This window comes from Rutilus rutilus, assembly GCF_951802725.1.
Source record: "Rutilus rutilus genome assembly, chromosome: 3".
Taxonomy (NCBI): Eukaryota; Metazoa; Chordata; class Actinopteri; order Cypriniformes; family Leuciscidae; genus Rutilus; species Rutilus rutilus.
The window spans coordinates 50,142,247-50,214,335 of NC_140211.1; the positions used below are offsets into that span (position 1 = coordinate 50,142,247).

At 38.6% G+C, this 72,089-nt stretch overlaps 1 protein-coding gene across 1 annotated transcript; it reads left to right on the plus strand.

Annotated features, from left to right (window-relative positions):
- The first annotated feature begins 13,777 nt into the window (after window positions 1-13,777).
- On the plus strand, window positions 13,778-44,482 carry rph3ab (rabphilin 3A homolog (mouse), b). The gene is made up of 16 exons (XM_084406114.1): window positions 13,778-13,969; window positions 17,194-17,356; window positions 17,871-18,000; window positions 18,392-18,475; window positions 18,559-18,709; window positions 21,956-22,141; window positions 22,720-22,905; window positions 24,391-24,470; window positions 24,763-24,837; window positions 27,906-28,015; window positions 28,753-28,879; window positions 29,002-29,058; window positions 31,379-31,533; window positions 31,707-31,788; window positions 36,321-36,417; window positions 40,362-44,482. Exons 2-16 carry the CDS (start codon window positions 17,211-17,213, stop codon window positions 40,490-40,492), a joined length of 1,797 nt encoding a protein of 598 aa, XP_084262240.1. The 5' UTR covers window positions 13,778-13,969; window positions 17,194-17,210; the 3' UTR covers window positions 40,493-44,482.
- Window positions 44,483-72,089: the final 27,607 nt, after the last annotated feature.

Consider the following 72,089-nt stretch of genomic DNA (forward strand, 5'->3'; position numbering starts at 1 on the left):
AAAATTAAAGCCAAAAATCTAAACAAGTTGTGTTCCAAATTTTAGATTGATATCTCAAAAAATGAGCTTTCAGTAAGATTTTATTTGGGCGTAGTACCAAACTTTTTCACTAGATGGACAGCCAGCTTCCTTACTGACCATATAAGGGCGTCTCCATTTTCATCTATGTTTTGAGTGATCTGAACCATGTCTTTCCATAATTTCATACAATTTATGAAGTATACATCCAATTCAGAAATAGTATGGGTGTTTTGGCAGTATTTGATTTGATTTCTAATAATCATAAAAAGAGCACATATGTGCGTTATAGCTCGCTGCCGCATCACAAATCGAGAATCCATGATATTTTTCTTTATATTCTAAACATTTTCAGACCTTTTTTTCTCATAACATTTAATTAGTGTTATCTTTTGAACTCTTGGCATGAAAACAAACTGAGGTTTCTACCAATCTTTCATGATTTTTCTATGTCAAAATAAAGGCCTAAACACGCCTAATGAATATGAAATATTCTTGTTGCAAATTGATAAATTACTGCTCTTCTGTAATTTATTTAAAAAAAACAGCCACCAAATACGAAAACTAGAGATTGTAAGCTTTCAAATGATATATAGTTTGTCAATATTACTTTAGGTTTTTAGTAAGATATTATTGTTCTAAATATATATGGGCAAACGTCCCAGTGGGACGGTGACAGTTAAGGGGATAACGTAATATAGTCCCAATGTCCTCAAACGAGTGCTTCACATTTACTGATGTCCTAGAGTGCTACGATTACTAAAATATGTTAAATTTTAATCCCCATATGATGATAGAGACAGTATTGTACATAAATACATTTGTTTCATTCATATAATTTGAATCGATTTTTTACCTAGGTCATTTTTCTTTCGGGAACTGGTGTAGAAGTGTTTTGCTGATATTCCAGCCATTTTCTTCTCACTGACACTGGTGTAATGTTGTGATATCACCACAAGATGGTGTGGGCAGTGTCCCTAAATGTGGCCAACATGTCTAAGATTTACAAATTTGACTATCATTGTGTCAAGAGGCAAAAATGTAATGTCCTCATATGAGGATGCAGGGTCTCAGGAGGTTAAGGTCCATCTCTTCCTTTCCACTCTTTAAGTCAGCCCTTTTAACTTACTTGCAATCCTGTGACCAATGTTTCCCTGATGTATGACCTGTATTTTTTTTTTTCACTAATGCACCTTCTCTCTCATTAATGCCTTTAGTAAGAGATTATGTATGCATGTATGTTTGAGAGCATATGTGCATGTATATGTATGTGTACATGTGTATGTATGTATGTGGTATGTAGGTATGTATGTATGCATGCATGCATGTTTGCATGCATATGTGTATATGTATGTATGTATATGTAGGTTATATATTTGTTTGTTTTGGTGGCTTCGTCAAATATGGTTCTCTCCTGTAATATCTTAATATCATACTATACTGTTTATGTGAATACGCTTTGGACAGAGTTGGGACAGGTTGGGGTGGTTGGTTGTGAGGAAGAGCTTTATGTGCGAGTGTGTAAGTGTTTGGTGCCATCTTGAGGACCCCCTCGAAAACGAGATGTTCCATCTCAAGGGGTTATCCTCCAATAAAATTAATTGAATGTGTTGAATAAAAAGCCTCGAAGGAGTTACTCTGGTCTTGTGCTTTATACTACAAGACTTGTGCTCACTAAGAGCAGCGCATGTACCGGGCATACTGAACCAGGGTGCAGATTGAGACAATGTCCTCCCCGGGGAATGGTCTCTCCACCCTCAGACGGTTCATTTAATTTGGAGTGTCTTCGGGAGGGCAGAGGTAGACCTCTTCGCCTCAGACTCAACTCTCACTGCCCAACATTCTTTTCATTATTTTGCCCACGAATGGCCCAGCTGTCCTCTTTACGCATTCCCTCCGGTCTCGATGCTCCCTCAGATCATTGAACGGATCAGGGAGAATAAGTGTGCAGTTCTCCTAATAGCCCCTCTCTGGCGGACCCAAACATGGTTCCCCGAGTTGATGCAGCTGCTAGAGACAGCTCCCTGGCCAATACCGCTGAGGAAGGACCTCCTCATGCAGGCGAACAGGACAGTCTGGCACCCCTGTCCCAACTTGTGGGCCCTGCATGTATGGCCCCTCAACGGGTATCCGGGAAACCTCCCAGAAACAGTCCTAAGCACTATCACAGAACGATTTACAAGCGCTCTCCATGAACGCTTCCTGCCTTGAGTTTGGGCCCAACGACTCCAAAGTCGTCCTCAAACCAAGACATGGCTATGTACCTCAACTCCATTCAGAGCCCAGGTCATTTCGCTATAGGCCCTTCCCCTATCGAAAGACGATAGAGAATTGAGTCTACTCTGCCCTGTTAGGGCTCTCAGAGTTTATTTAGAGCGTTCTGCCCCATTCAGACAGTCGGAACAATTCTTTGTATGCTTCAGCGTTCGCACCAAAGGGCTCCCGGTCATGAAGCAGTGAATGTCACGATGGATAGTGGATGCTATCCTTTAGCTTACGCCTCAATGGGCCTTCAATGCCTCATAGGCGTCAGGGCCCATTCCACAAGGGGCATGGCCTCTTCATGGGCATGGTCCAGTGGTGAACAAATTAAAGACATTTGCGCGGCGGCCGGTTGGTCCTCGCTGTCCAAATTTGTACGATTTTATAACTTGGAAGTGCCAGCTCTGCAGACACGAGTCCTTTCTATCTAGGAGGTCTTGGCCCCTGAAGGGCCCAAACCTCTAGGTATCCCTTCACGGTCTCCGACATTGGTCCGGTCCCCGTTGGATTTTGACTTTTAGTTCTACTATAAACCTCGGGCTTCACAGCCCCAGACGGTAGTTCAGAGCGAAGTCGTCAGCTAATAGCAAAGCGTTTTGAAATGGGTACCCATAGTGTCTAGCAGACGCAATACGAGTGAACCGTTCTCGAAAAGGAATGTACTTGGTTACTAACGTAACCTCGGTTCCTTGACAGTAACGGGAACGAGTATTGCATAGACGGCTGTACTATTAAGCTTCACTTTCAGGTACTGTCGCTTCAGTCGATTTAGCCCGATTCCTATGGCGAATTGGGCCACTTATATAGTCAGCAGCCATGCCCATTTTGGCGGGTTTTGGCATGCGCGAGGCAGGAAGCGCCCTGATATGTTTGCGTGTCCTCGCCGCTTCGCCATAGCTTCGTGCAGTTCCCGCAGCCCAACCAATCAGAACGCTGGCTGGCTGTGCAGCTGCACTGCATTTTAAAATAAAGGCTTCAATATTCTCGAGAAAAGGAGTTTTCCCATAGCGTCTAGCAGACGCAATACTCGCTCCCGTTACTCTCAGGGAACCAAGGTTACGTTAGTAACCGAGTATGTTACTGCTTCACATCAACAGCTTTATTCAGGTTTCATCTTTTACATTTCATTGCTGAACTTCAATTGAATATATAGATTTTTATTAGCCATATTTCATCAATGAACAAAATAAAATTATAGCCATAGGCCTACCAGTCAAATCTCAGTAGTCTAACACTTTGGGCCAGTGGAAAATAAATGTTGGAATGGGAAATATTTAAATAAATGTTTAAAGTTGTCTACTTAGCCTAATTAGTAGTAGTATACAACAATAATCAGCGAACACATATCATCTTAAAACGTTTAAAACCACATGCCTTAAAGGGACACTAAGTAGGAATTTCTCCCATCTAGTGGTGAAACTGTATTTTGCTTTCAAACGAATAATGCTCTCCAGCGCCTCACTTTTTCAAATGCGCGTTGCATCTACGGTAGACGGTATGTACCAAAAAGCTATGACAGGATGTCTTATAATAGCACTTCGAGTTTTCCTTCGGGTGAACAGGTTTGTTATTTAAAACAAACTGAAACTTGAATCAACGAAAAAAAGAATGTTACAGTATAAATTACTGACTGTGAAAAACATTAACTATGGTAGTTAGTAGTAATGCCGCCTTTATTCGTTATATTTTTGAAGTACGTGCACTGTTAGATATCATCATCATCCGTGCCTTCTCTAACGTTACTTTACTCAATAGCTGCTATTCATCAAAGAGCCTGTTTAACTATGAATAGATAAATAGATATAACTATAAATGTTCTACTATCTATATAATAAAGTTCACAACCAAGCAATGAAAAATAAGCTTGTAATTAAGACCGTAACATTGACTTACCTGTCGAGAAGAAAGCAGGCAACTTCAGCATCTCTTGTTTTGAAAGCTTTCTCCTGCATTAGCTATCCCAACATTAACCCTTGTTTTTGTAATCTCCGGTCACGTTTCCTTTTACGGTCTATTTTGGACTTTTTCGATGATGAGGACTCCTTATCCTGTGACTCATATGTATGTATGAATGAACGGTGTATAAATAACCGTGCAGTGCATCCTTTTAAACTTGCCGCGGCAGTGACAAGCGCCTCTCAACTGCTCTGCTCCTCCGCTTCTGCTGGCTTCAGTCACGTGACGCTGGCTCTGAATGAAACGCGTTGGCCTAGTACTTTTTGTCCCTCTCTGCTATTATAGTTTTTCAAGATGGCGGAACTACATGGAAGCCTCCGTGGACCTACCCGTCCCATGTATATAAAGATAATAAATTCTTCGTTTACGAGGATTAGTCTGATCATTGGCATAGGTATTTGTACACCATTGAGGGCATATTTATGAATAAAAATATTGATTTGAGATAATAAAATACCTAAAAAGCTACTTATTGTCCCTTTAAAGATAAAGGTCCACAACGACTCTTCCTGCCTCTCTCACGATATTCCCGTCGATCTGCCAGCGCCGCTGCGGGAGGAAATACTATCAGCACGGCTGAAATGGGAAATGAGTGAGCACCGGCTCCGATGTTCTTACGGACAACTCAAACGTATTTATACCGTGCAAATAATATTGGTACAAAACAAATAAGGTGATTACATGTGTATTAAAGTTGACCTACTGTGCCAATTTAACGTTCTCGTAGGCTTTTCATCTTCACAACGAGTCTCCCCGTCGGTCTGCCAGCGCCGTTGAGGGAGGAAAATATAGTCAGCACGGCTTAAATAGGAAATGAGCACCCGCTTCAATGTTCTTACAGATATACATTAACTCAAAGGTATTTATACCTTGCAAATAACATTTGGATAAAACAAATAAAGCGATTACATGTGTTTTGAAGTATAGGCTACCTACCAATTTAACGTCTACTCCAGTCCTTGGAGGACTTTATAATCTTTATGAAGCTGCAGGAGGAAAAGGCCAGAAAATGAACACTTGCTCAGATATTATTAACTAAAACGTAGCTTTATATATTGCAAATAACAGAAGAATAAATTTAAAAAGTAAAAAAAAATTATAGTTAACCTACCATACGCTACTCTTGTGGGCTTTCATCTTCATGATGCGTCAGACGGTCTGTCACAGAACCATTGTGTGAGGAGGTGTGTGGATGTTGTTTTTTTGCAGTCAGTACTGTATTTAGATTTACAGTAGGCAAATTTTCCGAAAATGCATTTAAAATATACAATAACATGCTGTAAACAGCATACTGTAAGAAAATGTTAAGAATACAGATGCAGTGAAAATGACAAAATCTACAGTAATATACTGTATTCAGATTCTACAGTAGGGAATTGTTGAGAATATAGTAACATTACTGTGAAAACAACAGAAATCAATTACAGTGCTGTTTATTCTCTGTGAAGTATTGTATAGTGTCACAGTGCTTTTCTGGGTGTTATCCTGATTCCTTGTGTCTTGGTTTTGATCTTCTGCTTGTCCTTGGAGGACTTGATGATTTGTGGGTGGTTGGGAAGATGGCAACGATATGATACATGGCATGCCATCGGTCTCAGAGCCTATTATTTGTATTGTTTGTTTTATTTTGTTTTATTTTAAAGGTAACGCAATGCGCAAGATTGGTCTATGATAAATCCACTATCTTAAGTCTTTGGACCCGTCCAAACAATTTGTTGAACTATGCCTCAAATGGTTCATATTATCCACCTCCTCCTTTCTTATCGTCGATACCTGGTTATCTCCAGCGATGGCCATGCTCATTACCAGCTAAGAGACAGAGGAAGAAACGTGGAAAACGCGGTGGCTTTGCTGTTAGGCTGAAGTCTTGCCTGGTTCTCCAGTCTGGTGTGCAGTCCTTGGGACGTCGAGGGAGGTGTTTGGCCGGCGACTATTTTGTCCGCTGGCATTCCCTGGACCTGTTATATGAGCGGAGTGCTCCCCTGGTCCCAGCCACGGTGGTATGTGTGGCTCCCCCCGTATCTACAGCCGTCGAGGAGTGTGCGTCAAACATCTGCGTACTTTCCCTCAGGTGAGGGAGTCTGAGGAGCTGACGGAGACGGATAGTCCGCGTCTGTTCAAGCTGGGTCTACTAAATTGGAGATCGGTGGTAAACAAGACTTTTATTATAAACGACTTTTTTACTTCGCGTGAATTGGACTGCCTATTTATTACGGAAACCTGGCTTACCGTTGGTGATTCAAGCCCTCTGTCGGAACTTTTACCGTCAAACTGTTTGTTTTTAAATTCGCCTCGTTTAACTGGCAGGGGTGGCGGATTACTCTCTATTTTTAAAGACATATTCTCATATCACCAAATAGTACAAAATGACTACAGAAGTTTTGAGCTGCAACTATTTGTATTTGAACTGAATAGTCCACTGTTGATTACCTTGATATATCGTCCTCCTAAACACAATGCAGACTTTTTAAACGAGCTTGCAGATTTTTGGGGTCAATTTGTACCAAAGTATGATAAATTGTTAATTTTAGGAGATTTTAATGTGCATGTGTGTTGCCCAACAGACTCTTTAGCTAAAGAGTTTATTACCTTGATAAATGCCTTTGATTTAGGTCAGCATGTAAATGTCCCTACCCATCAAGGTGGACATACACTGTATCTGGTGTTATCATATGCTATCTCGTTGTCTGATCTGGAGATAGTAGATAATGGTTTTCCGATCATAAATGTGTTATATTTTCTGTTCCTACACCATCAAACTCTTTGAAACCCAAAAGACTAGTCCGTAAATCCCGATTAATTAATTAGGATACTTGTACAATTTTCTCATCAGCTTTTTGTGATACTATGCACATTATGGATACAAACCAGTATGCATTAAGTGCAGAGGAGCTTTTGTATGAGTTTAATTCTAAATGTGTGAATGTCTTAAACACAGTAGCTCCAGTAAAGACCCTAAAACCAAAGCCAAGAGTTGACCCGTGGGTTGACGATAACATACGCTCCTTGAGGCAGTCCTGCAGAAAAGCAGAACGTAGATGGAAGAAGGATAAGCTTCATGTTTCCTTTGAAATACTAAGTTATTCGTTGTTAAAATACCAAAAGGCTTTGAGAGCAGCAAGATCTGATTATTTCACAAAACTCATTACTAAAAATTATCACAGACCAAGAATTCTACTGTTTTTAACTCTGTTATTAATCCACCTGTTTATGAGTATCCTGATGTATCAAGGACTCTGTGTGATGACTTTCTTACATTTTTTTGTGAATAAGATCAATGACATTAGATTGGGGATATGCTGTCCTTCTTTTGACCCGTCTACCTTGGTGGCTTGTTCGGCAGAGCTGAAGCAATTTGAACCTATTTCTCTCTCCCATCTGCAAGAAATAGTGGGTCAGTTAAAGCCGTCGGGCTCCTCTATGGATGCCATTCCTCCTTTTCTGTTGAAAAAAGTTATTGATGCTGTGGGGCCTTACCTGTTAAACATTATAAACCTCCATGGTACCAGAAGCATTGAAACATGCTATAGTTCGGCCGCTGTTAAAGAAACCCAACCTAGACTTAAATTTTATGGACAATTTTAGACCAGTTTCAAATTTGCCTTTTATTTCTAAGATTTTAGAGAAGATAGTTCTGAAACAATTGCAGAGTTTCCTGGATGAAAATAAGGTATTTGAGCTTTTTCAATCAGGTTTTAAAAAATACCACTCGACAGAGACTGCACTCTTGAAAGTCCTAAACGATGTTTTAATAGCTGCCGACTCTGGGGTTTCTACTGTATTATTACTAGATCTGAGTGCGGCCTTTGATACGTTAGATCATTCTATTCTTCTTGCTCGTCTGGAGCATTGGGTGGGTATCAAAGGTCCTGCCTTAGAATGGTTTAGGTCTTATTTGTCAAATAGGAAGTTTAGCGTTAACATTGGGGAATATGATTCGTCAAAGGCTGCTTTTCTGTCTTGTGGTGTTCCGCAGGGATCCATTTTAGCTCCAATTCTTTTTTCGCTACATGCTTCCATTAGGGTCTATTTTCAGGAAACATGGGTTGTCGTTCCACTGCTATGCGGACGACACTCAAGTTTATTTACCCCTAAAACCAAATTGTGATGGACTGGAAAAAAATAGGGCCTGTATATCTGATGTGAAAGCTTGGTTATCTCTAAATTTTCTTAATTTTAATGAGAATAAAACCAAAATTATAGTGTTTGGCTCATCAAATACTCTTAGTCAAATAACCCTAGATAATCTAACACTGTCTGCAAAGACTTGGGTAAAGAACTTGGGTGTTGTGTTTGATGATGGTCTGAAATTTGACAAGCAGATAAGCTCAGTGGTCAAATCCTGCTTTTTCCAGCTCCGTCTTTTAGCCAGAGTAAAACCAATTTTATCTTTTAATAACTTTGAAAGACTAATTCATGCATTTCTGACATCGAGGCTTGACTATTGCAACTCACTGTACTATGGGATCAGCCAATCAGCTTTATCCCGGTTACAGATGGTACAAAATGCAGCGGCAAGACTTCTAACAGGTACTAGAAAACGGGACCATATTACTCCAGTGCTACGTCATTTGCACTGGTTGCCTGTACGATACCGTGTGGATTTTAAAATTCTTCTTTTGGTTTTTAAATCCTTAAATGGTTTGGCCCCTACTTACCTTTCGGATCTACTGGTAGAACATCGTCCAGTTATGTCTCTCCGGTCATCAAATCAGAGATTATTATGTATACCGAAATCAAAGTTGAAAAGTAGGGGTGATCGCGCGTTTTCAACTGCGGCTCCAAGACTGTGGAATGCGTTACCTTTCAGTATTAGATTTGCTCCATCCTTGTCGGTTTTTAAATCTAGGCTAAAAACTTATCTTTTTGATTTAGCATATGGCTAAGGATGAAATGTACTGTATTTATATTGTATTTATATTTGTCTTTTGTTGATGTAAAGCACACTGGTCAACTGGTGTTGTATTTAGTAGTGCTATAGAAATAAAATTGACATTGACATTGACATTGCTTGTCTCCTTGAATTTCCCTGTTTGCCTGTGTCTTGGACCTTGCTTTATGTTTGGACTGTTTGCCTGTGGTTTTGACCTCATGCCTGATTACCCTCAATAAAGCTGCGTTTGGATCTTCAACCCTCTGTTTCAGAGCAGTTTCGTGACAGAAGACCTCACCACAATGGATCCAGCAGTCTGTTTAATCCAGCTCTGTCAGGGCAACTGTTCCCTTGAGGACCACACCAGAGACTTTTTGGACATTGCGTATCTCACAGACTTTGCACGCATTAACTTTTACTGCCATGGACTCAACCAATACCACGGAGGCCACGGAGCATAGCTCGCCATGTTTTCCAGAATGTCCAGTTTTGATGGTGCTCCCAACATCAGAGCCTGTTCACAACATGGCTGTCACCCGTCATGAACGTTGTATCTGAAGCTACCAAGGCGGTCCCTAAGTGTTTGGACTGACTTCCAGTTTGGCTGACACACGGCTGATGTCGTTGTGAGCAGCTGGCATCTCTCTGGTGGTTGCAAGTCAGGGGGTCACAGAGGTTCTCTGTGCTTTAGGAGAAATACTGTAAATACTGAAACTATCCTTTAAATTGCATTTTGCATATCTTAATATCAAGGGTTAAATTTATCTTCAATTCCATGTCAAGTCACCTTATTTATATCATGCTTTAGTTTATACAATACAGATTGTTTCAAAGTATTTACTCAAACGTATATATACCGTGCAAATAATATTGGTACAAAACAAATAAGGCAATTACATGTGTATTAAAGTTGACCTACTGTACCAATTTAACGTTCTCGTAGGCTTTTCATCTTCACAACGAGTCTCCCAGTCGGTCTGCCAGCGCCGTTGAGGGAGGAAAATATAGTCAGCACGGCTTAAATAGGAAATGAGCGCCCGCTTCAATGTTCTTACAGATATACATTAACTCAAACGTATTTATTCCTTGCAAATAACATTTGGATAAAACAAATAAAGCGATTACATGTGTTTTGAAGTATACCTACCAATTTAACGTCTACTCCAGTCCTTGGAGGACTTTATAATCTTTACGAAGCTGCAGGAGGAAAAGGCCAGAAAATTAACGCTGGCTCAGATATTCTTAAAAAAACGTATTAACTAAACCATAGCTTTATATATTGCAAATAACATCAGAATAAATGTAAAAAGTCTAAAAAATTATAGTTAACCTACCATAGGCTATTCTTGTGGGCTTTCATCTTCATGATGCATCAGACGGTCTGTCACAGAGCCATTGTGTGAGGACGTGTGTGATTGAACAGATTGTTTCAAAGTAGCTTTACTGTGATCAATTATTCAATGATCCAGTTCATTTCGGCTGTACAGCAGCTCTAAAAAGTGTAGTGTCATTGTTCAGCTGAAGTCAGTTCAGTGTTGATTCAGGTCCATAAAGATCATCAATTATTAAATTGGTTTGTTTAATCTATAAAGCAGCTCTGCACTGTATATACAGCACATTTTCTATACGCACTACAAAGGGATTAAATAAGTCTATGAGAATACTTTCTCATTAATACATGTTGCACTAGTGTGTGTACCATGGCAGTTGCATAGACTTTTTCTGTCTTTGTTTACATGCAAAAGTTTTTCTCTTTTAAATCTCATTTGGCTTACATTTACAGTTTTTTTTTGTTTTTTCAATTGCTAACAAGCATTGTTCAGTACTGAAGCCACATTTTCAAAACTCTTCATACAGTCTGCAGTACCAAGATGAATCTTGGCCAAACAGTTAACCTCACCCCTAAAACTCACTCAGACCAACAAAACACTTCATATGTCTCAAAATAAGCTCATTCCACCATAACACTGGCAACAAAAAATACATGTCATTCATTACACACTGACCAAAAAAAAAAAAAAAACGAACAACAGGGAGCATTTAAATTAATGATGAACTATTATCTTTGAAGTTTAATTGATTTAAAAAAATAAAAATAAACATTCATTATGATAATAAGATCGTTTCATTTTTACATTATTACAGCATAAAGAATGAATGAAAAATGCAGCAATTTGTTTTGTTTTCTATATCTTTACATATAGTAATTTACAAGCAAAAAATGTAAAGTTGAAACAACAACAAAATCCTCAAGCAATAATAATAAAAAAATTAAAAAATTAAAAAAAAAAAAAAAAATCATTATATAAAACATCAAAAAACATGTATAGTATAATCACATATGTGCAATATTGGAGTCCCAGCTATGTAGGAGGCCTTACTCTGTAGAGTTTGTGTGTTCTTTCTGTGTTGACGCTGGTTTCCTCTGGGTTTCCCCACAATCCAAAGACATAAAGAACAGGTGAAATGGAGACTGTAAGTTTGCCCATAGGTGTGAGTGTGAATATGAATGTTTGCGAGTGTGTCATCCCTGTGATGGACCGGCCATCTGTTCAGGGTGTTTTCCTGTCTACGACCCGAGATGCTGGGAAAGACTCCAGCCTCCCATAGACCCTATATAGGACAAATGCTTTGGAAAATGGATGGATGGAATAGATGGGATGGATGGGATGGATGGATGGATGGCTATAAAGTACTGTGAGGGTTCTAGTCCTCCCTCTCTCTGCCACTCTTCTTTCCCCACTAGTGTGTCTTCCTTGATCCAGGTTTTCAAACAAAATCTTTCTGAAGCCATCCCGATTTACCTATATATATATATATATATATATATATATATATATATATATATATATAAATAAATAAAATAAAATACTACTGTAAATAGAGACTAAAAATAGGACACCTGGGAAGGATTTCAGCTGAAATTGCAATTAGTTTGTAATAATTATTATTGAATTTTATTGTTATTGCTGGTTATCAACATTCTTAAAAATAGTCCACACATAGAAAGAAAGTCATACCGGTTTTGAACGACATGGGGGTGAGTAAATGATGATAGAATTTTTATTTTTTGAAAATTCTTTAAGAGAAAAAAAAAACAAAAAAAACATGGGAGCATCAGAGTTAGAAAAATGTTGAGTTCTCTTCTAAAACCTTAGAGGAGACAAATGTGAGAGGGTAGAGTATTTTTTTCAGGAGGAAACTCTGAGAAGAGGAGACTTAAGCAAACATCTACATTTGAAATTTATCAGTAGTTCCGTCAAGGACAAACTTTTGAGGTGTTAAAGAGATCTCATTTCTGATCTTTCTTTCCTCTGTGTTGGATCATGCATACACACTCTTTCACTGCTGTAAGCATGTCGGCCAAAGCATGAATTGAACAGAATGCTTAAAAACTACTTTTCATTTCATAGCACACTTAAACTTAAAATGCCACTATATCTTGCATGATGTTAATCTTCTCCTGTGCAGAAAGCCAGAAAAAGGTTCCATATCATCAGGTTTCCCCATCACAAAAAAAAAAAAAAAAAAAAAAAGCATTGTAAAGGACAACATCCATTCCTTGTTTTGCACGGAGCTCTCAGAAGCATCCGTGCAAGGATAAAATACTCAAGAACAGATTTTCCCACAGGCCTTCAAGCTATACTCAAAAGAGCTGGCTGAAGATTCTCCCCATCATTGTGTAAGATGCTGCAAGAAGTGACTAATTCTGCTCTCTTTAGCTGTTAACTCAGCAGACTTACAGATTTTTTTGTGCTTTATTTTATTGTAGACATTAAGGAGCTCGAGGGTTAGCTGAGTGAAAGTGTTCTGAAGACAAATCCCAGTTAACAGGGGATGTTCTCCAGAAGCTCCCTAATGTTCTGGCAAGGTTGTCTTGAAGTTATGAACAAACATTCTTCCAGTAACTTTTGTTAAAAGTTATCTGGTCTAATAATGACCTCAAAACGTTAGCACATAATGCATCGTTCATGGAATGAAAATTATTTTTTCTAAAACATTTTAATTGGATGTTCATCTAACATTTTTAAATGTTAGCCTACTACTTTTTTTTTTTTTTTTATGTTCAGAGAACATTCAAAAGAAACACTCCATAATGTTTGCAAAATTGACAAATAACCCCCCATAAAATTCTGTCACAATTTACTCACCCTCAAGTTGTTCCAAACTTATGCGATTTTCTTTCATCTGTTGAACATGAAACAAGATATTTTGAAGAATGTCGGTCGGTAACCAAACTTCCACAGTATTTTTTTTATTTTTATTTTTTATGCTATGGAAGTCAATGGTGCCCCACAAAGGTTTAGTTACAAACATTCTTCAAAATAGCCTATATTTGTTAATGTTCAGCAGAAGAAAGAAATTCATACAGGGTTGGAACAACTTGAGGGTGAGTAAATTATGACAGAATTTTCATTTTTAGGTGAACTTTAACGTTCGCATAACCATGAAAAAAAAACGTGTTTTAAAACTTTCCAGAGAACATTGAGAAATAATGTTTTCATAACTTAATGGGAACGTTAGGCAAACGTTCTACAGCCTATGGCATAGCCTATTTTTTTTTAGCTGGGACAGATCTTTCTCTTCTCAACACATTTGTCAGTACTGGGGTTTCCACCGCAAGGTATCACGGGCGTTAAAATAAGTAAAGAGAGCTCCATGCAAAGCTTAGAAGCGTCTGCTGAAAAGAAAATCAGGAAAAGAGTATGTGGATTTTGATGTGCCCAAGCGTTTTTAATGCCTCTGGTTTAGACCCGCTCTCTTCTCTATGCGCAGCCGCTGATTCCTCTCACTACTGACCGCACTATAGTCCGCATTGTTTGCAGTCGCCTTCCTTCAAGAGTGGGCGGTTATTATCAGGTAAGGATATCAAGACATTTTCGAAATTATATTTTTCTCACTTAGCTCTATTTCAGACATGTTAAAACAACGACAGCATTTTCTAATCGACAAACACATCATGTGCATTTGAGTCTCACCTAAATCCTGATGACTTTTTGGCGATTTATTTAATAGGCTACAGAATAATCCTGCATGACAAAAATGCAATGGTATCTTTTGATTTGACATGGATGAGATGGCAATTGAGCTATATTACCGCCGGTAAAGTCTGTACGAATGTATTCTGCCCACAGTCATCCGTAACCATAGGCTATATAAAATTATATCGACATGATGGCTGAACAATGGTTTGCTGTAAAAATGTGAATTTATGTAAGAAATTAGCTTTCTATCGATGGATGCGTATCCTGTATGACTGTAAGAACCTACATGCTTTTGTATTCTATAAGATAAACGTAAGGTGTGTCATCTCGATGCGGGTTTGCTTCTGTTTTACGTTGTGAGATGCAGGTGCTTTCACTCGAAGCAGCTCTAATGGTAATAAAGACATGATCTGCGAGCGCTTCGACTCCTATTGCGCAGCAAGGCAGCAGTCAATTTTCCCTCGTGCATTTTAGAGAATTAAATTAATACTACTATACCATCGTTCCCCCCTCCTCCCCCTCAATGGGAGTAGGCTATATGACCAGGCACTTGCTTTCAGGCGTCTCCAAATAAGTGTTTTCTGTATGATTTTTGCTGATATGACCTAGACTTATTGCATAAATATATTCATTCTGCTTGTTTGCGGGTGGAGTTTTAAAATGATTTTCTCTGAATTAATCTGCTTCTATTTTATTTTTGAGAATGATCATTTAAGTATTTTCCTTACAGTAACACTCAATGTGCACAGAAGGCGTGGATTATTGCAGTCAAATGACTATACAAAAATATACTGCTGTAGTTTGATGAGATAATTTGACTGCTATTAATTATAAATGCGAGTTATCTTTAGTAATGTACTTACCTATTCTCAAAATAAACTTTATGTTGTACATTTCCAGGAAAATTATCAGGAAATAGCATGGTAAATGATTTATAAGATGCATTAATGTGGCATAGAGCAGTGATGTGGAAAGACATGAGGAAAGGGTATTAAAAATGTAGGCTATGTTTAGACATGGATTGATTCATTGATTCATTGCGTTCAGGGTAGACCAAGTAAAGTTACATTGTTGGCTTTTTAGATTGATTCATTGCGTAGAGGGTAGACAGAGTAAAGTTGTAAATTTTTTTTGCTTTTTGCTGGAATGCATAATGGTGTCCTGCTATGCTGTATGCTGTCCATATAAGTCCATATAATAATAATAATAAAATAAAATGAGCTAAATTAGATATTAAACCAACATGTACAATATACAATGTACAATATATGTGCAGGAAAGTGTACTATGCTCTTGAAATTTTCCAGATATAGGGAGAGCATGCTAATGTGAATAGATAAAAAATAAATTGTGAGAGGTGAAATATAGTGTTGCTGTTATAACTGTTCTCAGTTTGAAAATAATAATTTTTTAAGAACAAAAACTGTGTTTGTAGAGTTTTACTGAGATCTAAGTCTAGATTTACTAATCTACATTAGTGTAGATTACCTTATTAAGCCACATGTTTTCCATGTTTTCTTATTCATATCTGAATAGCTCTCTGATAAACTGGGTAATAAATCAAAGATAAATGTCTCCTTATTACACTTTCTTATAAATCCTTATGTTTGTCAAAATAAATTACTTTTTTTTTTTACATTGAAAATATGAAAAGTCTGGACTGGGCTTATTGGGTAGGCTACATGTAAACACTATATGGCATTTTTACCATCCATTACAATTTTTTTTTTAATCTTAAACTTTTTATTTAATTTTTTTAGGTTAAAATGTAAATCTTCTGTCAACTATTATTTTAATGTTTTACTGGCCACCTTTCAGCTTTTAGCATTTGAAAAGGGACACATTGATTGTTAAAAGCACAAACAAGTTCAAATTCATGAACAAGCTGAATTAGCCTACAGGTCAACATGATTCTTTTTTTGATAATGAGAATATTTCTGTACTAGTTTAGTTCTGATCTATCTATCTATCTAATCTCATAAATTAGTGCATTATTTTGGTACACATTTGAGTTACAGCCCAAAACGCATTTGCCTTTGTTGTAGTGCCCTCTATTGGTCGTGTGGGATGAGTCTTTGCACCTGAGTATCCAGTAGCACCATCATCCCACCAAGTTTCAAGCCTCTAGCTCTTCTTAAAATTGTCAGTGAGGCTCCGCACCTCTGCACATTTCGTAATTCTCCCACATCTAGCACATCTGATTCAACTCATCTGCAGAGACTTCAAGACCTGAGCTGCATTCCGATTCACAGGGTCCCTGCGCAGTGTTCACTGCTCCCTACTCACTGCGCAGGCGATATCTGCTGAAATTCTCTTCACTTGACAAAATGTGTTCATTCAAAAACCCTGCAATGTCATCACACAGATGAAATTTGAGTCTGCCTAGTATTAGAGTTTGAGTTAAGATTAGATAAATATAAAGTAAATATAATTCTTCTGTAAATAAAATGTTTAAAAATATTTTAAAATCGGTTTTTAAAGAACAGTTTCAATGTTTTAATTAGCTGTGTGTGTTTTGCATTGGTAATTAGATTTTGGTGTGTTTGTTTATTCTGTGGTTTTACGTACCTCTTTGTAATTTTTTGTTTTTTGCTTCACACACACACACACACACACACACACACACACACACACACACACACACACACACACACACACACACACACACACACACACACGCACGCACGCGCACACGCACACGCACACACACACACACAAATATACATCCATGTGCCTTATTTAAATATTTATTATAAATTGAACGAGTAGCCTATAATGTGTCATATTTGAGAGCTCTAAACTGGATTAGTGTTTCTTGCGATGTTACTATGAAAATAAATGTGACAGGCATGGTGAATGACGTATGTACTGTATGCAATTTTCCACACAAAAAAAAAAACAACAACATCCCAACAGCTTTAAAATATAAATCATTATTATAGGTTTATCAAGGTGTGCTTGGGTAAAGTGAAGACAAGATGGATTTTTGCACTCATTTAAATTGCAAACAATTCCCAATTAAAACTGCTGAGTTGCCCATTTATTTTTTTTACAGTACTTTCATTATCTTCAGCACTGTTATTCATTTTTGTGTCACAGTTTCCAGTGATTTCACAATGACAGATGCTGTGATGGGCACAAAGGGTGTCCACGTGAAGTCTGGGCCTCTTGGCGCTGAGCTGACTGATGAAGAGAAGGAGATCATCAACAGCGTAATTGTCCGGGCAGAAAAGATGGAGGCAATGGAGCAAGAGAGGATTGGGTAAGAAAGAGTTCATTGATGAACAGCAAAACATTGTTGTCACTGCCACCTTGTGAATTACACATTACGGTTCAACAAGGCTTTCGGTTGAATATTTTCATTGTGAACAGTTTAGTGTTTATCATGTGTGGAAAGCCTGAGAAAAATCTAAAGTGTGATAGATTTAATATATGATGTGAGATTACATGCTGCACCCTCCACTAATATTGGCGTCAAAACAGGCTGTGAAAATGTCTTAGCAGTTTATTCTGTTGGTCTTTCATTCACAAAACATCTAAACTTAATAAACAGTATATGAAGTATTACTTATTAAGTATAGAGAAGACAAAGGGAGGCAGACAGTACCAATGAGTGTGGCATATATATAGCTTTAAATAAAGGTTTGATTATTGTACATACTCAAAATGATAGATACAGAATGTTACAGTACAGATACAGTATGTTATATTTATATGTTAACATACTGACCAATACATGTATGCAGTTGACATGTAAATACTGTTATTTATGATAGACGTCTGGTGAATCGTCTGGACACCATGAAAAAAGCAGTTTGTGGGGATGGAGTGTCACGCTGTCTTTTATGTGGCGAGCAGCTGGGTGCAGGAGGTGATAGATCAGTGGTCTGTGAGGACTGTAAAAAGGTGAGAAACTAATCAAAATAATGATTATTTAAATTATATGAATTCTAATGGGATTGTATATATACTGTTTTTATACATGCAAAATCCTAAATAACTTACAGCAAGTACAGCAATACATTTTTGTTAAAGTCACCAATTAAATCAAATTTGACATTTTTTTAAATAGAATATTGCAGTATTTATTTTTAATTATCCATCCCTCTTTAATTAAAATAACTTCTCTTCTCTTCTCTTCTCTTCTCTTCTCTTCTCTTCTCTTCTCTTCTCTTCTCTTCTCTTCTCTTCTCTTCTCTTCTCTGATGACATGCTGTCTTTAATGAACTGTATGCTACTTCTAGTCTTTCTGAAGTTTTCTAGTTTTTCTGAAACTATGTCCTATTATTCCCATCAGAACATGTGCACCAAGTGTGGTGTGCAGACTAACACTCGGCCACGGTCTGTATGGCTCTGCAAGATCTGTGGTGAACAAAGAGAGGTGAGGGAAATAACAATATCATAAGGAATTAATCTAAAGTACAAACTGTCTGTAAATGTTGCTTGCATATTTTTCCATTAAAGGTATGGAAACGATCTGGAGCCTGGTTCTTCAAAGGTCTCCCCAAGCAGTTCTTACCCTCACCTATGCCCGTTTCCAGACCTAAAGATCCCAGTCCTCGGCAGACCCCTGCAACACCTCCAGTTACTAAGAAATCTCAAGCACCGGTCACAGGTGAGGTGGACAAGCTGAGATTTCTGTATCAACAAAATCCATCTTTGCAGTGGCCTTTAGATTTATTTACACAGACTTTTAATGCAGCTGAGAGGTGATATGAATAAATTTGCACTGCTGTTATAATTGCATAACTAATGTTATAAGGTTAATATTTTAATTTCAATATTTTGGATATAGAAATATGAAATTATGTGAACAATGAAAATTTTAAATATGAAATATGAATAAATACTTTTAAATATGAAACTAAAATCGCCAGGCGGCAAGTCACTATCTCAATGAGTGAGTCATTGATTCAGTTGATTCATTAAAACAACTGATTCATTCAGGAGTGAAACAAGTGACTGTGTTTATGAGGGTCACTCAATTCGTTCAAAAATGCTGATTCATTCAGTAATAAAACACAGCTGTTGCTCGGAGATGCGCAACAGAGACTTTGTTTAGAACTACACTGTATGGACAAAAGTATTGGGACACCTGACCATTACACCAAAACATTTAGGAAATACAGACACTCAACACGTTACAAGATATTTTTGAGATGTCTATGATACAGCAGGACAATAAGATTTTATTGGACCCTTCACATGTGTTGTATCCAGAGTATGTGTTGATGAACTCAGGTAGGAGATACAGGGTCCCGTTATGCAAGCATAATCGCTACAAACATTTGTTTGTTCCATTGTCGACAAAATTGATTAATAAGCAACTCCAGTGATACAACTGCATGTATTGTTGGCGGATTAGAGGTAATATAAAGATAGGAGTTGCATGATTTTTGGTATTATTATTATTATTTATTTTTTTAGGGAAGGGTGTTTTATGTGGAATGGATATTAATGTTTGAATGATGTATGTTTTTGGTGGGTTGATGTTGCAGCAGTTCTTTCTTCCAAGACAAATTTCTCCTACGGGAGACAATAAACAGTACCTTGACCTTGAAAAGGGACAGTAATGACACTGCATTCTAAATACATAGACATTAATTTGGAGTTGGTCCCCCCTTTGCAGCTATAGCTTCCACTCTTCTTGGCTTTCCACAAGATTTGGGAGCGTTTCTGTGGGAATTTTTGCCCATTCATCCAGTAGAGCATTTGTGAGGTCAGGAACTGATGTTGGATGAGGAAGCCTGGCAATCTCCATTCCAGTTCCTTCCATTGGTCTGTGCAGTCAATTTCTTCCACACCTAACTCATCTAACCATATCTTTATGGACCTTGCCTTGTGCACTGGGACACAGTCTTGGACACAAATTTGGAAGCATAGTGTTGTCCAAAATGTCTTGGTATGCCAATGCTTTCCTTTCACTGGAAGTAAGGGACCTAGCCCAACCCCTGAAAAACAGTGCTGCACCATTATCCCTCCACCACCAAACACTACAGTTAGCACAATGCAGTCAGGTAGGAAACATTCTCCTGGCATCCTCCAAACCCAGACTCGCCCATCAGAGTGCAAAAAAGATATGGAATCAGCAGAGAGTTGGCAACTTTTACACACCATGTGCTGCAGCATTCGTTGACCCTGCTCGCTAACTTTTGGTTAGTGATGTGACGTTCGGCACAGAGGCTTCGTAGCTTGTATAAAAAAAAACGAAACATCTCACAGTGAAGCAGTGTATCAGAGCTTGATTCGTTTTGCCATAACCACGTGATCTGTGACGTCCGAAGCTTCGTTTCCACACACAGTCATGTGACTGCTTCGTATTCGGATTCAAAAATAGCGCGAACACCTTGAGCAGGTTTCGAGTGTCATGCTCTTCGGTAGTAGTAAATAAACAAAGAAATAGACTTAGTCCTCACACAGTTGAACAAGTCCTGTTCCTTAATAAAAATCTTTAATTTCTTAAATTACCCACAAAATAAAATGTCAGCTCCCCAGTTTACAAGCACTTAACCATCCCAAATTAATTTTCTTTTATTTTGATTATATGTGCCTACATGAGCCTTGCCTATTAACTCATACGATTAGGACTGAGGCTAAAGTTTATGTGAATAAGGCTGCATTTGTTGATCAAAGCAGATTCATAAGAATATTAGAAAAACGCTCTGGTTGGTTGTAGCGCTGTCCTATTGCGTGCAGAGGGAATTTGAAAGACAGCCGTTTATCCCGCCCCTCGGATTGAGCCGTGTCTATGGTGAGTTGCCAGACCTAACATCTTGATGTAGGTCTGGCTTGCCAGGCTAGTTGGATGGGTCTTCTGGGACAGAAAGGCAGCTTTTCCACCTTTTGACCACAAGATGTCGTTAGTGTGCAACGTGTTGAAAAGCTTCGAGTAATGAACCATTTTATGATACAGTCGAGGGGGAAAGCCCCGGTGCTTCACAAAGCTTCATTTCAGCATCACTACTTTTGGTCTTTTCACTTCTTGGCTGAGTTGCTGCTGTTCCTAAATGCCTTCACTTTCCAAAAATACCACTTACAGTTGACCAATGAATATCTAGCAGGGATGAAATTTCATAAATTGACTTATTGCTAAGGTGGCATCCTATCACAGTACCACACTTGAATCCACTGAGCTCTTCAGAACAAACTTTTTTTTCACTAATGTTTGTAAATGCAGACTGCATGGCCAGGTGCTTGATTTTATACACCTGTGGCAATGGGTCTGATTGAAAAACCTGAATTCAAGAATTAGAAGGTGTGTCCCAATACTTTTGTCCGTATAGTGTATTTTCATTGGCGAAATAAAGCAAAAAAGATTGAAATGTCTACAAAATGTAAATCACTTAACTTGTGTTTGCTATATAAATGTTGTTGTATAAAACAATTGTTCTGATATTTGGAAAAATAGCAGTCTTGCTCATGTGATGTTGCTTAACTATATATATTTATTAGTCCTCGTTCATTTCCGATCCCGTGTCTGATAATCCAAATGTAATATTTTCAGTTAATTTACCGACAACAGCAGCTCATGTTAACCTGTTTCACAAACATAATTACAAAAAACAATCTCTGAACTTTTTCCATGCTTGCTCTGTTGACTTTTCATGTTGAAGTCATGAAAACCAGCCAATTGTATTGTATTCATGAGGTTCAATCAGGTCACTTGCATCGGTGCACCTAAATGTTTTTTTCACAGTCGCACACAGTAATTTTCAGTCTCAAATGCGACTGAAATGGTCGCAATGTAGAGCCCTGAAATGTGACTTGACTTTGAAATGTTACTGTGTGAAATAAATGCAGCTATATCAGTGCTTCTCAAATGTATACTGCTGAATGTGTATGTTTGTTGTATATGCTCCAGAACCAACAACGGATCCACCAATCACCCCAAAACCACCCGTGGCTCCAAAACCTGCTTATCTTAAAAGTCAGAGTTACTCAGAAGCAGATGGAGAGGCTGCAAGCCCCCAGAATACTCCAGTGATGATGAAAAAGACTGTGAATGTCCATGCTGCCAGACCAAACTCATCCAGCACATTCCAGCCAGGTAAGAACAAACATTGACTTTAACCCCCTTAGCTGTTCTAAATTCACTGCAAATCATGGCTTCAATATGATTTGAATATGCTTACCTGACAAGGTTTCATAAAATAAATACACAGACACAAAAATGTAATGCTATTGATAAAAAATATCATTCTTCCGCCAAGCAATGTAGTTCTGATGCGGAATGGTTGCCAAGCAACACACAGATGCAGTGGCACAGTAATACTGATGTAATGCGGTCGGTCACAGGTGTATGTTTGTAGAGAAATTTACAACGCCTTCGAATGCGGCTCAAACAATCATAATCAAGGACATACTTAAGTGTGTTAAGAAACAGTCATGAAAGTGTTCTCTCTTTAAGTTAATTAAATGGCCTTTTATTTCATTACATTTTCATTACAAAAAATAAAATACTTTTGGGATTTGAAGTACAATACAATGCACATTCAATACATTTAAACGCACGTCTTTTTCACAAGGGTAGCAACATGTTAAACAACAAATAGTCTTTAAACACCTACTCAAGGAGTATTTATTAATATGCTTGAAAGAATCTAAAGAGAATTTTATCCCTACCAGTTGCTCAGGAGGCAGAGAAAGGAGCCTACCAAACCATTAGCAATGCATCTAATGTTCAGGAAAGAGCTCATCCTGCAGAGAGGGAGGAGCAAAAGTCTGCTGTCATCCCTCGACCCGGCCAGCATCAGGCGGCTCCCTCAATGGACGACGAGGAAGAGGCCAACAGCTATGACTCAGATGAAGCAAGTAAGCAGATTTTCACTGAATTCTTGTTCTTCCGGGTCTCTGTCTGGAAGAAACATATTTTTAAATTATGATACATCAAATCATTGTGAGACTGTTGCTGTCCATTTTCTCATTTTTGGTGGAAAGAGGCCTTTGTGGGATTCTGATCACCTGTTGGATTTATTATATCCTCACATTAATCACTAAGTGTGTGTAGCACCAAAAATAATTAAGCAGAGTTTATAACTAATGCAGAATGTGTCGATCTATGTCTAACTTTAATTTGAAGTTGTGTCGTTGGTATAAAATTCAGTGGAAGTCAATTGAGAAAATGTTGCTGCACTTTTATGTGCTTGAAATGATTTTTACCAAGACTTCTGTTGGATCTGTTGGATTTGCCAAAACAGCTTGTCTTTACACCATTAGATGTCGCTGTTGCATTAAAATTTAAATATTATGTGCATGTGTGTGTTCATTGTGGGGACTTCAACCTGATTACACACACACACACACACACACACACACACACACACACACACACACACACACACACACACACACACACACACACACACACACACACACACACACACACACACACACACACACACACACACACATCTGGTTTGCTATCTTTGTGGGGACCCTCCATAGACGTAATGGTTTTTATACTGTACAAACTGTATATTCTATCCCCTTACACTAACCCTACCCCTAAACCTACCCATCACACAAAACTTTCTGCACTTTTACATGTTCAAAAAATCTCATTCTGTATGATTTATAAGCTTGTTTCCTTATGGAGACATGGTGACACGAGTCCCTGTGAGTCTGTGTGTATTCAGGTTATGGAGACATGTAAAAGTGCAGAAAGTTTTGTGTGATGGGTAGGTTTAGGGGTAGGGTTAGTGTAAGGGTTAGTGTAAGGGGATAGAATATACAGTTTGTACAGTATAAAAACCATTACGTCTATGGAGGGTCCCCACAAAGATAGCAAACCAGATGTGTGTGTGTGTGTGTGTGTGTGTGTGTGTGTGTGTGTGTGTGTGTGTAGGTTTGGATATACTTGTGAGGGCCAAATGTCCTCACATGTATAATATTATGACAACCGACTAGTGAGGACATGTTACTGATCCTCACTAGTTAAAAATGCTCACAAATCAGCCAAAACATGTTTTATTTAAATCTAGTGTTGTGCACATGTTTCTGTGATTGGTGTAGGTTTTGGGGTATGTGATGGGCTTGGAGATTACCTCATATCATTAACCTGATATAAAATCATGGGGGGTCTATGCAATATCCTTACTAATATGGTGAAACAAACGCGCGCGCGCGTGTGTGTGTGTGTGCGTGTGCGCGCGCATTTCAAACAAATGAAATGCAACAGGAAAAAGGCAACACAATTATTTATGGCATGCACTTGAATGTTGACCTGTGAGATTTTCCTCATGCATTCAAACCTAATGAAATGCATATGTCTAATGCAATATATTTTGTTTGTTTCAGCAACTCTGGGAGCACTGGAGTTCACTTTACTATATGACCAAGGGAACAGCAGCCTCCATTGCAACATTATTAAAGCAAAGGTATCTTCAGTATTTTCACATATTAATATTAAAAGTCAAATTATTGCACACAAACAAAAAGAACTATAAAATTCATGTGGGTTAATTATGTTGTAATATTATTGTGATTATGTTATCATCATGCAGCAGTAATTCCGGACCTTGAATCTGATTGCCTGAGCAGTATCGTGCTGATATATAGTCTTGTACTGGGGCTTTTCATTGTTTGCTTATGTATTTACGAGTCTAAACTTCATAGACCAGAATGACAATCTTGATCAGTAATATTGCACTGTGTTTGATTTTTTTGTAGGGTTTAAAGCCAATGGATTCAAATGGACTGGCAGATCCATATATTAAGCTTCATCTACTGCCAGGTGCAAGTAAGGTGAGATGTTGGGCTTTTTAATGTGCTGCTTGTAGCCCTTTACCTTTGCAATTGGTATTCTCAAATATTAATAATTTTGAACCATGTCTGTATTGTTTATTAAAGTAATAGAAGAGTACTTATATTACTAAAGTTACAGAATTTGTCTGGTGTTCATTATTTATATTTAAAACATTCCAATACTTTTGAGGCCAGTCTCACCAAGCAGGTTTAAGAAGCTACCTGGTTAAGTTTGATTGTAGTTGGACCAGTCGTTTTTTGGTAATTTTTTATTATTACTGCTGGTCTATTATTGTGTTCATTTTCAAGTTAACCATGAGCAATTATATTTGAACAATAATATTAAACTTAATATTTAAATTAATATAAATATAAAGAATAATACAAATAAGGGTGACACATTATTCCAAGTCCACTTTTGACATTCTATTAACTATAAGTAGACCTATCTTTGCAATTACAACCACATATCAACTACAAGTCTTTAGAGTATTAGTAGACTGTCTGCGTAATATATCTGCTAAAGATTTATTTTGATGCTCAACAGACATTCTACTGACTATAAAAGTACTATACATGTTAACTTCTACTAACCCTAACCCTAATCTAACAGTCTACTAATACTCTAATGAGAGTTATTTGACATGTAGTTGCAAATTAATGAGTTAGTTGACATGTGGTTGCAAAATTCCTATAGTTCGTATAATTGTCACAATCTCAGTCACCAGACCAGTCACTTCACACTACATTTCCCGTAACCCCTTCTGGCTCACACCTGCACACACTTCACATCATCCACACCTGCCATCATTCACCCCCATCAGCTCCACTCCATATAAGCCTGCTTCACACACTCAGCAGCGTCTGGTCTCCTAGTTCAACACAGAACTTCTATCTGAATACCTTCCTGTGCATCAAACTGTCCCATCATTTGTCCTCTGTGTGTCATTGTCTGCCAGTTTTCAGTCGTCCAGCCAATTCTCTTCACTACCTGCAAAAGATAAGACTTATCATTTATGTACCAGTATCACCATCATGATCTGAAATCCAGAGACTCACCTCCTTTGTGTCATTCAATAAACTCTGTTCATATTTTGCCTGTGTTTGCAATCTTCTGTTCTGTGACAATGTCATAAGTGGACTATTGAAATAAAGTGTAACCTAAATCAGGCTTTATGGCTTTTATTGTCCATCTAAATTATTGGCGGTGATATAAATTTTGTTTTGCAAAGTTTGCGGCTTCAGTTGTTGTGGTGCTGATTCACATTGTTTCTAGATTAATGTGCAGAGTGATGAGATTCATTTGAAATAATTGCAAAAAGCTTAATTGGCCAACACAACCCAAATTTCACTGTTTTTTGGCCCTGACACAAAACGACCAGCTAACATAATTTTACTAATCATATCAGCATATAGGAAAGTGTGAACAAGTGCTAGTCAGGTGAAATCACTCGATAATTCTAATTGAATTATAAGAGCAGACTGATTGCTATAAAAGGAAGAATGAAGTGCTTCCAGTTATGTTCTTCTGTTAGCAATGGTTACCTCCTAAGAAAGACAGTCAGCTATCATTGCTTTGCATCAAAATGGCCTCACATGCAAGGAAATTGCTGCAAAGAATATTGCACCTGTAAAAGAACAATTTACAGGATCATTAAGAACTTCAGTGAGAGAATTTCAATTGCAGTGAAGAAGGCTTCAGGATGTCCCAGAGTGTCCAGCAAGGATCAGGACTGTCCCCTCATTAGGATTCAGCTTCAGTATTGTCACTACTAGTGCAGAGCTTGTTCAGTGCTGGCAGCAGATGGTTTCGAGTGCTTCTGCATGCACAGTGAGGCTAAGACTTTTGGACAATGGCTGGGTTTCAAGAAGGGCAGCAAAGAAGTCACTTTTCTTCAGGAAAAACATCAAGGATGGACTGAAATCCTGCAGGGAGTACAAGGACTGGACAACAGAAGACTGGTGCAAGTTCTTTTCTCTGATGAAGCTACCTTCTAACTGTTTGGTACATCTTCAAAATCAATTGTCCAGAGAAGTAAAGGTGAACCCTACGTGTCATGCCAACAGTGAAGCATCCTGAGACCACCCATGTGTGGGGTTGCTTTTTATCCAAGGGGGTGGGCTCTCACAATTCTTCCCCAAAACTCTGAAAGGAATAAAGAATGGTATCAAAGCGTCCTACAAGTGCAACTTCTCCCATTGATCCAGGAGCAATTTGGTGATGATCCCTGCATTTTCCAACATGATGGAGCAAGGAAAGTGTGATAATGAAGTGGCTTAGAGATCATTACATTGAAATCTTGGATCTGTGGCCAGGCAATTCCCCCAATCATGACCTCATAGAGAACCTGTGGTCAATCCTCAAAAGGCATGTGGACAAGCAGAAGTCCACAAATTGTGATCAACTCTGAGCACTAAGGAAAGAATGGATCGGCATCAGTCAGGATTTGGCCCAGAAGCTGATATCCAGCATGCCAGAGCAAATTGAAGAGGTTATGTAGAAGAAGGGGTCAGCACTCTTTTGACTCTTTGCAAATATTGAATGTTTTTAACAAAAAAGCCATTAAAACTTATGAAATGCTTATTATTGTTTTCAAGTATACCAAATAACAATCTACAAATACTGAAGCTGCAAACATTGCGAAACATTTTTGTCACTGCCAATACTTTTGGTCATGGCTATGGAATTAATCTACAAAGAGTTTTTTTAAGCATTTCAAATGACTGGGCTTATGTTTTCTCTTAAACTCGATGTACTGCACGTTATACTAATTATAAACTAAATAACCTCACTTCCATTGGTACTAGCATAAATCTCTTTATCTTCAGCAGAGAAAGGACTCTTCATGTTTCACATGATTGACTGTTCGCTGTTAACACTACATTCATGTGCACACTCTACGGGGTAACTTTATTGCATGTACAGTGGCGTTTTGAGATCACTGATCCCGTTCGGTTTTGTCAACTCAGAACCGCTAGCTTCATGAGAAAGGCCTCAATTATGCAAGTTATACTTAATACTGGTCAAGCAATGATGGTTAAACAGAGCATCTTTGTTGTCAATGCAGTCAACTAAATTACGTACCAAGACCCTACGCAACACTCGCAACCCAAACTGGAATGAGACGCTGGTGTACCACGGGCTGACAGATGACGATATGCAGCGCAAGACCCTCAGGTGGAAGTCTACTTTGTTACAGTCACACACAGTGCTCTTGTACAGTTGCCATAGTTCTGCCATGTTGGCCACATTCAAAATAAATTGACATATTTTCTAATTGCGTGGAAGATGTGGAAAGATTTAGCTCAAATAGTAGAGCATAGTGCTAGCAACACCAAGGTCATGGGTTTGATTCCCAGGGAAAGCAAGAACTGATCAAATGTGAAACTTAAATGCAATGCACATCCCTTGGTCATATAGTAAATTAATTTGATGTTGTAACAGTTTTTTCTTTTTTTTTTTACTCTAAGACAACATCAAATATCATTACTAAATATGTATACCAGTTATAGATATTTTGAATTCGCTTTTATTTATTTATTATTTGTTTTTTTGCTTTTGTATTTTTTTAATATTTCAATCTAGCTTTAATTTATTTTGATTTCAATTTTCTTTTTAGTAATTTTAGTTCTTCACCAGTTGCCACTGCAACATTACAAATTTGTTGTTTAAGTTTTTCATCTTATATTTTATTTTATTGCAACTTTATTTAAATGGCTAAAAACTATTTTTAATAGTTTTAGTTTTAGTTAACCATAACAACACTGCCAGTTTATTAGCTAATCATAGACTATAAAAGTATTTTGTTCTTGTGTTTTGAAAGTGATGTTTTATTTTTATTTTTATGTATTGGACATTCAGTAATCATGGATACATGTTTAACTATTTAAGGGATTTTACTTATGTCTATGCAGAATATCTGTCTGTGATGAAGACAAGTTTGGCCACAATGAGTTTATCGGAGAAACCAGAGTTGCACTGAAAAAACTCAAGTTCAATCAGAAGAAAAACTTTAATGTGTGTCTAGAGAGGGTTGTCCAAGTGAGTGCTTCATACTTCATACTCATATACCCGTAACAGACATATTTATTACTGACAACCATTAGCTGAATATATATTACTTTTAAATACGCAATTAATTTTTTTTGCCTCTCTTTGCATAGACAAAAAGAACATCAACTGCAGGTGGTGCACGAGGAATCGCCCTCTATGAGGATGAGGTAAATATTTATACTCATATTTATAGAGGTATATTAAATTGAAAACACCTAACAATGTATTTACATTAAGAACCCTCAGGTTCTCTTCGGTCACTTCTGACCGGAAAGTTTTCTGTTTAGAATTTGTAAAAATCGCAGCTTAATCAGAATTTTATGGCATTAGGAATGTGAACACACAAAAAAAGTGGGGGAATGATTCGAGCAGGCTAAGTGGTCGTAAAAAAAATAGTCCCTTTTGTGCTCTTCGGTCAAAAATGACCGACCATAGGAAATGAATGGGAAATTGACAAAAACACAAAAAATTCTCTACAAATTGGCCACGATGCAGAAAGCAAAGTGCTCAGCAATGGAGGGGTGAAACTCTAAAACATCAATAGTTAAAAACATAACATAATTAATGATTATAATAAAAAAAAAAAAATATATATATATATATATATATATATATATATATACTGTATATATATATATATATTTACATAATTATATATACATATATTCATAGAATAATTATATATATATATATATATATATAATTAATAATAATAATAATAATAATTAATATTATTATTATTATTAATAATAATATAAATAATAATAAGCTGTGATAAAGCATTACTGTTTATTTTTTTATTTTTTTTATTGAATTGTAATGTTACCTGTAACTGAATTTCTCTGTATTCAGTTTTGACTGTACTAATAATGCAAAAACGTGTACACTTCACATCAAATTTTTATTACATTTTTTTATAAACCTTGACAAAAAGTATTATTTGAGAATTTAAAAAAAAATACATTCAAATCCACATCTTAAAAGTAAGTAATTTTGTCCAAAAACAACCAGAGAGCTATACAGGCATCTAGTGGTAACACCATGGAACGACATGTTTTATTTTATTTTCTATTAACAGATGGCGCTAATTTGACTTCAAAAATTGGATTTAAAAGGTCTAGTCTCTATATTAATCTGAAATACTGCATTAATTTAAAAAATATTTAAAAAAATTAGAGAAAATGGCAAATGGCAAAAATTAACCATAAATATTGCATAAATATTAATTATATTAAAAACTAAATAAAAAATATTATTGAACAAAAATAAATTGCATTGGTTTTACTGGGGTGGAGGAGGTTTAAGTTTTAGGTGTCCGGTCACTTCTGACCGGGACGATAACAAGAGCTACAGCCAAATGAGGAGCACCCGGAGGGTTAAAGGTATAGCGGAGGATCTTTCCGAATTTTAGATAAGACCCGCCCTCTCCACTTTTTGAATGAGTTTGATTGATTCACCAGAATGATTGACAATTAGGAGGACCAATAGTATAGGTGATCCACCCGGAAGTAAAAAATCCTCCGCTATACCTTTAAGGTCACATTCAGTTATACTATTATTATACAGGCTACACTTTAGACATACTTTTAAAAGAGGAACTTATCACACAAATAATATACTTTAAAACAATATACTTGAGTGCAACTGAATGTTATGTTTTTGGACACTCAATTGCACGTTAGTTGCAATTAAATCAAAATATATTATAGTTTAAAATTATATTAAATGCAATTCACTGAAATTTAGAGTGCTTTTTTGACCCAATTAAGTAGGACTTCAGTACATCTTTATATGTAATTACATAATTAGCAGTATTATCTTTGAAATATGGTTAAAGTTACTGCTGATTATACTGACAAGCATGTACGGTAAACTAAAATACACCTTAATGTCATTTCTATTGAAACATGTCATATTTGTAATTCATACATTTGTAATTATTAATTTGTTGTTTATTATATTTAAAATATATTAACTTTAAATGTAATATCATATAGTATTCTAGAGTTGAAATTATAATCAAGTACGTTACATATGCTTTAAAAAAAATTAAATGAACTTTACTGGAAAACTTTTAATTTGACGTTGGAAAATGTACTCTTAGAAGTGGCCTTTTAATTCATTAATATTATATCATCTGTAAGTAAAGCTTTTTAAAAACATGCTTTTGAAATGTACACTACAAGTACACATTCACTACAATTAAGTGCAGTTCTTTTTCTCAGGGGTATCATTAAGAGAGGTTTGCAGATTTGACCAGATGACACAGAAGCCCAACCCTAGTCTTTTTACACTGATTTTCATTTACTGATTCCATTATTTTGTGCATCCTGTGTATTTGTATGTCAACTACAAATACCAGCAGTAGCAGAATGAATTAACATCCATGCTATTTGTAGCATGAGGTGTTTCTACAATAACTACATTTACAATGAACACTCCTGTGCTATCATTATCATCCACGCTTCTATTTTTGTACCTGTGTAGACTGGGAAGGATGGCGCTGAGATGGAAGAGAGAGGACGTATCCTGATTTCCCTAATGTACAACACCCAGCTGAGTCGTCTCATTGTAGGTGTTGTACGCTGTGTTCACTTAGCAGCAATGGATGCAAATGGCTACTCTGATCCCTTTGTCAAAATGTAAGTCTTTCTCTGCTCAATGTTTATATACATGATACAGTATTTATTATATGCTTAGGAAACACTTATATAAGTTAAGGCATTAAACAACATTAAAATTTATCATTCATATTAAATCTGTTGTAAAAATTAAATCAATACCTTTTGAATTATGTGCATATTTCTATGAATAGATGTCTGAAACCTGATATGGGGAAGAAAGCGAAGAACAAGACGCAGATCAAGAAGAAGACACTCAACCCAGAGTTTAATGAGGTATGTTGTCCACTTGTAATGCATTTATGCACATGTTTCTTTATTAATTAATCAAATAGTTGTTTATTTCTAGGTGTCTATACCCTGGATCAGAGTACAGTGATCCAGAGAAATGCAGACAGAAATACAAAAGTTTGACCAGGTTATTCATACCCAACTTCTAATTATTTAAATGGTAAGTTCACCCAAAAATTTAAATTCTGTCAGTAATTACTCACCCTCATGTTGTCCCAACCCCGTAAGACTTTTGTTCATCTTTGGAACACAAATTAAAATTTGTCTGATGAAATCTGAGAGCTGTCTCACTCCTCCATAGGCTTCTATGTTATTGAAACTTGCCGGCCCAGAAAGTTAGTAAAGACAAGTGACTACAGTGGCTCGACCATAAGTTTATCAAGTGACGAGAATACTTTTTGTGCGCAAACCCCCCCCCAAAATAACGACTTTATTCAACTATTCATTTTCTTCTGTGTGGGCCTCTGACTTGAGCCTACGTTCTGATGTAGCGCTGCGCTGTTACACTACGAGGGTGAGTAATTACTGACAGAATTTTCATTTCTGGGGGTGAACTAACCCTTTAAGTTCAGGAGCAGGAGCCTGTTCACTGTACCTTGCTTAATACATCTTATTATGAGATTATGACATATGCCAAGATTTTCTAATTGTGATAATTCATCTGTGGCTTATTTGGGTATTCAAATGCATTTGTGGATTTGATTAAATCTCTGGATTGCGTTGTCTGATATACTGTGCGTTCTTTTGTTAAAATTCCATATGTTCAATAAATTCAACAATTTCAAAATAAAAACAATAAAAATAAAACACTTACATAATAAAAAAATAAAAATTGTATTTACCGTCATGTGACATTAACCGACATCAGAGAACTGTGAACATGAAAATTTGTTGTTAAATTATTGAAATATTAACTTAAAATCAGGGATGCTTAAATTAAATATTTTATGTTAAAGACGTTCTTTAAAATTGGGAATCTCTGACTTAGGGAAATGTTATTTGGGCTATTTTAATGCTTTTCTATCTTTATGTGGAAGGCTTTGTTTGGAAAATGCTAATTATATTATTTTGTTTTCTTTCCTTCAGAATGAACTAAATGCAATCTGACAGGAAAAACATAAAAATGTATATACACTGTCAAATTTTAGCACTTTAAAAATATGTGATCAAGTGCGATCAACCGATTGATTAAATATTTTAATCTACTGACAGCACTAGTAATTATATGTTCTTGTTTAACATTGGAAAATTGCTCGTTCATTAAATAAAGGCAGGATCAATATTAACTTAATTATTGAAATATTAACATAAAATCTCAGGGTGTCACAAACGGTTGTACAAACGTGAGGGAAAGGATCTGTTTGCAGCAGTGTGTCAATATGTTTATTAAACAAAACTCAAAATACTCAAAAACAGGAGAAGAACAATTTATTATTTATTTATTATTTTTCTAATTTTGGCTATTTTAATGCTTTTCTATCTTTAAATGAAAGGCTATGTGTGCAAAATGTTAATTACATATTGTTTTGTTCCCTTTCAAAAGCTACTCTCAATGCTGTGCTGATTTAAACGCTTTGGGAAAACATCTTTGTTTGACCGGTGGTAAACACTTGTGGGAAACATGCCAAGAATTTGGCTTAAATAACCTCTGATGACGTCATCGGAATGCGCACGTCAGAGGCTACAAATAGAAGTGAGACAGGTGCGCTTTCAGGTTCCTTTGTCTTCAGAACTGCATTGTGTGCCGTGTGTTACTTCTTAAACTATCCCTTTTGCTAGGAGTTAGTTTTGTCGGGCAGGAATAAAGTCTTTCTCACTCTCATTCTCTTTCTCTGCAACGGAAAGAAAAGAGTTGGAAAAAAAAAGAGAATCATGTTGCGAGAATCCACAAAGAGATGTGTGCCACCCTGCTCACAGCCCATATCGGAGGATGATCTTTTGTATTGATTGTCTTGGGGAGAAGCACGCTATATCAGAGTGTCAGGACTGCGAACTGTCATTCCCCATCAAAGTGCTCCGCTCCAGACTTGCCTTCTTTAGGGAGGTAGAGCGAGCCTGCGCGTCCTTGATGAGAAGATCATGGGGCTCGTGTGTCGATCTGGCTGAAGAGCAGGAGACGGGTCCTCCCCTTTCTCTTGCTCTTTAACCAGATCGTGAGGTCCTTGAGCAGACCGGGCTGAGGATGTTTGTTCTCTTGGGGAAATGGATTTCAAGTGCGCTGCCTCTGAATGCTCCTCTCGTGATGACAGATCATACGATGAGCTACTCGAGCTAGTCACTTGCGCTGTGGACAGTCTTCAGTTAGATTGGCCACAGGAACAAATGACCCCCAGACAATCGAAGTTAGACAACAGATTTCTGTCGGGTGGCCAAGGGGAGGCACCAGAGAGATGGTCCCTCCCCTTCAAGATCTCCATGACGAACTATCAAAGTCATGGAGTAAACCATGTTCTTTCTGTGTCTTTGTGCCCCTGACATCGGTTTATTCGACTATAGTTGGTGTGAAGGCACGGGGTTATACGATGATGCCCCAGTTTGGAGAGAAGCTCTCGGGATATCTCTCCTCTGGCAGCGCATCATCACTTAAAAAGCCTGCACTTCCCTCCAGACCATGCAGAGTTACATCCACGTTGGTGTGGAAAGCTTTCCAGGCAGCAGGTCAGGCAGGTGCTGCCCTGAACACCATGGCAGTGTTGCAGGCGTACCAGGCTGACCTGCTCAAAGAACTGAGCATGAGCGGGAGAAACGTTAGTGAGGATGTGTTCACTGAGCTGCACCCAGCCACAGACCTGTCTCAGCGCACAACCAAGCAAATGGCCCGTACCATCGGCCGTTCCATGGGTGCAATGGTCGCCATGGAAAGACATCTGTGGATCAACCTCACTGGCATCAAGGAGAAGGAATTTTGGATAAGGAGGACTTCCAGCGGATGTAATAGAGACAATTGTGAGTGCCAGGGCTCCCTCCACTAGAAGAATGTATGTATTCTCTCATGCAGACCCCTCATGCAGACCCAGTCCACTGCCAGATTGTTTCAGTGCTAGAGTAGCCGTAACCATTGGGTTAGGGATCCCATCATCCTAGCCTATGAGGCGCATGGTCAAGCTTTGCCTCTGGGCGTTACGGCTCATTTTACCAGGGGTGATGCTTCCTCCAGGGCTTTAGCAAGAGGCTTGAGAGACTTGCAGCAAGTATGTGATACGCCAGGCTGGTCCTCTCCGCACACATTTATTAGATTCTATAGTTTGGATGTTCATGTTACTCCGGACTCACACGTCCTTGAGTCAACATCACAAAGTCATGTCTGAGGCCTTTCTCTTGTTTGTGTGCATACACTACACCACCTTGAGGGGTCCAGACACTTCCAGTGTGGCGGGATTAGTATTCTCGTTCCCATAACGCTTAAATCGGTGCAGCATTTAGAGTAGCTTTTGAAAGGGAATGTCTCAGGTTACTAAACCTGCTCCCTGAAAAAGTGGAAACGAGATGCACTGCCACACTGAGGGTGTGTTCAGGATGTTCTTCAGACAAAGTGACCTGAAAGCGCACCTATTTATAGCCTCTGACGTGTGCATTCTGATATACGTCATCATCAAAGGTTATTTAAGGCAAATTCTAGGTGTGTTTGCCACATGTGTTCACAACCGGTCAAACAAAGATATTTTCCCATAGCACTTAAATCAGCGCAGCATCTCGTTCCCGCTTTGTCAGGGAACAGGGTTACAGTCAAGTAACCCTAGATGTTTTTTTTTTAAGTATATATAGACACATTTCTGCACTTCATAACAAAATCTGTGATTAATTGTGATTCACTTTGAAAAATCGTGTAAATAATTGATTAAATATTTTAATCTACTGACTGAACTAGTAATTATAAATGTTCAAGTTAAACATAGTGATCCTATTAAAGAGAGGATTAATATTAACTTAATTATTGAAATATTAACTTAAAATCAGGGGTACTTAAAGTTAATATTTTATGGCAAAGAGCATAAAATCAACTCTGACAATTTTTTTGGGGGAATCCCTGACTTAGGAATTTTTTTCCCCTTGATTTTATTTTAAACTTGGGGTATTTTAATGCTTGTCTATAATTATGTGCAAAATGTTAATTACATATTGCATTTTTATAGGAAATTAAGTATGTATAGTTGAATTTCTGCATGTGTGAAAACTGTGATTTAAGTCTAAAACATTGTGCGATTAATCATGATTAAATATTTTCAATCTACTGGTAATTTTAGGTAAACATTAGTTTATGTTTAAGTTTATGACCCTAATTGAGCAAATAAGCCTGCAAAACAACTGCAATGCTGACAATAATTTCCATTTGTAATCTCTTTCCTGTAGTTGTGTTTGAATAATCTGGTCCAACATTTTAACAATGTGAAGCCTTGTGAGTGTTCTGTTGCAATTCCGAGAGTTCTTCTTTATGCTTGCTATTTTCCCGCTGCTTTGATATTTTTACCATTTTTCTAAGATTCCCCTTGTTTGCCATGTGAACTGTTCTTTTTCAGGAATTCAGCTATGAAATTAAGCATGCAGAGCTGGCTAAAAAGACTCTTGACATCTCAGTATGGGACTACGACATTGGCAAATCCAATGATTATATAGGTATTTACTTTTATTTTGTAATATGAAGAGTTCAGATGCAAAAGCCTCAAAGTGCCATCTGAAATGTTCTTCTAGAATGATCATTTTTATAAAGCTTGTATATTTAAGTTAAGTAATTTCACTTAAATGGCAATGAAAATGGCCTATTAATTGTCATTTAAGTGAAATTATTGAACTTAAATATAGGAGCTTGATAAAAATGATCATTCTAGAAGAAAATTTCAGATGGCACTTAGAGGCTTTTGCATCTGGACTCTTCATATATATTATTATATGTCATTGTATTCACTTTTTCTTAAGCTATGTTTACACTTGGTATTAACATCTGTCTTGGCTGATTTGGTCAGGTTTGGAGATATGGAGATAACATTAGGAAGTGATATTTGTTTTAAATGACCCTAAAAGTTTGATTAAACCATCAAAATATGATGAAAATATTTTATATTTCCTAAATATTTTAAATATGAGGGAAGATCAAAACACTAAACCTGTTTAAGATATTTATCTGACAAAATGATTTAGCAAAAAAGTCAATCTACAACTACATGTTTATTTTACTATGCAAAAAAAGGCATAGAAAAGCAAAAAAGCTCGCAGGAAAAAGCATACATGGACTACAACATATTCATTTATTTGCATAAATTGATTTGCATGTGTTCATAATTTCTTTGTATGACAGCGTGGCCAAAACATTTTTCCGCACAATTTGGCATGTTTCATTGCATTATCATAAATAAAACAATTAACTCCAAGCACACCTATGCCTGAAAACCTCTTGGTTACTGACGTAATCCTCGTTCCCTGATGGAGAGAACGGAGACATTATGTTGACTGACAAATGGGGTCTCACTTGGAAGCCCCAATCACCTCTGCCAATGCCCAATGGAATTGGCGAGTGGAATTTGCATGCCGAGCCACACCCTTCGTACATACAGGTATATAAGATGGCGGCATACATCCAGGTTTATGCTGTGGAGCCAAGACTGTGTCCCGGCCATTCAGTGGGTGGTTCAGGGTTGTGGCAGGGGGGACATAACATCTCCGATTCCCCCAGCTCCCCATGTAAGCCCAAGTGATGGAGAGTGATAGCTATCCATGCCAATGGGGCTTACCATGGAGACGGTCGTAGCTGCTGTCCCTGTTTTTTTTGTTTCACGGGAAGAGTGCTTCGGATTTTTATTCCCCCTCATCCATTACCATTGTGTTAACGCTGGGGAAGTGCACCTATTCCAATGGAAAGGGAGGCCACATCCTACCCGTAGGGAGGAGCATGTGGAAATACACATATGGACTGACCCGTGGGGCAGTGTTAGATATGGAAAGATCTCTGCGGTAGGTCCTGCCTAGGCCGGGATGTCTCAGGTCCAGAGACCAGGAACCAGGAACTAGGTGTCCAGGAACAACCATCAATATCTGCTCCTCGTCCTCCCTGACCTTGCACAGTGTCTGTGCGAGCATTCTCTCTGGGGGAAACGCGTATTTGTGTAGGATCCTGGGGCAGCTGTGTGCCAATGCGTCCGTGCTGAGGGGGGCCTCAATCAGGGAGTAAAAGTGCTAGCAGTGGGAGGACTCCTGGAAGGCAAACAGGTCTACCTGTGCATTCCTGAATTGACTCCAGATCAGTTGGACCTCCTGGGGATGGAGTCTCCATTCTCCCAGGAATGTGAGCTGTCATGAGAGCGCGTTGGCCGCACGATTGAGCTCGCTCGGAATGTAAATGGTGCAGAGCGACCTAAGCCGCTGCTAACTCAAGAGGAGGAGATGGCGGGCTAGTTGTGACATGCAACGTAAGCATACAATGCCTTGGCCGAAACTGGAACAGGGTGAGCAGCACTGCGAACAACTCTAGGCAGTTATTGTTGACCCGAAGCCCCAGATGGCTGAGGTGCCTGAGCACCAGGTCCCTGTGTTTGCACAACAGATCCTGAGAGTGAACTTAATTATTTGTTGAGATAATTTAGAATGCGAATGCCCACATACCTTAGTGGGGCAAAGGCAGCCTCTGCGACAAAGATGTGGGGAGACAGCCCAAAGGGGAGGACCTTGTACTGGTATGACCGACCCTCGAAGGCAAACCAAAGAAACGGTCTGTGTCGAAGCAGAATCGAGATGTGGAAATACATGTCCTTCCGGTTGATTGCTGCGAAGCAATCTTGGGGACGGGCGCATGTGACAATGCACTTCTTTAGCCCGTGGTTGCTGGGCGTAGTCCTCGACAGTCTCCCCGAAGAGGCCACCTTGTGAGATGGGGGCGTCAAAAAAGTGCACTTTGCCAATTGCACGCTCCACCTGGGGAATCTCCTGGCAGCCCCACCTTCAAGGGTAGTGAGAGTGGAGGAGGCTGCGAAGTGGCTTCGGGCAGTAAAAGGTGCCTTCCCGGACTTCAGAACCTCCTCATGCACTTCCGGGAACAAAGGTACTGAGGCAGAACGCGGCTGTGAACCGCACACTGCACCAAAGAACCAATCATTAAACCTCGAGCGCTCAAGACAAGGTGGAGGGTTCCAATTGTGTCCAAGCATGGCCATCAACTGTGCATCCGACTCGGCATGAGTGACCATGGCCAAAGAGGGAAGCTCAGCCTTATCTTCCTCTGCAGAGGACAATTATCCCACACTCCGATGCAACTATCGACATCTAATTCTCACCTGGAGTGCCAAATGACATGCTGGGTCCCCTGCACCATCACTTGGCAGCTCAATGGCTAGCACTGCAGAGAAGCGGGAGGTCCGTGCAGACTGGCATGGGTAAAACGCTCCCACTGTAACCCTCAGGTCTCCCAGAATGTTAACCATACTCATGGCTCTGCTTTGAGCAGAGGCAGCAAGCTGGGTAACATCAGAGGGGACTGTAGCCTTCACGAGGAAGGAGAGTCGCGACCGCAATGTCGACATGGTCATGCCCTTGTAGTGCCTGTCTCAGCATGCTCTCGCCCCAGGCATGTGAGACAGCGATCGTGGCCATCAGATGAAGACAGGAAACGACCGCATCCAGAAACATATGGACGGAAAGGCATCTTTAAAAGACGCTCGCCTGCTTGCTCTTTTAGGAAAATTGTGCTAAAGCGCACAGGGGGATTTCGCTGCACTTTACTGTGCACTGCTCTCTTTGTGAATGGCAAAACCCACTGAATGTGCCCTCTCCACCACTGAGAGTCATCTCCTCCATTGCACACTCTTATCATTGCTTTGTTACTGGAAAGAGTGACCACTGTCTGTAACCACTCAGCTCCGAAGCAAAATCTGAATGAGTGGATGTGGGCCGGCATCTTATATACCTGTTTGTTTGGGGGAGTGGCTCGGCATGCAAATTCCACTCGCCAACTTCATTGGCCGTTTTTTTTAACTCAGAGGTGATTGGGCCTCGCAAGTGAGACCCCATTTGTCAGTTGACAAAACATTGTAGTGACTGACAGATGGGGAGCTCTTTAACAAATTTGTAATAATAGTTGAAAGTGTGTAAATTTTTTTTTTTTTTTTTTTTTTTTTTTTTACCAATAGGATTTTTCAATTGGCTTTTGGATTATTAGAGAAAATAAGCTTTGTGACTAACAAAAGATTCTTGCACATTTTGTTCATCATGGTTATCTTCACAAACTAACACAACTTATGAATTTTGAAATTCAGAATAATACATTCGGAAGAAGTAAAAAGTGTACCTTATTTCAAGCATTTAACCTAAAACACTTAAAAAAACAAAAAAAACATTGAATTCAGGGTGATGGAACCGAACCATTTTGGGGTTTTGGTCTACGTCATCTTGATCCCATTTGCACATATATTTAGCAATGTCTACTTGTGAACCAGAAAACATGTTGATACTAGGTGTAAACAGTTGTCATTATGTTTCAAATTGACCATTTACCACTGACTTTCATTTCATTCCTCTATTGAAAATAAACAATGCATTGGTATGTTTTAATACTACTAATATTTCATGATCAGGGGGCTGCCAGCTTGGAATCACTGCCAAAGGTGAGCGTTTGAAGCACTGGTATGAATGCCTAAAGAACAAAGACAAGAAGATTGAGCGTTGGCATACTCTTCATAACGAGAATCACATCTCAAGTGATTAAGCTCTTTAAGCTTTGTGCATGCCTTTGACAGTTTCACTTCCTTAAGTTGTACTTGGCCCATTTGCCAACTCCATTCCCCTCCACTAATGCATATTTTGGGCTGTACCGATATTGTTCTTGTCCGGCTGACACACAATATGCTTTCAAAGAACAAAATGTGATGTCTGGAGCTCTACTGTTCACTGTGACTTACATACAAATGACCATCAGTTAGCATTGAAAAGTAAAAGAACTGCACTGTTATGTCATGCCATGTTCTCTTATCTGGCCGAAGTAGCATTGTGTTTTTTTAAGTAAAATTTTAAGTTGTAAAAACTCCAAATATTTACCTTGTTGTGGGAATGCGTTAATATCATGTCTCTTAGCAACCTCTTATCAAAAAGAATTATTAAAGTCTTTCTCCTTAAAAAAAAAGGCAGATACAGAATATATAAGCCCTATTTTAACCAGTTTTACCCAGTCTATGAATGTTTACAGGCCATTTAGAATGTCAGGTCAAATTTAAAATTTACACTTTAACAAAACTAACACTTTATTGACTTATTTAAACACCTTCAACATCAAATTTAAATAATTATTTCAAACCAATAGGCAAACAGCATGTAGAGATGTTTACACAGCACAGATAAGACTAAATCCAAAGAATGTTTAAGAATTTTAAACCATTACAAATAATTTTATGTGATCTGTTTGACAAGGATACATTTAATATGACTTAGGTTAGATAATCTTCTAATGAATACAATTTTGTAACACATTGCTCTGTATGCCTGGTTTATAACAACACTTCTATGTAAGCACACTATTCTACAAAACCATTTCAAACATGCATCTTATTTGTGGTCTATAATATGCTGAAAATACAAAAATGCCCTTGTGTGAAGACAACAACTTCCATGGACAAATTAAATTATTTCATAAAAGAATAGACTAAAATAGTTTAATAGCTGTGAAGCAAGCCAATATTACTTTAATTAGTCACCTGCAGCCTGTTTGTCTTGTGACTGCAGTCCAATCACAGGATTGCATCAGGAAAGCACATTTACAATGGAATGACCTCAGCATTTCCATTCTTTGCTATTATAACCAGCTCTAATGCACGAGAGTGTCTGTGATCATTGTGAATGCAATTCGTTTTCTTTGTATAATTTACTCCCTTTTGATGAAATTACTGTTTACCAACAAACGCTTCACAGAGACACTTCCGGGCTGTTCAGGATCCCAGAAACAGAGCTGTTGCGCTTCAATTTGAGCTTAAAAATCTAAATTGAAGAGCTAAAACATGTTTCCAAAAGATTTTGGAGCTTTGAAGTTTTTCATCAAGATTGCTGGATCAAGGCAAACTCTGGAATTTACACAAATTATGAGAATTCACTGGTCCTGGACAAAACCTCTGCTTTAGTACGACCAATTGCCCCACTACTGCTCTTGGTAGATTTGCATTTCACCAAGGCATCACACAAACAGCTGATTTAACATTTTAAACCATAATTGTGGTGATAGTATGCTTTGTATAATACGTTTCATTTTAAATCACCAAAGGACCATCAGTGATCTAACAGAACCTGGTCTAGGCACTACTGTGGCACGTATTGGCTTTTTATGAAAAGATATGAGAATGAAAACTTTTCAAAGCTGAAAAATGCGAAAATGTTGTAGTTGGTTTTTGTTATGCTCGAAGTTACTGTACAATCAAAAACAGTGTTTATTAATCCTAATCAATATCAAATAATATTATTATTTATGTGATGTGTATTTAAACAAAAAAAGGGGTGGGTGATATGACAAAAATCGTATATCACGAGTAATGTTATTTCACGATAACGTTATATATCACAATGTAATTATTTTTGCTTTAAATTAGGTTTTTATATCATCAAAAATGTAAAAAACCATAGAAATTTCAGAATTCTTTTCACCAATTTCAATCACAACAAACAAACACTAGCCTTCGTAAAAATTATACATTAATTTTTGTTAAAGTGAGACAAAAGTGATTTAGTCAAGAGCATTGAGAGATTTTCTCTCTTTTTTTGCATTAATGACACAGATGACAGCAGGTTTATTAGGCTGCTGTCACTTTAAGATTAAGACCTAATGCACTGATCCAATATACTGTTAAACATGAGTTTTTTTTCCTCAACTGTTTACATTCACTTAAGACATAAATGACTGTGTTTATGAGGACACTGGTAAAGACTGGGATTTTGACAAGTGTGTATTTAATCGTTGAAGCCCAATTAGGTGGCAAAAAGAACTCAGTACCTGCATGCTCTATAAGCAGCAGCTTCCTGTTTACACAACAACAATGTATTAAAAACAGAAAAAAAGTTATATGTACAGATGACAAATGTTGTCAAAAAGATCTCCACTCATACGGATCAGCGAAAATGACTAAAAACGCTGTATTATGCATGCCAGGCCAGTAGTCGGCGATGTAAATCTATAGACTGAACACGTAATACGCATGTGCATGCCGTCACCATTTTCACAGATTCATGTTTTTGTAGTTTAGATGGAGACGTTTACAGTATCATTTTCAAAAACGTGCACTTTGAAACCCATTTTCAAAAGTTAGCTTTTTCAGCCCCCCAAAACACTGTTGTCGTGTAAATGAAAGGCCATTTTTAGTTGAAAATGGTGTCATGTAAACGGCCCCTTAGACAGCACTCAAAAACCATCTCTCAGACATATAGCCGATATCGCGATAGTCCAAAAATTGTGTCAACCAGTATGTCACCCACCCATAATGTCCACAACTAAAGAAATTTTCAAATGTGTATTCAAGCAATAAAGACGCATTGCTTATCTGATTTTACTTTTATGTCATGCCTTAGGCTTTATAACATCCTGTTATACGTCCAACAAATGAAATAATGAATAAAGTTAAAGCTATTTTTTTGGGAGAAAATACAGGAAAGGGACTGGGACATGATTTGAGCCAGACTCAAACCTGGGTCCCCATGAGCACGCCAGTTGTTTATATATGGGCCACACCACCGTCTGTGCCACAGCTCCGACTATATAATGCCAAAACAGATCATTAGAACCGCAACACTGCTCATGTCAATCACTATAAGCTGCTTGTGTGAAGAACCCAGAAGTGTGGTTGCCTGTTGTTTGACATCACAGAAAATTTGAAAGGGTCATGTCATGTGGAATCAAGTTTTCCTTGATATTTTGATATATAAGAGGTCACTGTACTATAAAAACACTCAGAGTTTCAGAATTTAAAAAACATCCTCCAAAAACAAACATTTTATTGTTACTACTCAGCAAAATCAGCACTTTGTGAAATTAGGATATTTAAGTATAACAGTGGTCGTTGATATTCCTCAAAGTGGAGTGATTTGGTTGTAGGGTCAGAGACTGGTGAAAAATGCTCACTTATTATTAAATTTAGAGCAAGTATTATAAGTGAACCTCAATGAATATCATATTTCAAAAAAAAAAAAAAAAAAAAAAACCTTAACATGACCAACACAATCTCATGGCAATTTGTACCTATTTTACATTTTGTCGAATTGGTCGCAAATTTGTACGATCTCATTCGTATGTTTACACATGATTTCATTCGTATGATACATATCATATAAATTCATATGAAATTGCCTTGTAAAATAGTTGCGTTTTCCTGTGAGATCGGGTTGAACACGAACTCTAAGCTTTTGTAGTCCAGATGAGTCAATTAGGTTTTCAAAATGAATGTGATCTTGCTGTATTTTTCATGACATCTTATTCACATACAGAGCTATCTATGATTGTATCAATGACATTTTCAAAAAACAAACAAAATAGAGCACACCTGTCTAATACTTAAAACCATATTTGCCAGTTTAGTTTGTGAATGATTATTGTATAAATTTCGTCTTTCATTCATGATGCAATTGTATATATATATAGTGCATGTACTTGCACAGCAGGGAAGTGTTTTGCATGTAAAGATTTTACTTGGAGTTCAAAACACAGAGGCCAATAAAAGTCAGAATAAACTGCAGTCATTTGTTTACTTCATTTATGTGCACTTCTTTCATGTCTATACCAATGTGAATAAATTAACGAATGAATGAATGAATGAATGAATACAGAAAATTATTGGATTTTTATTTTTATTTTATATCAGTTCCTTTTGGAGTCACTGTGGTAAGAATAAGTTTGTGAGCCCTTTGATATCTGGTTTAATATCAGTAAATAATTGTACTTTAAACATTTTTTTTTTTGTTTTTTGCAAAAAGAGAAAGTGAGAAAACATGAATTTAATAACAACCAAGCCTCCACCAAACGTTTTCTGTAGCTGCTTTTAAGACTTTTAACCAATTTTGGACCATTAAACCTCACCACTAATCTGTTTCAGTTTATCAGTAATTCTTGTCACAGCATCTGAATTGGCTTAGGAAAACTCAGGAAAACATACTATTGAGAAAACCAGAACATTTGGTTTTGTTTCTACGTAATTTATTTATAGGAGTTTTCAACGTGTCAAATATTTGCTAAAGAAAAGGCTGCATAAACATTGACATACTGACGTCTAATTGCGTTGGTAAATATTTTAGGGCTGGCAATTCATTGTCAGTTTTACAATACTATGAGTCCACCCATGTCTGGGACATTCACATCAAACATGCCTTCCTTTTCAATGAATTTTCCAAAGAAAATGTAGAGAATTCATTTTAATTCCAAATTGACATCAATTGTGTTCTGCTACTCTTTATGTGTGTATGTATTTAAATGTCACTAATCACAATCAAAAATACAATTTAAAAAATGTATGGATAAAATATGTATGGATATTTAACCATATTGTCAATCATTTTATCTTTACATTTAGGCTTATTGGTTTACTTATCAGGTAATACAAATAGTAAAATAAAAAAAATACTAAAATAATAAAAAAAAACATCTCTGTAACGGTAATGACATTGTTTCTCTTAACACAATGTTTCTTTACAAATGTAAGTGTAAGTGGGGGAGACTGTCTGTATTTTAATAACTGTGTGTATTTTACACACAGAGACTGTATTTGAGTAACTCCATCAAATAAAATCATCCCTTAAATATTTCAGAAGCAGTTTTCTGTATAGACTTTTTATTATTATTTGGTGGTTATTTTAAATACACAAAATTAAACACCATCCACAAATCAACAAGATAGTGGCACTATAGTATTATTTACATGTTATATATTAAAGTTATTGCCTATAAAAAATGCTTGTGGATTTAATGTTTTTAATGTTTTTTTTTTGTTTTTTTTCTTCTAAACAATCGAACTGAAAGCCCAATCTATTTTTGCATTTATCTAGGCACTTCCTCAATGTGTGAGAAAGATGCTAATAAAATTACTCTGGAAGGTATTTAATGTGGCTTTTTTTTTTTTTTTATGTGGCAAAAAACAAATTCAAATATAAAAGGTAGGGGAGGGAGGGACCGAAATTCAGCTGGGGAAGCCTTCTGAGTGCATTAATCTCACCTCTCAAAACCAGAAGAGGCTGGCCAGTGTAGACCTTTTGTAGAGTGTGCTGGCTTTGTGTGTGTATATTTTGTGCGCAAGTCACACATTTACTCTGGTAGATCTCTGCATCTTTGACAATGCATCCATTTTCTTGTTTATGCTTTAACTCTATAAAGCCTACTGTATTATATTTGATAGACAAATTTAAGGCCTTTAAATTATCAACATGATCAAAACTTTGCTTGAAAAACCTGTTGCACACAATCTACTACATGCCTTCTGTCGTCTGATTGATAGTGTATAGGCCTACTTTTTAGCGAGTAAAAGGCCCTTTAGTATAATTGTAAAAACGTCCACATTCAGTTTGTGATTCATGTGTCTTTGCTGTGAAATCTTGACTGGGTTAACACATAAGAATAACTTTTATAGTGTTAGTAATATTTCAAGATGAACACTTTACAACTTTACATTACTTGAGGTTTACTTGATTATGCATAATTTTTTAAGTATTCATTTCTCGCGAGAGAAGCAACGCGATTCACTTCTCTCTTCTGCAGAATATTAAGAGATTGAAAAATATTATGAATTTAAACATTTACACAGCAAGAAGAAAATAGCTGTCTATGAAAGAGGACAACTAAAAGAAAAAGTCTTTCTATATCAGTGCAAGTAAAAGTTGTGAAGTTAGTTTATACAGTTGATAAAGGTATAGAGAGAATTGAACATTTAAGCTCACATATATAAGCCCCTTTCACACAGCACATTGAACCCGGGAAATTGCCGGCAAATTGCCGGAACGCCTTCTGTGTGAACACAAACACGACCCGGGTTTAATGCCGGGATCGATGCCGGGTTGGGGACCTAGTAACATTGCCGTGTTCAGTCCCGGAACGCGCGCTGTGTGAACAAAAGCCGTAATAATGCCGTGTCGTAGTGATGACGCTGAAGCCGGGATCGTTCGCCAGCTGTGAAACGGTACGAAATGCGCAATTTTATGATCGAATCAGAGAAATAAATGCACAAGCGTGGTTTCAAGAGAGAGAAATCGCAGCTCATAAGCAAACTGAAGACGCTGCTGAGACATTACAAGTCACATCGATGTCACGTGTCTTTCCGGGACATACACGGGTTGTGTGTGAACGCGCTCTCTGATTCCGGAAAATCACTGGCAGTGTGAATGAACCAAAATCAAATGAACCCGGGTCAAATCCCGGGTCACTTTATCCGTGTATTTTCCGGAATCTCTGTGTGAAAGGGGCTTATAGTCATTTTATAGCTTAATCTATTATTTTTAAAGCGTATTTATAGTACCTTTATATAATTATGCATTTAAACTCTGCATAATAATAATTGATAAACAAAAATTGTACATGTGTGATCGGTTAAGGGTATAATAATAAATCATAAATAATATCTTAATCATACAAAATTATTATTCTAAATAAGCATTACTTAAAGCAACTTTGCTATGTAGTGACCTTTAAAGTAGTAGAAACAGGTGGAGTGACTTTATCACATCAGACCTGTGTCACTTTACTCACAGCTGACTGGTCCAAGTTCGGTTTGCAACCTCTTACCTGGAACATAACCTGCCCCGGACCAGGTTAGCCGTGGAGCGTAAGTTACTATGGCGATGAACACTGCTAAAAGCCAAACCACTTTCATGGTGCCTAAAACCCAGGGTTGGTGCAAACTAAACTGAAACATACCTGGCTAGCCATCTAAACCGGCATCATGGTATAGGCCCCTGGACTTTCTGGGCCAGGCTTTCATTATCTCTGTATTTTGCTGCATTCAGCTTTCCTTCTACCCTGACCATTCCCCAGTCCCTGCCGCTGAAAAACACCTCCACCTATTCTTTCGTCATAGTTTATGCTGCCATTTTACTTCATTAATATTTTTCCCTGGCTTGTGCAATCCATACACGCTTGCTGCAACATTGTGTCTGCCTGCTTGATCAGCTTTGTCTAAACATAGCATTTTATAATGACAGGTGACATTTTACAATTTTAATTGAATTATTTTTAGTCTCTCAGTTTGTCTAATCTCCTGGTCATAATTTTGTTCTGTAAAAAATATTTGACCCACAGCTTGAAGAAGAAGGACTAACGTTAATTAAAAACAAAATACACAGCTGACAAAACCACCACCTTCCCATGGTAAAATCCATATCTTGTATCTTGCATGTCATTGTTATTGTGACAGAATGTCTAAAATTGAGGCAGAACCACACAATGTGGACCAATTATCTGTGCTGATCATTGGACAGTGCAACACATGACAACAACAGAATAGCCGTTGTGACTCTATTTAGATCAGCAGATCCGTTTATAGACAAATCATTTTATCCAAACTATGTATAACATATACATGCTTGTGAGCTATGATTATTTTACAGGTTTGTTTTATTTCCAAACTTTCACTATATTATGGCAGGCATAATTATATTATTTGATTGGATCAGTGTCACTCTCAAATTTATGTGCTTAAGTTTCAATCTGGTCATAATACAAATCTATTTTGTCTCTTCTAAAGGCCTAAAATATGTCAGTCAAGTCACATGGATTCATTTCACACTTCCTTCATGCTTTGTGAACTCTCGTAAAGCTTGTATTTCATTGAAAAAAGAAAAAAGAAAACAGCTGAAACATTTTCCAACATCTTCTTCTGTGTTTGGCAGAAGAAAGAAATCCATACAGGTTTGAAACCTGAGTGTGAATAAATGAATGTAGAATAAAAAAATTTGGCCAAACTATTCCTTTATGCATCCATTATATTAGGGCACATTACAGGGGTAAATGTAAATTTTAGCAATTTACAAACTTCTAATGCTATTCTCATTGATCTAAATGGGTTGCTGTTGATAAGAAACACAATAGAAAATAGAAGCAAAAGTGTTTAGTCATAAGTATTATTGGCAATCTATCCTTTTTTATTAATATAATGCAGAGATTTGCAAGAATGTCACCTCAAAATGAGGCAAACGTGTCAAGTTAAAACACCTAAACATTTTAAAAGAGCTTAAATATTAAGAACACCTGACTTCTTTCAAGAGTCAAAACTTTCAAGTTTCTAATGCAAAAAATTTCACCTTCCATTAACATAAAAGTCATAATTTTGGTTATATCACATTGTAACTACAATAAAATCATGTTTTCACAGTTGTAAATTATTATTGTTATAAAATACTATTTCAGTTTTTCTTCTACACAATTTCACACTTGATTCAATGCTTTACTGGCCGTTTCTTTCTCTTTTTTTCAGTGTACATTTTTGACATCTGCTAATTCCCCTCAGGAGATTAATAAAATACTTTTCTACCATTGTATACTAATTGTGACCCTGGACCACAAAACCAGTCACATGGGTAAATTTTTGGAAATTGAGATTTATACACCAATGGCACGCTTATTTATTCAGCTTTCAGATGATGTATGGTTTGTTAGGATAGGACAATATTTGGCTGAGTTACAACTATTTAAAATATCTGGATTCTGAGGGTGCAAAAAAAATCGAAACATTGAGAAAATCGCCTTTAAAGTTGTCCATTTATGTTCGCGATTGTGCTGCATTCACTCTCAAAAATAAAAAGTTGTATATATTTACAGTTGGAAATTTACAAAATATCTACATGGAACATGATCTTTATTAATATCCTAATGACCCATACAATGTATTGTTGACTATGGCCACAAATTTACCCGTGCGACTTGTGACTGGTTTTGTGTTCCAGAGTCACAATTATGTTATTTTTTTATATAAACAACATAACCAATCTACTTTGTTTGAAACGGTTTGATTTCACTTTTTTTTTAAATGCGATTACAAGAACTTGTAATGTTTTCTTTAAAATGTTATATTATACATTTCATACATTCCTTTATTCTGAGGATTATTGACATTTTGACACATAACCATGTTCAGCCCCTCCTAGACCTTCACACAAAAGCGGGTGGTATAAAATGGAAAACACAAGCAGTTTCTCAAACATTCTCAAACACCTGTGGAGGGATCCACAAATCCACAGGGTAAGCATGGAGAGATGTACCAGAAAAGTGATATGGATGCTTCAATGGATAGTACTGTACATTGGACTAAGTGCCTCACAGACAGGTAAAAAAAAATATATATATTTTATAAATATTACATGTTAAGTGATGTAAATGGAAGTACATATTCTCTTATGTGACTTTGATTGCTTAATCAGTTAAATTCCCTGCCCTGCTTTTCCAGTTTTTTCTATTGTCTTCTTCTATTGTGACACTATAAGCCAGAGATACAATTCATATTTAAGCAATCCTTAAGAAAGGCATTAGCATTTCTATGAAATAGTTAGAAGGCATTGTGGTACATAATCTTAGTTCGACATTGATCAATGATGTCAGCGTGACATAATTCATCAAATAACCACAATATATGGTCTCAAATTATAAAAAGGTTATTCATTATATTATTATTCATTAATTATTTACTCTTATATATTTTTTTATTTCTTTCTAGATTAAGGTGTTTAGAAAATAAAATACAAATGCATTTCATATTTACTGGTAGGAATTTATGGGTGAATTATCCCTTTAATAACGTGATGTTGATGGAACAAAGAACTGTGCAGCACCTGGGGCCGAGTTTTGACGTAAATGGGGACTAAGTTTCAACAGTCTTCAACACGAACCAACACGTGTTTTGCATGTCAATAAAATAAGTCATAATACATATTAATTTCGTTTCAAATACAGTTTATGACTGTTATTTACATACAAAAACACTTATGTTTTTCCTGATTAAGTATCGTATTTTAGGGAAACTTATTTTTACCGTTAGTTACGTGAGGCAAAAAAAGTTAGAAGTTACTTCCCAGCAAACACAGGACGTTAGCCTACCCAACCTTCTAACAACATTTTAACAACATGGCCAAAAGGTTGCTATAACTACATTGCGTGGTGCAGGTTGTTACAGCATGGTAACAATGTTGACACGGTTCAGGGCCATGCGTAAGGGTATCTGGACCATAGACCATATAATAAATACAGATGCCCTATTGGCTGCTAGATCAACGGCGCCGCCATATTGTGGAGGGCAACTTTCCCATAACTCTCATAACGGGAATTGAGAAAAATGCCTGCTTCGTGTGCTGCTTGGGGCTGTACAAATCGCCGCACAATTGAAAACAGGTCTCGGGGAATTACCTTTCACAAGCAAGATTGAACATTTGTTTCTGGTTGTATTTGGTCATTATATAATTAGTAATAGTAACGTTAGTTGGCCACCGGAGTCAGTCAGACTAAAATAGCTAGCGATATGTCGCTAGTTAACTTAGCTGTGAAAGTTGAGACATGAGACATTGACATGATTTATATTATAGGTTTAGTTTATATTATATTTTATATTATAAAGTACATTTCCTGAAATCTAATTATTCATCTATATTTTCTTAAAACCGACTTTTATGACAAGTACTCTTTTTGGGTAGGTAGGCCTACTAGTCACTATTTAATTTACTATTTTTATTATTGTCTATATTATTCTGCAATTGATATTACATTGTATTTGCTATTATTATTATTATTATTATTATTATATTATTATTACCACTTGCGATTATCAATCTATTATAGTTCCCTTTCGTGGTAACTACGAGTTATGTCGTGATGACGAATTGGGTTTCGCTTAGAAAGCCTCTCACCTTCGAGAATACAAAACGAGCCAATGGCAAGAAAATGCCATGGGTCTGCGGAATTTGCATATAGCGTAACTCCACCCCACCTAGTGGATATATAAGGAAGTACGCTGACAACATGCAGATATGTTTTAGCTTCGGAACCGAGAGTTTTCTTCACTTCCACAAGCCATTCTGAATTATCTTCACTCTACGAGACAAGTGGCTCTCCAGTGTGTTGGTGCAACGGTCTCTCTCAAACGGTTTTTTCTCTTTCTAAAAGAGCTGCACGTGGCACGTCTTTTTCAAGACGGCTCGCCCGTGTGTTTTCTGGATGTGGGTCCGTGATTCATCTGCCTAACAGTCACGAGCGCTGTTTGACATGTTGGGCTTAATCACGCTCGGCAACGCTCATGGATGAGTCATGTTTTCTTTGCGGTAACATGACCATTGCGATGTTTACATCCAGTGTTCTCATTCAAGAACCAGCATGTACTAGTCCGATCAGACAATACCGCGACAGTAGCGTACATCAACCGACAAGGTGGTCTACGCTCCCGCTGTATGTCGCAACTCACTCGCCACCTCCTCCTATGGAGTCAGAAGCATCTGAGGTCGCTTCGAGCCATTTATATCCCGGGAGACCTGAACTGTGCAGCCGACGAGCTCTCACGGCTTCAGCCTCTCCCTGGAGAATGGAGACTCCATCCCCAGACGGTTCAGCTGATTTGGGATCAGTTCAGGGACGCGCAGGTAGACCTGTTTGCCTCCCACGACTCGTCCCATTACAACCTGTTTTACTCCCTGACCGAGGGCACGCTCGGCACGGACGCACTGGCGCACAGCTGGCCCAGGGAGGACGAGGAGCAGGTCATTTTATTTGACCCTCATTGGCACAACCGGACCTGGTTCTCTGAACTTGTACTCCTCGCGACAGCACCTCCCTGGCCAATTCCTCTGAGGAAGGACCTCCTTTCTCAGAGACGGGCACTCTATGGCACCCTCGTCCCGATCTTTGGAACCTCCATGTGTGGCAGATTTGAGTACCATACCACTAGCGGTGGTGGCTACCATCACTTCTGCTAGAGCATCGTCCACGAGACATGCCTACGCGTTGAAGTGGAACCTCTTTGTCACCTGGTGCTCTTCTCGCCGAGAAGACCCCAGAAAATGCCCGATCAGTGTCGTGCTTTCCTTCCTGCAAGAAGGGTTGGAGTGAAGGCTGTCTCGCTCCACCCTTAAAGTGTATGTTGCCGCTATTGCCGCACATCACGACGCAGTCGAGGGCAAGTCCGTGGGAAAGCACAACCTGGTCAGGTGTCTTCGCTTGCTCGCCATTCCACTCCACAGACTGGATACGTGCGATATTCTCCTCAGGTGAGCCTCCCCGAGAAGCCCTGAGTTCCTCCAGCACTGTTGACGTCAACGCCAGAGTTATGCCACCGGCAGCTTTTGCGATTGGCTAGGTGCCACCATGTGCATGGTTCCCCCTCTGGGCGACCCCCACATGTGTATTTCCACTGTAAGCCTCTCCGAGCATGTGTCTTTCCCTTGGCAAGCCACCTTGTCCCCCCGGGGTTGAAACATCCCACCCTGCAGGCTGGACACCCCAGTGTTTCTCCCTATGCAGCCCCCTCTCGGGTCATATGTACAATCACACCGGCAAGCTGCTTTCTGTCTTTTTATAGCACTAAAATGATAGATATTTATAGATAGATACTCCAAATATACAATAACAAAGATAACTGATGGATCCTTTAAAGGCTATAAAAATACAGAAAGCAGCTTGCCGGTGTGATTTGTATTTGCCGATTTGTTTCATTTTCTCAATGGCGGTCAATTCTAAGCAAAAGAAAAGCTAAAATCGGGTTAAAGACAGAAAATGCTTTTTCCACAATAAGAAAATTTAATTATATCTCAGTTTGGGGGTCTTCACAATTCTTATCCAAGAATAAAAAGCCAAATACATGACAAGCCTGAGCTTTGACAATTCCTTATTAAAGTCTAACTATCGAGATTTTAAATAACTAGAGATGGAACTTTTTGTACACCACGCACACACCACTGAAATCGGTTGATAAATATAAACGTTATTTTTGTTTTTATCCTGAAAAACCGCAGCTCACCCATTTTCTTGCATTTGTTTACGGCGCAATCTTGCCCTCAGCAATATGGCGGACGCATTGACGTATCGCAGCAAGTTTCCAAATCGGCCAATAGGGCGTCTACGTATATATTATGTCTATGGTCTGGACAACCACTGGACGACATATGTACTCGTGAGTCGTCACTGCCCTGAAGCGCAAATATCAGCCTTTTAAATTTCAACCGATCATTGGACCGTCTCATTCTTCATCGAGCAAGGATACTTGAGTAATTGATCTCAGATAAATAAGATACGTAATTATTCAAACCACCTACAACTCCCTTGTCTAATGTGACATGTATTTGTTCAGTCTAACTGAAGGGACAGAATAACGTTGGCTGATAATTCATGGAGTTTGCGGTCTTGTGTAAATTACAGTAGCCTACCAGTGTATGCTAACGTTAGCTATATTTCTTTTAGTATTCAGATATCCTTTAATTCTGAAAGGTTTTTTGAAATTTCTTAAAATTTGACGTAAATGAGGTGAGTGGTTTTCAAGGAAATCTCAATGGTTCATCCGTCCCATGTTTCAATTGTCCCGGCTCTCCCCTAAGTCATTTTGGCCTCATACTTTTGGCATAAAGTTAGATTTTTGTCATACCTGACCAGAAGATGTTCAAATAAATGTCACATTAGACAAGGAAGTTGTAGGTTGTGTTTGAACAATTATGTATCTTATTTAGCTGCGGTAAATTAAATGCAATTCTCACGTATCCTTGCTTGATGAAGAATGAGACGGCCTAACGGGTCAGTTGAAATTTAAAAGGCTGATTTTCGCGCTTCAGGGCAGTGACGAGTACATATGTCATCCAGTGGTTGTCCAGACACCCTAGGCACAACCTTAAGCAATGGCCCTGAACGGGGGTTTAATGTCAACACTGTGACAACTCTGTAATTATAGCAACCTTTTGGCCATGTTGTTAAAACGTTGTTTGAAGGTTGGGTACGTTGTGCCACCGTTCTGTGTTTGCTGGGTAGCTACTGTCTAAAGAACAAATAATGCAACTGAATAAAGTACAACGTTAGTTACAAACTAGCTAGTAGTTACTAAGCCTTTACTTTACATTCCAATTTAAGAAAGAACTTATGAACGGCCGGTGCAATCCTACCCTGGACAGAGAGCGCACAGACAACAGAAAGACCTTAAAACAGTTCCATATCAATATTTTAACAAATAGTAAATAGCCTTAAATAATGTATAATGTTAAATAATTAAATAATATCCGGCACAAGTTTGTACTTTTTACACACGAGAAGCGTGTTCAACATGGACGTGCAGGCGCAATACCTGCTCGTAAAAGAACATATCCTGTCTGAGGCTAAATCACTAAATGTTAAGAATGCAACAACGCGTATTAGATTTTTCTAACTCCAAATGATCGGTCAATGATCGGAACCAGCTGATCACACATTTTACTAATGCAAAAGTGTGTGCTCAGGCCATCAGAGGCGAATATGAAAGGCTGAGCAGCGACGGCATCTCAGTGTCCACCGGGCTTGAGTAAAATAATAATAATGTGGTTACAAGGTGTGTTTGTTCAGAACTTTTTCCTCTCTTCATTAAAGCTCCAGTTTGGTTGATATCACAAAAAAGCAAAAGCCCCTTAAAAAAGCATTATAAAAAACAGACATGGCCAAACTGTACCAGGGGAACAAATGTAAACAATATAAAGTAGTATTACCAATATAGGCAGGACATGTAATTTATTATAAATAAAATAGTTCATTTTTCGATATTAGCCTATAAATTGATTGGATGAAGTAAAACAATAACATGAGGTTGAAAAATAATAATTCAACAAAACGTCAATTAAAGTTTAATTACACCTATGAGTTATATTCAATACCAATCAATTGAGGCAGGTTTTCTTGGAGGGAGGCCTCAAGGACAATAATACAAAAATAAAAAACAAGTTAAAAATTTAAAATTGAATTGTGAAATTCCAAAAGATTCCCAACCATAATATACATAAACATATTAACACAGGAATGGTTATTCAATGTAACTGCTAAACACATCTAAAACAAATGTGTCATCCCACCTCTTAGACAAACAGGTCTGTAGCACATGGGGTAACTACCACTTCAAGAAATTTGATGGAGACATTTTCCACCTACCATCCACTTGTAATTATATCATGTGTGCAATGTGTGGGAGCACCTATGAGGATTTTAACATTCAGCTGAGACGAAAAGTGGTAAATGACCAACCAACTATCACTAACATCTCAATGAAGTTGAACAGCACCGTAGTGGAGCTCACCAAAAACTCTGTCAGAATAAATGGATCACTGTAAGTAAAAGTTATTTATGAGGGTGAAAGTTACAGCAACTTTTTTGAAAGGCTGTGATTCAATATATGTTTTGTGTTAGGATGGCTCTACCCTTTAGCCACTCTGGTGTTCTTATTGATAAGAGTTCCTCTTACATCAAAGTCACTGCTAAGCTCGGACTAGTGGCCAAATGGAATGAGGATGACTCTTTCACAGTGAGTAGAATATCGATATGCAAAATTCCAGATGTTTAGCAAGAAAGAAGCTGTAATTGCTTATTTTCAGGTTGAACTGGACATGATGTACCAAAATAAGACCTGCGGTTTGTGTGGAGACTTCAATGGCATCCAGATACACAATGAGTTCATAAAATATGGTAACTAATAAATACATACATACTTATTTAGTTATATATACAGTGGGGAGAACAAGTATTTGATACACTGCCGATTTTGCAGGTTTTCCTACTTACAAAGCATGTAGAGGTCTGTAATTTGTATCATAGGTACACTTCAACTGTGAGAGACGGAATCTAAAACAAAAATCCAGAAAATCACATTGTATGATTTTTAATCAATTAATTTGCATTTTATTGCATGACATAAGTATTTGATCACCTACCAACCAGTAAGAATTCCGGCTCTCACAGACCTGTTAGTTTTTCTTTAAGAAGCCCTCCTGGTCTCCACTCATAACCTGTATTAACTGCACCTGTTTGAACTCGTTACCTGTATAAAAGACACCTGTCCACACACTCAATCAAACAGACTCCAACCTCTCCACAATGGCCAAGACCAGAGAGCTGTGTAAGGACATCAGGGATAAAATTGTAGACCTGCACAAGGCTGGGATGGGCTACAGGACAATAGGCAAGCAACTTGGTGAGAAGGCAACAACTGTTGGCGCAATTATTAGAAAATGGAAGAAGTTCAAGATGACGGTCAGTCTCCCTCGGTCTGGGGCACCATGCAAGATCTCACCTCGTGGGGCATCAGTGATCATGAGGAAGGTGAGGGATCAGCCCAGAACTACACGGCAGGACCTGGTCAATGACCTGAAGAGAGCTGGGACCACAGTCTCAAAGAAAACCATTAGTAACACACCACGCCGTCATGGATTAAAATCCTGCAGCGCACACAAAGTCCCCCTGCTCAAGCCAGCGCATGTCCAGGCCCGTCTGCAGTTTGCCAATGACCATCTGGATGATCCAGAGGAGGAATGGGAGAAGGTCATGTGGTCTGATGAGACAAAAATAGAGCTTTTTGGTCTAAACTCCACTCGCCGTGTTTGGAGGAAGAAGAAGAAGGATGAGTACAACCCCAAGAACACCATCCCAACCGTGAAGCATGGAAGTGGAAACATCATTCTTTGGGGATGCATTTCTGCAAAGGGGACAGGACGACTGCACCGTATTGAGGGGAGGATGGATGGGGCCATGTATTGCGAGATCTTGGCCAACAACCTCCTTCCCTCAGTAAGAGCATTGAAGATGGGTCGTGGCTGGGTCTTCCAGCATGACAACGACCCGAAACACACAGCCAGGGCAACTAAGCAGTGGCTCCGTAAGAAGCATCTCAAGGTCCTGGAGTGGCCTAGCCAGTCTCCAGACCTGAACCCAATAGAAGTTCTTTGGAGGGAGCTGAAAGTCCGTATTGCCCAGCGACAGCCCCGAAACCTGAAGGATCTGGAGAAGGTCTGAATGGAGGAGTGGGCCAAAATCCCTGCTGCAGTGTGTGCAAACCTGGTCAAGAACTACAGGAAACGTATGATCTCTGTAATTGCAAACAAAGGTTTCTGTACCAAATATTAAGTTCTGCCTTTCTGATGTATCAAATACTTATGTAATGCAATAAAATCATACAATGTGATTTTTTGGGGGATTTTTGTTTTAGATTCCGTCACTCACAGTTGAAGTGTACCTATGATAAAAATTACAGACTTCTACATGCTTTGTAAGTGGGGAAACCTGCAAAATCGGCAGTGTATCAAATACTTGTTCTCCCCACTGTATATATATATATATATATATATATATATTAAAAAAAAAATATATATATATACACACATATATATATATATATATATATATATATATATATACTGTATAGTTATACTCAAAACTTTCAGCTGTTTGCAAAGAACAAATCAAACAAAAGTAATTGAAATAGCTCAACAAAAACTGTTTTAAGTGGTTTCCTCAAATTCAACTGAAAATGCAAAATTATTCATCCCCTTCATGGCAAGCATCTTTAGTACTTAGAAGAACACGCTTTTGCCGTTATGACTAGCTGCAAACAAGACGTATAACCAGACACCAGCTTCTGGCAGCGCTTCTGAGGAATCTTAGCCCATTCCTCATGAGCAATGGCCTCCAGTTCAGTAATATTCTTGGGTTTGCGTGCTGCAACCGCCTTCTTCAAATCCCACCAGAGACTTTCTATGGGGTTCAAGTCAGGTGACAGTGATGGGCACTGTAGAATCTTCCAGGACTTCTTCTGCAACCAATCCTTGGTGGAATTTGAGGTATGCTTGGGATCCTGTTGAAAGGGTCAATGACTCCCATGCTTCAGCCTCCACAATGATGGCATGATGTTTTCTCCTAGTATTTCCCGATACTTCAATGAATCCATCTTGCCTTCCACACGCTGCAGGTTTCCAGTGCCAGAGGATGCAAAGCAACCTCAGAGCATCACCGAGCCACCACCATGCTTAACTGTAGACAGAGTGTTCTTTTCAGCATATGCTTCATTCTTCTTCCTCCAGACATACAGCTGATTCATAGGGCCGAAAATCTGCAGTTTTGTTTCATCGCTTCACAGAACAGAATCCCAAAACTTCGGTGGCATATTTATATGACTTTGAGCAAATTGGAGCCGACTTTTCTTGTGCTTTTGGGTAAGTAGTGGTGTATGTCTTGGAGTTCTGGCATGGAAACTGCATGCGTTTAATACGCGCCTTACTGTGCAAGCTAAAACCTCAGTGCCTGTTGCCACCAAGTTTTGCTGCAGGTCTTTTACAGTCACTCTGGGGTTTTTCTGAACCCGCCGTCTCAGAAATCAGGTTGCAGCCATTGATAGCCTCCTTTTTAGTAACTACTGTTCCTCTAACTTTTCAATCGATGTGGCTAGGAACATTTAGTGTCTTCCCTATCATTTTGCATCCTGTCCCTTTTTGTGAAGGACGATAAAATCTTCTCTTAGCTTTTTGGGCCATTCTTTTGACTTATTTCTAACATGCAGTCAAACGTGACACTCAACAAACCTAGCCAGTTGAGATATTTCATGTGTTCTAGCTCAAGCACACCTGGTGCAACTAATGAAGCCGTTGACAACACCTGTTTTGCAGATTTTTATTTGTGCTATTGTGAGTGATTCTATTTAGGGAGTTGAATAATTAGAGACTGCAGAAGTCATTAAAAATTGCATTTTCAGTTGAATTTAGGGAAAACAAAACATTTGTTGTTTTTGTTCATTGCAAACAGTTGAAAGTTTGTAAATTTTGCTAATAAACCTGATTTGCAATGGGGGTTGAATAATTTGAATTACAACTGTGTGTTTGTGTGTAGATATATATATATATATATATATATATATATATATATATATATTCATCACAAAATAGTTGCATAACTTGATACTTAACTATGAGTTTTATACAAAACAACAAAACTAAAATATGTTTTATATGCATAATTATATGAAACTCAGACAGATCTGTAAATGACTATGGACACTTCGTAAAGATGGATAGTTCAACAGAGAGTTGTATGGAACAGATCAGTTCAACAAAGGCATGCAAAAAAATGGTAAGTTCTTTGTGTGTGTGTCTTCACTATTAGAAAACGTAATGTTTTTTTGTTACTTTATTTTTGTTTTGTTATTGTCTTTGTCTTTGTTCTTGCCATTTTTTCTTCCCCAATGGCAACTATATTAGCCATACATAGGAAAGTACTGAAACATGGCACACTGAAGCGTGACCTTATAGCACCAGTTAAGAAACAACAACAACAACAACAACAACAACAACAACAACAAAAAAACTTTTATTCTGGTTATAATTGTTTACAATTTCAAGCAAAGCTACATGCAAAATCTAGATTTATTTTATTATATTTAAACTTTGCCCGTTACACTGTCCACAGCATTTGAATCTGACATTAATATTTTTTCTTTAAGTTTTTCCTACAAATCTGGTCAGTGGCTCAGATCATTTCCAGACCAAGCCACACAGAACAGAATTTAGATTTTTGCTGTTGTTTAGAACTTATGGCATCGCTATGGAAGCTTGTTTCCACCACTGAATAAAAAATCAAACCGGTAATTGAGACTTTTTATCTCACGATTCTGGCAGATCAGTAATATTGTTGAATATTAAGTGTCCCCAATTAAGCAAACCAAGGTATTATTGGTTGATTATAAGGTGACAGTGGCAAGAAACCAAAACTCCATCAGGTGACAGAATGGAGAAAAAAACCTTGGGAGAAACCAGGCTCTGTCGGGGCACCAGTTCTCCTCTGGCAAACGAACGAACAGTGTATGATTATGATTTAGGCAGTATTACAGGTCAGAAGTCAGATTGGATAATTATCTAGTTCCATCTGGTTAAAGATTAGGAGTCATCACGCCGGTATGGTGAGTTATAAAGTCAGAAATGCGTGATAAAAAGTCAGAATTGTGAGTTATAAAGTCAGAATTGTGAGATATAAATGAGGAATTGCAAGATATAAAGTTCAATTCTGAGGGAAAAAATACTTTTATCTCAGAAATGCGAGTTAATGTAACTGGTCCTACTTGACCCGTTCTGAGCAGGATTCGAACCGGGGTCTCTGGAGTGGGAGGCAGGCGCGCTAACAAGGACAACACAGCCACTAGATTAATCTAGAATTAATCTCTATGAAGTTGAGCATCACTATTTCTGATACCCAGTCTTTACCAAATGCTTAGCCCAGGTGTTTATATTGCTTATTATCTATTTCAACATATCTTGCTTCATGCTTTTTCTAGACATCAGTATGTGAGCAGCTGCTCTCAGGCCCATCTTTCAATAGCTGTAAGGACCTTGTATCTCTCGACGTCTTCATCAAAGCCTGTGAATTGGACATGTGCTACTGCACCAACAGGACCAGATCCTTTTGTTTTTGCAGAACCATCTCAGAATACTCTCGCCAATGTAAACAGGCAGGTGGAAAGCTTGACTCGTGGAGGACTCAGCAGTTCTGTGGTAAGTTAAAACTTTTCAGCAGCCTGTTCCAACTCTGTTTTAAGTTGAAGTGTGAATGGCATTAACATTATATATCTCTTTAGGTAAATCATGTCCTTACCACAATATGGTGCACCAAGAATGTGGAAACCCTTGTATTAACACTTGTTCAAACCCTGACAGAGGTCATATTTGTAAGGACCATTGTATCGATGGGTGTTTCTGTCCTGCAGGTATAATCTGATTTTAAATGTACAGTTGTCAGCTTTTACAATTTTTTCATGCAAATGCAAAATTATTTCGACATTAAGCAAATGGCTGCATGATATGTTGTGTTATAGGATACCTGCTTGATGACCTCACTGGTAGAGGCTGTATTGCCAGTTATCAGTGTCCCTGCATCCACAATGGAATAATATACAAACCTGGACAAACTTACAGAAGTAACTGTAAAGAATGGTGAATATATATTTTATGTATATGTTGCACATCTTCACAACCGTCAGTTTTTTGTATCCTACTTTTGAATCTGTTCCGGATCGGAATTTTTCTTTTTGTTTTGGTCTGTGCGATGCCGCCCACTGCCAATTTACCCATTAGTATTCCGACAAACCGGGTTGCCAGTTGGTGGAAAAGACAGTGTATTACAGCGATGGATGGCAGGAAACGAACTGGTTCAGAGATCGTAGATTCTATCCGATCTAAAAACCTCAGCATCCATCATAAAAGCTCATTGACCCAGAGGAATATTAAAATGCAGATAAATACTTGTGTTTGAGAGATGGAGACTTTAAAGCCCAGAAAGACTTTAAAACAAAATGCTGATTTGGTTAATTTCGTCTTGATAGATAAGCATTGAGCTTCTGCCAATGTTAGCTATGTTAACGATGATAACAAAATCATTGACTACATTTACATGCATCCTCATAATGTGATTATAATGAGATTTAGGCAATTTTTAAATTAAATTTTACCTTATGTAAGCGCAATACTTCGATCAAATTGATTTAAGCTCAAAATCTTAGTAATCATATTAGTAGTCAAATATGTGGCTATTTTATTCATAAACAGACATATAAACACTTTAAATCACAATAGGAATGGGAGAAACAAAGCTTTTTGAAACTTTGAATAAATTAAACCAATTGACCTATCAGTAAACCCCTCCACTCGAATGCAGATGAGCCACTGGCAGTTGAGTATCAGTTGCACGGGGACCGGAACTTGGAAATCTTTAGGTTTCAGCGCCATAGAGAAACATTGGAAGATCCAAAGCTCTTATCGGTTTGATGGTGTTTATGCTACAAAAATGGTAAAACGATTTGCCTGTGGTACTTGGTACCTCACCCAGGTCGTATTCGCCCCACTCTGTCTGCACTCATGGCACCAATGTAACCAATGTAGGAGGCTAAAGACTACAGCCTCTAGCGTCAGTCGCTAGAGCGCCTCTTGAGATCAGAGGAGTGAGGTTTACTCGCACAGCAACTACTAGCTGGCCTCCATTATACTTGTAACACTGATTCCAGGTATGCTGAGATGATTGGTAATGGAATTTATTTTATTCCATTTCCTAAACCCATACAAGACAGAGCAAAATGTCTGCCCTAAGGATTCAACCCCAATCCCAATGAAGATGAATACGTTAATTTTCTGGTTGTCATATTCTCATTAAGTTACAATTAAAGTTAGTGAGTCCATGCTAACGTACAATCCTAAATATCTAACTGTTCTCACGTCATGTACAAGCTGGTCTACAATTCAGTGTCTCTTCATATTAAACTGGTTAAATGTAAATGAATTTATCTTACCTTTGTGGTATATGAACAGTGTTGATCCTGGATGTTGTCATCTGCGATCGTGACGACCGTAACATGAGGCTTCTCCCGTTTGCATTGTGATCTGTAAACCCTCGCTTCTAAATTAATCTTGTTACCCACCATATTTATATTTGAATATTTTATATATCCCTCCATGGCATATTTAAGTCCCACATGAATGCTCCTCGACGAGAGGTGGTCCTTCTATGTCCAAAATTGATCAAAAACATCTTGGGACAAGGTTTTCACACTGACATCTGTCATTGAATGGCAGTTAACAACTCCATTTGTTTGTCCGAGTTCGCAACAGTAACTAAGGGGGGCGGGGCTTACCGATAGGTCAATTGCTATACAAAATTATTCACTGTTTGTTTCGGAGCTCTCAAAATGCAACATGCTGGTGACAGCGGATTAGAACAGCATTAATACAGTGAAAACCTAGCCCAAACATGCATAAAAACACCTTTTACAAACCAACTGCAAATGTTTTTTAGAAGTCCTATTACATACAATTAACGAATCATCTAATACTATTAAATATGGAGTGTCTTTATAATATGTGTTATTTTATTCAATTGTAGGGTCTGTTTTGTTTGTTTTACGGAAAGCTTGGTTAATCAGATCAATAAGATACTTTTAACTACAACTCTTCTTTTATATTATGCATATGCCAGGTCAGGTCAGGTTCCTGATGCGTCATTAAATGTCAACATTATTACAACAAACAACAACAAACTTATTAAACTGATCCGTGATCAGGTAAAAATCATATGTAGACACTGGTTCATGGGTTCACAGAGATCACCTCTAGCAGCAAACCATTGAAATTTTGCAACATTTCGAGGCAGTTGTTGGCGTTATGAAGTCATGTGACTTTGCTAGTTGAATACACACCCTATGTCCCAGATTACATTCATACAACAGATTCATGCTATATAGAATGTACTTTTTTTTTGTGGTCACAAAGTAATTACTTGATTCAAAATATATACCTACTCAAGAGAGTGTGTGATTTTGAATGCAGATTTGTAAACATAGTGGTAAAGAAGGCATCACATTTTTGGCGTGCTGAAGAAACTGAGTTCATGTTGACAACGTTTCGTGACATGAATGTAATGGAGTATATTGATAGTCAAAAACATCGAAATGAAGATGTTTTAGGCACTTAGGCACCAAAAAATCGAATACATCCATATAAATGTGTTTTGCATTTGATGGAAGTAGATTAAAACAGTGGCTAGTAACACAACTACTGTATGTGAGTTCATCATTTGTGCTGTAAATTGGAGTATCTGAATAATGGCAATAAAACTGAACACAATTCTTAGCGAATACCAGGTTTGCTTCATGTAAAAGTCTTACAGCGTTTAAGTCTGTACTCTGAATATAGGAAATAATCACATTATTGATGCACATGTAAACAGTCATTGTTCAATCTATCTATCTATCTATCTATCTATCTATCTATCTATCTATCTATCTATCTATCTATCTATCTATAGCAGCTGTTTTTATGGGCAGCTAAACGCAAGCCATCCACCATATTGGAACAGTCAAACATTCGAATATGAATATCTATATCTGCAATATTCTTCTGCAGATGATTTTGCTGAACTAACACAATACAACAAGACGAAGGCATCAGCTAACATGACATTAAAAAGTTACCATAGTAAAAGTAAAATATTAGAAAGTCTCTTCTCAAAGGAAGAAGGACAGTCACGCGGCTTGTGTCCCGCTCAAGCTGAGGCGGAGAGGAGACTGAGATCATGGGGATCTCAGATGGAGCTTGCTGAGGAGTTTGAGAGAGGTGTGAATCTCTGTGCGCTCCTCAGCAGCTGATGAGGGCCAGTTGCTGGGTGAAGATCATCAGATATGTTGTTTGGCCCAGCGCATCTGCCTGGCTCGAGTTACCATGGCGGTGCACTGTTGATACTAATTTTACCCTTTCATTCTCTAACACACTTGAATGCATCTTTATATATTATATTTTTTATATATATGCTTTTATCTTATTTTTTATTTTTTATACTATTTATTTATTAAGAGTTTTTTTTTCAAGCTTATCTTTTTTCTATTTGTACAATCTGCTCATGCCCACCTAAGGGTTAGGTTTAGGGGTGGACCTTCATGGTGACGTTTTACGTACAAAGTAAAGTTTAAAGTAAAGAAAGTTGGATCATATACATTCATATGAAATCACCAACTTGTATAATACTAATGAATACTTACATCAAGACTTATCTGTATGTGCAGTACCTGTAAAGGTAGGAAATGGCAATGTACCACAAACCTGTGCCATGGAACCTGCACAGTTTATGGAGATGGCCATTACAATACATTTGATGGGAAAAGATACACTTTTGATGGAGACTGCGAATACACATTAATTAGAGTAAGTACACAATAAATCTATACAAAACACAATACACTTTGGTTTCATTTGCTTACATAAATTTCTGCCAACAAATGTTTTATGATAACGTTATTAAAATCATCATACTAAATATATCTGCAATTGTTGGTGCCACTATAGAAACTGAATGACAGACCCCAAGCTTAGTCCAGGGATTTCCCTAATGTTATTAATGAAAATAAGATAAAATAATCAGAATTAATATAAATACAGAGACAAATTTGTATGATTTATACAGGATTATTGTGGTCATGCCAATGCCAGTGCTACTTTCAGTGTTCTCACTGAAAACATACCATGTGGAACTACTGGCACCACTTGCTCTAAGGCTGTCAGAGTCTTCCTTGGGGTGAGAGTCCTTGGATTTCTACAGTTATATTTCTGTTTTGTTAATACATATATTTATGAACAGATCACATGTGGCTGATAAATAAACATATTTTACTCTTTTAGAACAAGGAGATTAAATTGACAGATGCGGGTTATCAGATTCTTCATAGAGATGAGGGGGTGGACATTCCTTATCAAATTTGGATAAGAGGAATTTACATGGTCATTGAGGCAAACAATGGTCTAATTGTCATGTGGGACCAAAGGACAAATATCTTCGTCAAACTCAGTCCAAACTTTAAGGTGAGAAATAAATTTAGAGTCAATGACTGAATAACTGCCTCAGAGACTAAAGTACAAATATATTTATGCCTCAGAGATTACAGTTTATTGTTAGATTTAGTTGTCTTGAAAGGCTATTGGATGTTTTTGATATATGATGTGTTAGTTTATATGCATTTTGTTCCATCACAGGGTACTGTTTGTGGTCTTTGTGGAAACTACGATGGGAACGCAAACAACGAATTCATGTTGAGAAGTCAGGAGGTGGTAATTGAACCCTTGGACTTCGGAAATGATTGGAAAGAGTCCTCTAGCTGTCCTGTTGCTAGGAAAATTAGAAATCCCTGCTCAAATAACCCTTACAGGGAATCATGGGCTCAGAAACAATGTAGTATCATAAAAAGTCAAGTTTTTACAACATGTCATTCTCAAGTAAGTTAACAGCATAATGAGCTTATACAATACCCATTTGTTCTTGTATAGATAGTCAAATTGTATTTGTCTCATTAAGGTGGATCCCAGTCATTTTTATAATGCTTGTGTGAGAGACTCATGTGCTTGTGATAGCGGTGGGGATCGTGACTGTTTGTGTGCTGCTATAGCAGCCTATGCACAAGCCTGTAATGAGGCTGGAAACTGTATTGCCTGGAGAACCCCTAAAATATGCCGTGAGTCACTGATCATTTTCTCAGTTTAATTTGATTCACTGAAAACAAATTACATATAAGAGACCAGCACAAATTTATATTTATTTTTTTCCTTTTTCTTTATTTTTTTTTCTTACAGCATTGTTCTGTGATTATTACAACCCTTCGGATGAATGCGAGTGGCATTACAAACCTTGTGGAGCTCCCTGTATGCAAACCTGCAGAAATCCAGCTGGGCAGTGCTCAAGTCAGATACTAGCACTTGAAGGTAAATAAAATGATAGCATAACAGAAAAAAATAAAAATAAAAATTTAAATCCAAAAAGGTATGTTGGGATTCAGACAGAAAATAGCAACAGTTATGGATATTGTTTTGTTGGACTAGGATTGTCACGAACAACAGATATTCTATACATAATTATCTTGGACAAAAGAATTCACAATAATGAGATTATTCTCATTCTAATAGCTATAAATATTTTAAGGAAAAACAGAAAGAACATTATTAGTCAAATTCATTTTTGTTCATAACGTTTGCATGTATCAAATCCAATAAAGAGAGATATGTGACGCAGAATGATGATGAAACACTAGATTAACCCTCTGGGGTCTGAGGTGTTTTCTGGGTCCTGGATGTGTTCTGACATGCTCTGACATTTGTGCTTATTTCTGTTACTTGTGACATTTTCATGGCTAAAGTCTGATTACACTGTATTCAGCACACTGCTACAATAATATGTCGGCAAGCATGTATGTAAAAGTTTGTAGTTTTGAGATAATGACAATTATGCGTGTTTTGTAAAAAAAAAAAAAAAAAAAAAAATCACTGAAATAAGGTCATGAAACCCATTCTGATTATTTCTTCACAAGACTTTTGAAAATTGTATCACATAGCCTAGAATATTTGCTTCAAAACTAGGTGAAAATCATCCTGCGTACTCATTCAGATAAAACAATATATTGATTTAAAATTTGTAAGACATGTTTTGTTTAAGAAAGCTTTATGTGAGGGAGGAGGCGTGAATCATCATGAATATTGATGTGTTTCACACCTGAGAAAGACAAAGACCCTCCCATAATGGCCCTATCAGGTGCTATCAAGCCCTATCATTATGAGGAACCTTGCACAAAGAATGAGGAGAGTGTTGTGTTTGGTAAGGATCACACTGACACAGGGAGTAGCATCAACTTATCGTAACTTTTACTTCTTTTCAGACCCAATAAATGAATGCATACATTCGTCAGGCATAACAGAATGATTCAGCACAATCAAACTCTATGCATTACTGAACACTAACTCAATGCATTATTAAACCCCACTTGAGAGAACACAACATTTCCCCCCCTCGTATGGGTTTTCAAACATGAAATGTTGACACAAAGTCCTGTAAGTGCCCCGGACGAAAACGAGTGCGAACAGGCTGCGATGAAAGATGAGGATGAGGCTGGGCAGCCTGTGATGGGCAAGCACACACCTCAGCTGGCAGGTTGATAGGGATGTCTGGAGCCTGTGCAGGAGCTATCTGAGGTATTGGCTGAATCGCTGGGTTGTCCTGCCAAGCTGAGGGTGTGGCTTGAGATGTGACACCTGTTGTATGTGCCGGGGCCAGTTCTTTGCGGAGACGGCTTGCATGCCACCGCGTGCCGTCACTGAGCAAGAAGGTGGCTGGGCCCAGCTGATGACTAACTTGGAGAGGGGAAGACCAACACGAAGCGAGTTTGTGGTCTCTGTGGGGCCTGCGAACCCTGACCCAATCTGCAGCCTGTATGTCAGGGACCTTTGCGTGTGCTGAGAGATCGAATTTCTTCTTCATTCGCCTCTGCTGGCGTTCAACAGAGGCCCTGACCCTTGGTAGTGGTCCCTGAGGCAGTGCTGGGCTGAGCCTGTCGAGGGGAAGGTGGAGCTCACGGCCAAGCATGAGGAAATCTGGAGAGACCTCCGTTGTAAAGTGTTGGGTGGCCCTGTAGTGCAGCAGTGTTTGACGGATGGCCTGTGAGAAGGTCCATCCCTGGAACAGGTGTGCTCTGAGACTGTTTTTCAGTGACTGGTGGAAGCGCTCAACGCCACCGTTAGCTTGGGGATGATAGTATGCTGTGCGAATGTGACGAAAACCCTTGTTTTTGAGGTATGAGGTGAACTCAGCCGAGATCAGCTGCGGGCCATTGTCAGTAGTGATAGTATTTGGGAGGCCCCAGCAGGAGAACAGAGAGTCCAGAAAGTTTATTTTGACCAGAGAGGTCACAGAGCCGGTGGAAATGAGCTCGGGCCATTTCGAGTCCAGGTCATAGACAACCACTAGGAAGCGTTGGTGATGAGGAACTCCCTGTATCTCACCACATATGTCCAGCTGCAGGTGATCCCAGGGCTGTGATGGCCAAGCAAGAGGTTGTAAGGGTGGGGGGGCCTGGTGACCCGTCTTACCTCTCAAGAGACAGGCGGCACAGTCTTTCACCAGGGCCTCAATGTCTTTATCTATCCCTGGCCACCAAACCCGGTCTTTGCAGCGCTGTTTCAACTTCACAATATAGGCCCTCATGAGCCATTGCCAAGACACGTGCATGTAGGGTGCTGGAGATGGCTGTGCAGAGGCTGCGTGCCACACAGGTGTCGTTCCAGCAGGACAGCTCCTGCTTTATTCTGGAAAATGCTGTCAGCCCCTCCGATATCTCCTGAGGCCAGCCATTCAGAATATAGACATGGAGCTGAGAAAGAATCGGGTCCTGTTCAGATGCGTCCTTCAGTTCTTGTAACGATACGACGGCCTGGAGGGGTGTGTGTAACATCTGGACAATGTCCCGTTCCACCTGGTCTGTGTCGTGAGTGTGTATGGCAGGGTGGGGTGGAGTAGCGCGGGACAGTAAATCAGCCACAACATTGTCCCTGCCAGGGGTGAACTTCAGGTCAAAGTTATACTGGTGAAGACGGTCGGACCAGCGGTGTAGCCACAGTGATCTGTGGCCTGTCCCAGACATAGAAAGCAGTGCAGTCAGGGCCTGGTGATCTGTCCTCAGGGTGAAGGAGCGGCCATAGAGATACAAGTGCCACCTCTCGCAGGCCCAGATGCAGGCTAATGCTTCACGTTCCCTCACTGAGTACCGCTGCTCCGTCTGATTGAGGGCCCGCGACGCAAAGGCGATGGGCTTCTCCACGCCCCGCTGAGTCTGTGACAATACTGCTCCTATGGCTGTAGCCGACGCATTGCAGGTCACCAAGGTGGGGCTAGAGATATCGAAATGAGCCAACACTGGAGCTGTGGTTAGCTGCACCTTGAGTGCCCGCACCGCCTCAGAGCATGCCCGTGACCATATCCAAGGCTCATCCTTACGCAGCAGACGCCGTAGTGGGGCAGTGGTAGCAGAATAATGTGGGAGGAACTTCAGATAGTAGCCTGTCATGCCCAAGAAGGAGGCGACCTGTGCAGCCGAGCTGGGTTCGGGAATTGCCAGTGTAGCGTCTACATTTGACTGAAGTGGTGTGACGCCATCCGCCGACAGTCGGAAACCCACATACTCAATGGTCGGTGCAGAGAAAACACATTTTTCAGCATTGACGGTTAGTTTGTGTTCAGCTAGGGCTGCAGAAACTCTGCTGAGGCGTTCATCATGACTCGCAGGAGAAGGCCCATGGATAACCACATCATCCAGGTAAATGGCCACCCTCGGTATACCAGCCAACATCAACACCATGATTTTTTTAAAGCAGCTGGGGGCGGAGCTAAGTCCAAACGGCATGTGCGTATAACGCACCTGCATGGGTCACAAAGGCTGTGAGGTTTCTGCTGCTGGGGTGGAAAGGCCATTGTAGGTAGCCCTGTCTGAGATTCAGTTTAGAGAACACGGTTGAGCCATGGAACTGAGCAGTGAGCTCTTCAGAGGTAGGCAGTGGGAACCTGTCCGGGATCACTGCCTTATTCACTGCTCGCAGGTCAACACAAACCCGTAGGGCCCCTGATTTCTTCTGAGCTACCACCAGGTTTGAAACCCAGGGCGATGCATCCACTGGTTCGATAATACCAGCGTCCAGCAGCTGCTTAAGTTCAGCTGAGACACCATCACGGAAAGCCAGAGGAATGCGCCAAAGTGGTTGAATGACTGGTTTAACGGCGGGGTTCAGGAGAGGTTGGTGGGCAAAAGCAGTGAGGCAACCGAAGCCTTCAAACAGGGATGGCCATTTTTTCTGCCAAGGCGTGGAGACTGTCAGGTTCGCAGCTCCCTTTGTGTCCACTAGGGAGAATCCCAGCGCCAAGAACAAATCCAGACCCATCAGATTGGCCCTGCGACGGGCAACATGGAAGGTAAAGCCGGGTATCAATTTGTTGCCATACCCAACAGTCACTTGCAGGGAACCCACTAGGTCAATCTTTGAGTCGTCATAGCCACAGAGTGAAGCAGAGGGTGGCGAAAGTGGCAGCGCTCTGAAAAAAAAATCTGTATGTGTGCATGCTCAAGAGAGACACACTGGCACCAGTGTCCAAAAGCAGTGGGATACACACATCATTTAGGCGCACTGAGCATGCTTTAAATGAGACTGGTCCAGAGCAGACATTGTGAATTATAGTGGGTGACTCAGCTGGAGCCAAGCGGCAGACTGAAGCAAAATGGTTGCGTCTGCCACAGTTGCGATACGTTTGGCCACGGGCTGGGCAGTTCTGTGCTCTAGACGGATGAGATGAAGATCCACAGTTATCACATGGCCGTGACGCTAGTGTTTATGGGCGTGGCCAAGACCGCTGCGAGCGTCTCAGTAGCATAACTGCAGAGGAGTCTGCTGCCGCCAATGTGTCGTTCTGGCCGGGCTGTAATATTGATAGGGGCATGGGGGAGGGGGCTGGGTAGTCCGTGATTGTTAGACGGCACAAGAGTGCACTCTGTGGGGCCGCAAAGTGTGCAGTCAGTAGTTCCACAGCTATGCCATAATCGCTTATGGCGCCTGACTCAAGCGTTCCCACCACACGCTGACCCTCGGCTCCCAAGCAATGCAGTAACAGCGCCTTTTTGCGGGCTGTGCTCACGTCAGTCAGCCCCATTGCCAAGATGAAAGTCTCGAAGGACTGTAACCAGCGAGTCCAGGGAATCGGAGGCTCACCGGGTAGAGCGAGGAAAGGAGCAGGAGGTGGTAGTGCGATATCAGCCATCCTCGTCGCCAAATGTTGTGTTTGGTGGGGATCACACTGACACAGGGAGTAGCATCAACTTATCATAACTTTTACTTACATCTCACTGTCTTTTCAGACCAAAGTAAATGAACGCATACATTCATCAGGCATAACAGAATGATTCAGCACAATCAAACTCTATGCATTACTGAACACTAACTCAATGCATTATTAAACCCCACTTGAGAGAAAACAACAGAGAGATTGAAAAAAGGATGGCTTTTTG

Bases quoted from the DNA above. Each gene is read 5' to 3' on its own strand.
- rph3ab (XM_084406114.1), top strand. From the start codon at position 17,211: ATGACAGATGCTGTGATGGGCACAAAGGGTGTCCACGTGAAGTCTGGG. The intron at 22,142-22,719 runs GTAAGAACAAAC...TATCCCTACCAG, and splicing joins ATCCAGCACATTCCAGCCAG to TTGCTCAGGAGGCAGAGAAA. The intron at 28,880-29,001 runs GTGAGTGCTTCA...CTCTTTGCATAG, and splicing joins GTCTAGAGAGGGTTGTCCAA to ACAAAAAGAACATCAACTGC.